The sequence below is a fragment of the Coregonus lavaretus genome, assembly GCF_964263955.1.
Source record: "Coregonus lavaretus genome assembly, contig: HAP1_SCAFFOLD_3078, whole genome shotgun sequence".
Taxonomy (NCBI): Eukaryota; Metazoa; Chordata; class Actinopteri; order Salmoniformes; family Salmonidae; genus Coregonus; species Coregonus lavaretus.
The window spans coordinates 3,165-69,095 of record NW_028162969.1 but is presented as its reverse complement, the minus strand read 5'-3'; the positions used below and the strand labels follow the sequence as shown (position 1 = coordinate 69,095).

At 46.6% G+C, this 65,931-nt stretch overlaps 3 protein-coding genes across 3 annotated transcripts; 2 read left to right on the top strand and 1 right to left on the bottom strand.

Annotated features, from left to right (window-relative positions):
* Positions 1–9,381: 9,381 nt before the first annotated feature.
* Positions 9,382–20,016, bottom strand: LOC311118635 (serine/threonine-protein phosphatase 6 regulatory ankyrin repeat subunit A-like; the record flags this gene model as incomplete). Its single annotated transcript, XM_084193427.1, has 21 exons — positions 9,382–9,804; positions 10,010–10,101; positions 10,230–10,312; positions 10,407–10,489; positions 10,616–10,761; positions 10,975–11,140; positions 11,996–12,215; positions 12,439–12,556; positions 12,779–12,866; positions 13,405–13,606; positions 14,838–14,912; positions 15,089–15,115; positions 15,332–15,443; positions 16,274–16,414; positions 16,761–16,829; positions 17,694–17,840; positions 18,115–18,229; positions 18,475–18,553; positions 18,941–19,153; positions 19,390–19,532; positions 19,929–20,016. 21 exons carry the CDS (start codon positions 20,014–20,016, stop codon positions 9,512–9,514), a joined length of 2,700 nt encoding a protein of 899 aa, XP_084049553.1. The 3' UTR covers positions 9,382–9,511.
* Positions 20,017–26,701: 6,685 nt separating this feature from the next.
* LOC311118633 (unconventional myosin-IXb-like) lies at positions 26,702–29,132 on the top strand. The gene is made up of 4 exons (XM_084193425.1): positions 26,702–26,909; positions 27,937–28,037; positions 28,716–28,839; positions 28,982–29,132. Exons 2-4 carry the CDS (start codon positions 28,000–28,002, stop codon positions 29,126–29,128), a joined length of 309 nt encoding a protein of 102 aa, XP_084049551.1. The 5' UTR covers positions 26,702–26,909; positions 27,937–27,999; the 3' UTR covers positions 29,129–29,132.
* Positions 29,133–29,663: 531 nt separating this feature from the next.
* On the top strand, positions 29,664–42,212 carry LOC311118634 (unconventional myosin-IXb-like; the record flags this gene model as incomplete). The annotated part of the gene is made up of 7 exons (XM_084193426.1): positions 29,664–29,702; positions 37,612–37,706; positions 38,167–38,229; positions 39,894–39,993; positions 41,021–41,121; positions 41,800–41,923; positions 42,066–42,212. The coding sequence occupies 7 exons, from the start codon at positions 29,664–29,666 to the stop codon at positions 42,210–42,212; spliced, it is 669 nt and encodes a 222-aa protein (XP_084049552.1).
* Positions 42,213–65,931: the final 23,719 nt, after the last annotated feature.

The window sequence follows — 65,931 nt, the reverse complement described above, 5'->3', positions numbered from 1 at the left end:
TGGCAACAGCCTCGTCCAACTCACTCTCTCCTTCAACCTCCTGCGACTGAGATGGGATGGCAACAGCCTCGTCCAACTCACTCTCTCCTTCAACCTCCTGCGACTGAGATGGGATGGCAACAGCCTCGTCCAACTCACTCTCTCCTTCAACCTCCTGCGACTGAGATGGGATGGCAACAGCCTCGTCCAACTCACTATCTCCTTCATCGTCCTGCGACTCAGATGGGATGGCAACAGCCTCGTCCAACTCACTCTCTCCTTCAACCTCCTGCGACTGAGATGGGATGGCAACAGCCTCGTCCAACTCACTCTCTTCTTCAACCTCCTGTGACTGAGTTGGGGTATCTGTGTCTAGAACAGCCTCGTCCAACTTGGTCAGTCTCTCAGCCTCTCTGTGATCTTTATGGGATCTAGATAGAGAAAAGGAATCTCTCTTAGGTCACTGCTATAATGTGAGTGTGAGGATGTGTAATTATAGAATTAGAATCACAGAATTAGAATGAATCATTCTAGAATTAGAATAGAATCACTCAAATTATATGGCTCCAATACTCTTGAGATGACTCGGCCTATCCAGAGCCAAATATTTAGAGAATTCTGCCAACTTTTAAAAGGACTCCATGTTAGCGCCTTGGAGCCTTTCATTTATCCTTTCATTATAAGTAAATTCTAATTATAGATGTTCAGTTACATAGCATTGTTTAAAATGTCAACATTGCCCATGGGGAGCAAGCTGTCATATGGATATCTACTGTGTCATGTAATGTATACATAAACTCAGCAAAAAAAGAAAACGTCCCTTTTTCAGGATCTTTCAAAGATAATTCGTAAAAATCCAAATATCTTCACAGATCTTCATTGTAAAGGGTTTAAACACTGTTTCCCATGCTAGTCCCCTGTAGCTCAGTTGGTAGAGCATGGCGCTTGCAACGCCAGGGTTGTGGGTTTGTTTCCCACGGGGGGCCAGTATGAAAATGTATGCACTCACTAACTGTAAGTCGCTCTGGATAAGAGTGTCTGCTAAATGACTAAAATGTAAAATGTTGTTCAATGAACCATAAACAATTAATGAACATGCACCTGTGCAACGGTCATTAAGACACTAACAGCTTACAGACGGTAGTTATGAAAACGTAGGACCCTAAAGAGGCCTTTCTACTGACTCTGAAAAACACCAAAAGAAAAATGCCCAGGGTCCCTGCTCATCTGCGTGAACGTGCCTTAGGCATGCTGCAAGGAGGCATGAGGACTGCAGATGTGGCCAGGGCAATAAATTGCAATGTCCGTACTGTGAGACGCCTAAGACAGAGCTACAGGGAGACAGGACGGACAGCTGATCATCCTCGCAGTGGCAGACCACGTGTAACAACATCTGCACAGGATCGGAACATCCTGCGGGACAGGTACAGGATGGCAACAACAACTGCCCGAGTTACACCAGGAACGCACAATCCCTCCATCAGTGCTCAGACTGTCCGTAATAGGCTGAGAGAGGCTGGACTGAGGGCTTGTAGGCCTGTTGTAAGGCAAGTCCTCACCAGACATCACCGGCAACAACGTCGCCTATGGGCACAAACACACCGTCGCTGGACCAGACAGGACTGGCAAAAAAGTGCTCTTCACTGACGAGTCGCGGTTTTGTCTCACCAGGGGTGATGGTCGGATTCGTGTTTATCGTCGAAGGAATGAGCGATACACCAAGGCCTGTACTCTGGAGCGGGATCGATTTGGAGGTGGATGGTCCGTCATGGTCTTGGGCGGTGTGTCACAGCATCATCGGACTACGCTTGTTGTCATTGCAGGAAATCTCAACGCTGTGCGTTACAGGGAAGACATCCTCCTCCCTCATGTGGTACCCTTCCTGCAGGCTCATCCTGACATGACCCTCCAGCATGACAATGCCACCAGCCATACTGCTCGTTCTGTGCGTGATTTCCTGCAAGACAGGAATGTCAGTGTTCTGCCATGAAGAGCCTGGATCTGTTGGATCGGAGGGTGAGGGCTAGGATTTAGCCATTCCCCCCAGAAATGTCTGGGAACTTGCAGGTGCCTTGGTGGACGAGGGGGTAACATATCACAGCAAGAACTGGCAAATCTGGTGCAGTCCATGAGGAGGAGATGCACTGCAGTACTTAATGCAGCTGGTGGCCACACCAGATACTGTTACTTTAGATTTTGACCCCCCCCTTTGTTCTGTTAGTCACACGTCTGTGGAACTTGTTCAGTTTATGTCTCAGTTGTTGAATCTTGTTATGTTCATACAAATATTTACATTACATTTTTACATTTTAGTCATTTAGCAGACGCTCTTATAATAATAATAATATAATATGCCATTTAGCAGACGCTTTTATCCAAAGCGACTTACAGTCATGCGTTCATACATTTTTGTGTATGGGTGGTCCCGGGGATCGAACCCACTACCTTGGCGTTACAAAGCGCCGTGCTCTACCAGTTGAGCTACAGAGCGACTTACAGTTAGTGAGTGCATACATTGTTTTATTTGTTTATTTTATTTTTATTCTTTTTTTATATATATATATATTTTTTTTTTTCATACTGCCCCCCCGTGGGAATCTAACCCACAACCCTGGCGTTGCAAACGCCATGCTCTACCAACTGAGCTACATCCCTGCCGGCCATTCCCTCCCCTACCCTGGACGACGCTGTGCCAATTGTGCGCCGCCCCATGGGTCTCCCGGTCGCGGCCGGCTACGACAGAGCCTGGATTCGAACCAGGATCTCTAGTGGCACAGCTAGCACTGCGATGCAGTGCCTTAGAACACTGCGCCACTCGGGAGATGCGTTATTTACACGTTCAGTTTGCTGAAAATAAACGCAGTTGACAGTGAGAGGACGTTTCTTTTTTTGCTGAGTTTATATCTCAATGTCCCAACTCTCTAAATACATGGCTCTGGGCCTACCTCTCCATAGGCGGTGACCTTTGACCTACTACTGAATCTGTATCTGTAGGCCTATGTGATCCTGTAACCAGTCACAAATGTGTCATTAGTGTAAATCACTTACCTGACTTCCTTCATAACATCAGCTTCATTGATGGGGTCATCCAGGTCTATGAGGGTGAGGTCATTCCCATTGACCTCTGACCTCTGAAAGACAGCACAAAGTCATGTTTAGATGTCACCTACTGTGTCGCCTTTTGCCGTGTTCAAAACAACTGGGAAATCTCTGACTTCCGACTTCAGTGCGTTCAAGACAACTGGGAAATAGGAAAAAAAAACAAGCTCCGACTGGGAAAAATCGTTTTGAACAGTCATCCAACTCGGAATTCCAAGTCGGAAGCAGCGCGGCTTGGCGGGTCATGTTTTGGAGGACGCCTGACTCAACCTTCACCTCTCCCGAGCCCGCTGGGGAGTTGCAGCGATGAGACAAGATCGTAACAAGATCGTAACTACCAATTGGATATCACGAAAAATTGGGGAGAAAAAGGGGATAAAATAACCACCACAAAATGTAAAAAGGAATTCCAAGTCGGAAACTCTGGCATCTTTCTAGAGCTCCGACTTTCCGACCTGAAGATCACGGACGTCATGATTTGACCTAGTTATTTTTTTCGAGTTCCCAGTTGCCTTGAGAGCACCATTAACCCAACTCTCATTGTCACATCATAATGCATCATATTCAGAGAAATAGAATCACCAGAACATCATATCAGGTGTGCAGTTCAGTTTACCAGTCAAATTGCCAAGGTCAGAGGCTCTATCCTTTCTAGTGATTCTATTTCTATGGTCACATAATAATGCATCATATCTATGCTTGTGTCCGAAATAGCACCCTAGTTCCAATATAGTGCACTTCTTTTGGCTGGAGCCCTATAGAGTCCCACAGTATGAGTCATAATACCCATAAAACCTAGTGGTCTGGCAGCCTCTGGAACTGCCGTTCTGCAGCCAACAAGGCAGAGTTAATCTCAGCCTATGCTACCCTCCAGTCCCTCGACTTCTTGGCGCTGACGGAAACATGGATTACCACAGAAAACACTGCTACTCCTACTGCTCTTTCCTCGTCTAACCATGTGTTCTCGCATACCCCGAGAGCATCTGGTCGGCGCGGCGGTGGCACAGGAATCCTCATCTCTCCAAAGTGGACATTCTCTCTTTTTCCCCTGACCCATCTGTCTATCTCCTCATTTGAATTCCATGCTGTCACATCACTAGCCCATTCAAGCTTAACATCCTTGTCATTTATCGCCCTCCAGGTTCCCTTGGAGAGTTCATCAATGAGCTTGACGCCTTGATAAGTTCCTTTCCTGAGGATGGCTCACCCCTCACAGTTCTGGGTGACTTTAACCTCCCTACGTCTCTGCCTCATTTCTCTCTGCCTCCTTCTTTCCACTCCTTTCCTCTTTTGACCTCACCCTCTCACCGTCCCCCCCTACTCACAAGGCAGGCAATACGCTTGACCTCATCTTTACTAGATGCTGTTCTTCTACTAATCTCACTGCAACTCCCCTCCAAGTCTCCGACCACTACTTTGTATCCTTTTCTCTCTCGCTCTCCTCCAACACTACTCACTCTGCCCCTACTCAGATGGTAATGTGCCATCACAACCTTCGCTCTCTCTCTCCCGCTACTCTCTCCTCTTCCATCCTATCATCTCTTCCCTCTGCTAAATCCTTCTCCCTCCGATCTCCTGATTCTGCCTCCTCAACCCTCCTCTCCTCCCTTTCTGCATCTTTTGACTCTCTATGTCCCCTATCCTCCCGGCCGGCTCGGTCCTCCCCTCCTGCTCCGTGGCTTGACGACTCATTGCGAGCTCACAGAAGAGGGCTCCGGGCAGCCGAGCGGAAATGGAGGAAAACTAGACTCCCTGCGGACCTGTCATCTTTTCACTCCCTCCTCTCTACATTCTCTTCCTCTGTTTCCGCTGCTAAAGCCACTTTCTACCACTCTAAATGTCAAGCCTATGCCTCTAACCCTAGGAAGCTCTTTGCCACCTTCTCCTCCCTGCTGAATCCTCCTCCCCCACCCTCCTCCCTCTCTGTGGATGACTTCGTCAACCATTTTGAAAAGAAGGTTGACGACATCCGATCCTCATTTATTAAGTGAAATGACACCGCTGGTCCTGCTCACACTGCCCTACCCTATGCTTTGACTTTTTTCTCCCCTCTCTCTCCAGATGAAATCTTGCGACTTGTGACGGCCGGCCGCCCAACAACCTGCCCGCTTGACCCTATCCCCTCCTCTCTTCTCCAGACCATTTCCGGAGACCTTCTCCCTTACCTCACCTCACCTCACCTCGCTCATCAACTCATCCTTGACCGCTGGCCATGTCCCTTCCGTCTTCAAGAGAGCGAGAGTTGCACCCCTCCTCAAAAAACCTACACTCGATCCCTCCGATGTCAACAACTACAGACAAGTAAGTATCCCTTCTTTCTTTTCTCTCCAAATCTCTTGAGCGTGCCGTCTCTAGCCAACTCTCCTGCTATCACTCTCAGAATGACCTTCTTGATCCAAACCAGTCAGGTTTCAAGACTGGTCATTCAACTGAGACTGCTCTTCTCTGTGTCATGGAGGCTCTCCGCACTGCTAAAGCTAACTCTCTCTCCTCTGCTCTTATCCTTCTAGACCTATCCGCTGCCTTTGATACTGTAAACCATCAGATCCTCCTCTCCACCCTCTCCGAGTTGGGCATCTCCGGCGCTGCTCACTCTTGGATTGCGTCCTACCTGACAGGTCGCTCCTACCAGGTAGCGTGGCGAGAATCTGTCTCCGCACCATGTGCTCTCACCACTGGTGTCCCCCAGGGCTCAGTTCTAGGCCCTCTCCTATTCTCTCTATACACCAAGTCACTTGGCTCTGTCATATCCTCACATGGTCTCTCCTATCATTGCTACGCAGACAACACACAATTAATTTTCTCCTTTCCCCCTTCTGATAACCAGGTGGCGAATCGCATCTCTGCATGTCTGGCAGACATATCAGTGTGGATGTCGGATCACCACCTCAAGCTGAACCTCTGCAAGACGGAGCTGCTCTTCATCCCTGGGAAGGACTGCCCGTTCCATGATCTCGCCATCACGGTTGACAACTCCATTGTGTCCTCCTCCCAGAGTGCAAAGAGCCTTGGCGTGACCCTGGACAACACCCTGTCATTCTCTGCTAACATCAAAACGGTGACCCGATCCTGCAGGTTCATGCTCTACAACATTTGCAGAGTACGACCCTACCTTACACAGAAAGCGGCACAGTTCCTAATCCAGGCACATGTCATCTCCCGTCTTGATTACTGCAACTCGCTGTTGGCTGGGCTCCCTGCCTGTGCCATTAAACCCCTACAACTTATCCAGAACGCCGCAGCCCGTCTGGTGTTCGACCTTCCCAAGTTCTCTCATGTCACCCCGCTCAGTTGAGGCTCGCATCTACTACAAGACCATGGTGCTTGCCTACGGAGCTGTGAGGGGAACGGCACCTCCTTACCTTCAGGCTCTGGCACCCCAATGGTGGAACAAGCTCCCCCACGACGCCAGGACAGCGGAGTCACTGACCACCTTCCGGAGACACTTGAAACCCTACCTCTTTAAGGAATACCTGGAATAGTATAAAGTAATCCTTCTACCCCCCCCTCCCCCCCATAAAAAAAAAAATAAGAAAAATAAGTGGTTGTCCCACTGGCTATCATAAGTTGAATGCACCAATTGTTGAATGCACCATTGTAAGTCGCTCTGGATAAGAGCGTCTGCTAAATGATATAAATGTAAAATGTAAATATACTGATAAAAGTCAACTTGTCCGAGAGAGATTTACATAGTTACAAAAACGTCACGCCAGGGTAAGCCTACACGAAATACAGCCCTTATTTTATGTGTTTCTAAAATCGGCTATGGGAAAAATGAATGGTGGAAAAACGATTGGAACCATGTCCCTGTTTGACCGCTAGGTTTTATGGGTATTATCACACCTCCACTGTGGGACTCTATAGAGGGGTTGGTTGTTAAGCAACAAAACTGGCATGCAACTATGGGGCAAAATAGACAGGGTTTGACTTAGACTGTTGACAACATGTAAACTATATTTAGTCTCTAAATGTTTAATGCAAACATAAATACATTTGAACAATGAACTCGTCTCAAATACATTGTTACAGTTGTTGTTGGTTAGCTAGGTAGCGAATTTGAGTCATTGCATAGACATGATATCAGTCAAAACACCTCAAAACAAGACATGGTATCAATAACACCATACAACAAGCTGAAACATGCCACAGAGCTACGATTCCCCACATGGCAGCTTGTTGTTAGCTGAGGTTCAGAATCATAACAAGATACACGACTTCCGGCCATCGATGCGCGAGCATCATTTTCGTGACGTCAGCCAACCCTTCTATGGCTCCTGGTCAAAAGTAGTACACTAGCCTACATAGGGAATAGGGTGCCATTTTGGACGAATTCATGAAGGTGCTGTCATAACCTTTGACCCCCATTTGACCCTACTGTACCTTTAGCCAACTCTCATGACTCCCCGGCCATAGACTTTCTAGTTTGATATTACAGCATGAATAGCACATTATTTCATTTGTTAAACAATATTTAATCCACAGTAATTAATATAATTGAAGATTTAAAAATAAATAACATGCCTACCTTGAACTCTTTATTCTCCATCTCCTTGCAAAATCAGCACATTTCCTTGCCAAAATGAACGCGCATCCAGAGCGAAAACAAACGCAATCCTCCAGCACTAGGGAGGTTTAGACTGAACTGCTCCAGCGGTTTTTCATCAGTTTCAACGTTTATCAGTGATGACGTAACAATGACCTGTACAGATTTGACGCACTTTCGATCTCGTGCTGATGCAACACTCTGTGTTGTTGAAAGCTCATGTATGGAAATCCTGCGAGTTGTAAACAAATGTAGGCTATTGTTGCCCTTAAAACTGTAATGTTGAGGACGCCATGAAAAATAAAATACATAACCCACACCGTTAGGCCAAGGTACATGCAATATTCATCACTTTGCCAATAGACTTCTTGTTCCTTGTTGTATGTAGCCTTTCTTTTGGGATTAGCACCACTGTCACCTAGAAATTGATACTGCGGTTGTCACATAAAACAGATAACCCATAGTTCATTATTAAATAACATAACTCATTTCTTTATTTTATTACTCATAAAATATACAGCAATCTTCAGATACTGAAAGAATTCATGGGAGTTTCGATTCAGTCACTATTTCATATGTACATGCTAGTTTCATCCTTTTAAAGAAAAAAAGGACACGAAAAAACCTGTGAACCTCCTGATCCTGATTTGACGAACATAGCATATGTATTGTACATATTTCCAGTTTAAATTATTTTAAAAAAGAGACAAAACCATTGGTTTACAGTGTTTCTCCTCTCCAAGGGAGGCATGTTTTCCCCCTCGTATGCCTCGGAATAGTATCAGTGCTTTTCACAAACGTTGTAGTACTTAGTGTGCATCATTGTTTTCGCTCATACAGCTGCCCCTACTCTCCTAACCTCCCCTCAGTAACTAAAGAAGGCACAAAATGATGACATAAATATCACAAGAAAGAATATATGAATTAATAATTTACTTTCTAAAATATTTTCTAGAGGGCAAAGGACAGGTAGGTTTAATAACGCAAATGTAAAAAGTCCTGTCGCTCACATACAAATGCAAAATCTAAATGGCACCCTATTCTTTATAGAGTACACTACTTTTGACCAGAACCCTATGGCCCTGGTCAAAAGTAGTGTACTATAAAGGGAATAGGGTGCCATTGGGGATGGAAATTCTTTGAAATTACTCATGAGAGCAAATACTACGATTTTTTGGTTCCCACAGAGGGTCAGGAGCTTAAGACATGAATGATTTTATTAAAATGTTTGTTCATAAAAAATAAATGATTTCCCCTCCTCCCACATGGATTACAGACAAGAGGCTAGGTGCGTTCTGACTGTCTTAGTGTGCGGATAAACATGACCATCACTCTCATAAAACTTAAATGAAACATCACTCCTTATGTTTTTTCTCAGGCCAAAACGCTCAATCCCATTTCTACTGTCAAAACAGGTTTTGAAAAGGCTTCTTCCACATCTTTTGGTCCATGTCTGTTTTTCACTCAGTGAAGTGCTACTATCCCCTTGGACTACAGGTTATTGCCGTCATAAGGTGTCCGTCTGTCTGTTGGCTGGACAGTTTCTACCGTTTAGGACCTTTGTGGGTAAAGGTAAAGGTGGGGTATAGCAGCAGCAGTTCCTCTGAAGTCCAGTATCTGCTGGAAGGACACCTGGTGGTACGAGAGGATGAGTGTGGCCAGCCAGCCTGTTGTGCCTCCCCCTCTCCCTCCCTCCCTCCATTTCTCTCTCTCCATCTGCAGGACTCTTAAGGCTCCTGTGCGGACTGTCTCGGCTCGTGCCCTCCCAAAGCTGGCTGTGGTGATTTAAGACACGGTGTGTATGTGTGGATTTGTTTGTGGCCTCTGCCCCACTTCACTGTCCATCCGCCTACCCTTGGCTCCCCTCCTGGGCAGCGACCACCACCCCCCTCAGTATGTCTCTGAGTCTGAGTCGTTGAGTTCCTCATCCTTGTAGAAGCCTCCATCGTGGTCGCGGTGGCCGATGTTGTTGAAGCTGCAGTAGGAGCTGTGCTCGCTGCGCAGCACGGGCAGGCTGTCGAAGGTCACACTCTTGGAGGGGCTGGTGGTGTAGTGGTTAATGGCACTGAAGGACAGGCTGGGCGCCGGGTTGCAGGGGGACACGGGCATCATGGTGGCCAGGATCAGCGCCAGGCAGTCCGCCACGTCTTTGTTGGGGGCGCAGGCCAAGGCAGGCGTGTAACCTGAGGGGTTCAAACAGAACAGCAGAGGGTCACTTCAGGAGCATCACCGTTTACTATAACACTTTTGGTGAAAAACATGAAATAACAGCAGGCTAGGAGATACAAAGTTAAGACAATAACCAAGCAGTGGACTAGAGAGAAACATTTAAGGACACATTGAGAAGAGAAGTACAGAAGAAAACGGTGTTAGCGTTATGGATCTTACCATTGTCATCGACTGCTAGCACGCTAGCACCCTTCACTAGTAGCTCCTGAACCACCACCGTCAGACCATTTCTGGCTGCAACGTGTAACGGCCTGAGGAGAAAGTACCGTCAGATTAGCCAGCAGCAAATGAGGATACCTCCCAAATGCCAGACTATTCCCTATATAGTGCACTTCTTCTAATTCTTCTGGCCCAATTAATACAGCTGAACCATACGTACGTCTGTAAGGCTGCGTTAGTCGAGTTGATGAGGTTCCTGTCTGTAATCTTCTCCAATATCAACAAAGCACTGGTTTCATGCCCCTTTAAAAACCAGAGTCAAACATGTCAGACCAAAATTTCAACCAGAGAGAGCCAACTGTTCAGATGAACGTCATCTTCATGTGGGGATGCTCACCTTACTGCAGGCCAGATGAAGAGCAGTGTTCTTGACTGCATCCTGCAGGGTGAGCTCTGCTTTGGCACTGCTCACCAACAGCTCTGACACAGACAGAGAAACATAAAGAAACTCAATTAGGAAATGAAGCGACTTATTAAAATGTAAAACAGACATGTTGAACTTAAGCCGGCTGGGCGAGGCAAAGCGGAGGAGAGGGGGCTGCGTACCGACAGCGTTGGTTTGTCCGTTCTCAGCAGCCATCATGAGGGAGGTCTTCCCGGAGGCATCGGGGGAGTTGACCTGGGCGTTGTGGCCTAGCAGCAGCTGAAGACACTCCACGTGGTCCGTGAAAGCCGCCGCATGCAGGGGGGTCCTGGAGAGAGAGGAAACTTATTTCACCGATATCATGTAGGACTGTTATAAACAAGTTTGTTCAATTAACCCTGTTTATACCATAGAAATATAAAATCACTAATAGATGTATTAAAAGTAATCTACAATCCCTCATCCAACCCCAGAGGTCATTTTATTCCCAAGACAACATTATTCTCCAGAAGAAAAGGACTTTGTCATGTGCTGTAGTTACCGGTTCTTGGTGTCAGTGGCGTTGACAATGGCCGGCCCCAGAGTGTCAATCAGCATCTCTGCAGCCCCCTCGTTGTCATTGATCACAGCACAGTGGAGGGGGCTGAACGAGTTGCCCTCGGTGACATATGCTATGACAAAGTCCTGTTTCAGTGTAAGGTCCTCCACTGAGAGTCATAACCCCTAATTCTGTTGTAGTCTTGTTCATTCCCCCACATGGCTCCGTCCACACCAATCGAATGCTTTTCAAGCCACAAGAGGGAGTGAATGAGTGTACACTTCATGGAGGAGAGAACAGAGCTACAGTCCAGTTAGTCAGTACGTACCGTTGTATGTAGGGGTGTAACGATCCATCTACTACATCGATGTATCGATTTATATTCCTATGATCCAACTACATCGATCTGTGCTCGGTGAGTTGGCCTTTTGGACAACATATATCACTCTAACATCGTTTTAAAATGTAATAAATCGATTGTATCGATTCTAGGAAATAACCCATTGGATTTAAGCACGTCAGACTTTATATGGATGTTTTTTCTTAGCACTTTTAATGATAAAGGCTTTAAACATTACTCGATTCAGTCTGCCTATCCGTGACGTCATCGCCCCACGCCAGCAGCAGCGCAAAGGCGCAAAGACAACAAAACATAGCATGGCGGACGACAGAGGAGAAGCCGACGAGCGAGAAATTATCAAGCCACCATTGCGGTCCTTACAAGAAACAGGAATCTAGGAAACTTCACCTGCACTGTCCAGTATCCAGGTATTTATTTCAGTCACACTGGTTGAATTTTTGGCTAAAAGGTTACTGAATCGATTTCAAGTCACTGAATCGTTTCGGATCGTATCGTTCTAAATGAACCAATATCGTCCTTGAATCGTATCGACAACCACGAATCGTGATACAAATCGAATAGTTACACCCCTAGTTGTATGGCCTGCCTAATTCAGGGACATGTTTACGGTGCTGAAGAGAGAAAATCAGAAAATATCTAGTGTTCCGTTAGTCCAGTACGTACCGTTGTAGCAGGCCCAGTGTAGTGGCGTGTAGCCCTGGTTGTCTGTGATGACGGGGAGGGTCTCCACTGACTGGGCGGCGTGTAGGAGTCCCCCCAGCACCCCGATGTGTCCGGATTCCGCCGCCAGGTGGACAGGGGTCCGCCCCTTACAGTCCCGAACCAGGAAGCTGGCGCTGTGCTGCAGCAGGGCCTCCACACACTCCTCATGACCCGTCAACGCCTGGGAGGAAGGGCAGGGAGACAAGAATGGATTTGAATAACTAATAATCAATGATATAATAATGAATCATCAATTATTACAAATGATGTCTGGAGGCAGGTCCCCCTACAGGGATGAATACACCACTACCCATGGACAACTACTTTTCTGAAGATAATATGTATATTTGAGCCTCCCCGTCTCTTTCTGTGTGTGAGCGTATACAGCCAGCTCTCCTCCTCACCCCTCTGTGTAGCGCTGTTCTGCCCCACTTGTCTTTGGCTTCTACGCTGGCTCCCTTGTTGAGTAGTGAGTACACACAGTCTGTGTGTCCGCTCAGCACTGACAGCATCAGAGGGGTTCTGATACACAAGACAACAAGGTCATATTACAAACTGGTAATAACCAGGCTGAGTCCCAAATGGCAACCTATTCCCTATATGGTACACTACTTTTGACCCGAGCCCATAGGGTTCTGGTTTAAAGTAGTGCACCAAGTAGGGCATAGGGTGCCATTTGGGACGTAGAACTAGTGTCAAAATCTCTTTATTTCAGGAATTGTATCCAAAACCCAATTGACTTACTGTCCATTCCCGTCTTGAACGTCCACTGCACTCTGGAGGTCAGCATTTCCAATCAGCAAACGCAAACACTCCGAATGACCGTTGGTAGCTAGAGGAGGATAAACAGAGAGGATATAAGAATGTGAGATGATTGACCGTTGGTAGCTAGAGGAGGATAAACAGAGAGGATATAAGAATGTGAGATGATTGACCGTTGGTAGCTAGAGGAGGCTAAACAGAGAGGATATGAGCTGATTGCTGGACGACTATTACCTTCACATGAACAGACAGATTTCTAGAACAGTGGTATTGGTAGATGACATCCTCATGATGTTAACACAGCAGATAATAAAACATTTTGGGGCTGAGGCCCTCGAAGCCTGTCACCTGCTAGCTGTGTACCTGGCTCTGGATAGAAGTCCCCCTGTGCACTGATCTAGGATCAGCTTACCCTCCCCAGATCCTCAGCAATAATGACAAAAAATGACCTTAGATCAGTGTGTAGTGGGCATTTTCACACTATGCTATATAATATCCCTAGAGTGGACATTGGCGTCCTAGCAACATGACCAAACAAATGTCCATCTTGGTAAGGAAAACTTTTGAATTACAGAATCTCTAGGTCTTACGTGATATCCTATGCGTACCTGCAGCGTGGATGGGGGTCCTCTTCAGGGTGAAGTCTTTAACCAGGATGGAGGCTCCCTGGTTGATGAGGACGTCAACACACTCCACATGGCCTTTAAAGGCAGCCAGGTCCAGAGGGGTGCGCCCCTGGCTGTTCCTCACGTCTAGATCCAGCAGAGACTGAACCAGGACCTCCATAGCATGGTGGTGGCCGTGGTACGCCTGAATGGAAACAAACACACAGTCTGAAGCAAAGTCCAGTGGTATGCCTGAACAGAAATACACTCCTAATATAATCAATGTCCTATAGTAGACCAGTGGTATGCCTGAACAGATATACACTCCTAATATAATCAATGTCCTATAGTAGACCAGTGGTACGCCTGAACAGAAATACACTCCTAATATAATCAATGTCCTATAGTAGACCAGTGGTACGCCTGAACAGATATACACTCTTAATATAATCAATGTCCTATAGTAGACCAGTGGTATGCCTGAACAGATATACACTCCTAATATAATCAATGTCCTATAGTAGACCAGTGGTATGCCTGAACAGAAATACACTCCTAATATAATCAATGTCCTATAGTAGACCAGTGGTATGCCAGAACAGATATACACTCCTAATATAATCAATGTCCTATAGTAGACCAGTGGTATGCCAGAACAGATATACACTCCTAATATAATCAATGTCCTATAGTAGACCAGTGGTATGCCTGAACAGATATACACTCTTAATATAATCAATGTCCTATAGTAGACCAGTGGTATGCCTGAACAGATATACACTCCTAATATAATCAATGTCCTATAGTAGACCAGTGGTATGCCAGAACAGATATACACTCCTAATATAATCAATGTCCTATAGTAGACCAGTGGTATGCCTGAACAGATATACACTCCTAATATAATCAATGTCCTATAGTAGACCAGTGGTATGCCTGAACAGAAATACACTCTTAATATAATCAATGTCCTATAGTAGACCAGTGGTATGCCTGAACAGAAACAGTCCTAGACCCCTAAAGTAGACCAGTGTCTCTCAAATCGGGTGCCCATTTTTTCTCCCGCCCAGCATCAACATCGAAGGTCCCTGCCAAGCGTGAGATTTAGAAACACTCTACTTCTCCTCTGTTGGAGGTTGATTAACTCAAATGGCAAAATAAGGAAATCATCCTCATCATCACCGTGTCAAAATATGCATGTATTTTACACTAATCAGGAACAGATAGGAACATGGTGTGTGAGTGTCTGGACAATCAACTTTTCGTGGAAAAACAACACCATGCCTGCATCCCAGATAGCACCCTATTTCCCATGTAGTGCAGTACTTTTGATCTGGGCCCATAAGGCTCTGGTCAAAAGTAGTGCACTAAATAGGGAATAGGGTGCCATTTGTCATGTGGCGAGACCCCTACAGGAGCAGGTAGGCTTTACTCACAGCTAAGTGTAGGGGGCTGATGGGAGCTCTGACATCAGAGTCGTTCAGGATGTCTGTCCCTGAGGTTTCCATTAGCTGGGGAAAGACAAGGACGGGCCAGTTTAGACTTGTAACATATTTACTTTGAAGGTTAGTCTAGTAGCATGTTTCATGTTGTAAATCTCAGTGACCAGCCCCTGCAGACATACTGGGGTGTTGCATTCGTATCTTAAACAAGCTAGTGTGAGGAAAAGTAACCAACTGGTACTTACCACATCTAAAGGTGTTTCACTTGCAATCTGGAAAAAGAACATCAAGAGTGACGATGCGGCCACGACAAACATGCAACCACACCTTAAAACCTACTGAATATCAACGTCTGTCCCAAATGGCACCCTATTCCCTATATAGTGCATTACTTTTGACCAGAGCCCTATGGGCCCTACAGCCATTTGGGACGCAGACAAAATGGTCTGTGAATGCAGGGCGTCTAGTCCCCTGTGGTTCTGACTCACCAGCTCCAGACAGAGGCGGTGTCCGTACGCAGACGCGTAATGGACTGCGTTGTAGCCCTGATTGTCCCTGATCCCTGGGTTAGCGTCGTTTCGCAGCAAATATTCCAGACACCTAGAGGTCAGAGGTCAAGAGTTCAATAATCATTATACCAACATCAAGACAGACAGATAAGCAAGCAGAGACACTTTCCCAAAGGAGACGTGGCCAAGCTTTCACACTGCAGATTTAACACTAGTATGTATTCAAACACGACCAACAACATACTCTAGACTACAGTGAAATGTGAAAGGTCATGGCACCACAACATACTCTCCAGACTACAGTGAAATGTGAAAGGTCATGGCACCACAACATACTCTCCAGACTACAGTGAAATGTGAAAGGTCATGGCACCACAACATACTCTCCAGACTACAGTGAAATGTGAAAGGTCATGGTACCACAACATACTCTCCAGACTACAGTGAAATGTGAAAGGTCATGGCACCACAACATACTCTCCAGACTACAGTGAAATGTGAAAGGTCATGGCACCACAACATACTCTCCAGACTACAGTGAAATGTGAAAGGTCATGGCACCACAACATACTCTCCAGACTACAGTGAAATGTGAAAGGTCATGGCACCACAACATACTCTCCAGACTACAGTGAAATGTGAAAGGTCATGGCACCACAACATACTCTCCAGACTACAGTGAAATGTGAAAGGTCATGGCACCACAACATACTCTCCAGACTACAGTGAAATGTGAAAGGTCATGGCACCACAACATACTCTCCAGACTACAGTGAAATGTGAAAGGTCATGGCACCACAACATACTCTCCAGACTACAGTGAAATGTGAAAGGTCATGGCACCACAACATACTCTCCAGACTACAGTGAAAGGTCATGGCACCACAACACACACAACAGTAAGAGAGGTGTGAGACGTACTTTCCGTCTGTGTCGGAGGCAGCAGCGTAGTGGAGCGGGGTGCAACCCCTTTTATCCAGATCGTTCACACTGGCCCCAGACCCCACCAAGGCAAACAGACACTGGTAGTTACAATTGGCTGCCGCATAATGCAGAGGACTCCTAGAAGAACGCACAGAAACCATTCAACATCAACAACAGAAACAGCTTATTGGAGCTGTATAACATTTACATTTTACATTTACGTCATTTAGCAGACACTCTTATCCAGTGCGACTTACAGGAGCAATTAGGGTTAAGTGCCTTGCTGCAGTGCACATAGACACATTTTTCACCTAGTCAGCTAGGGGATTTGAACCAGCAACCTTTCGGTTACTGACCCAACGCTCTTAACCGCTAGGCTACCTGCCGCCCAATATTTCCCATAATAATTCCTATATGCCCCTATACTATATTCCCCATTATCATAAAGATCACATATGAAAGTTATTTGATGCCACAGACAGACCTTCCGAAGCTGTCCTTTCTGTTGAAGTCTGCCCCTGTGTTGAGCAGCAGATTCAGACAGTCCAGGTTCCTGGTAACAAGATATCAAGTTCAGAAAGGCTCTCGTACATCTGAGCTATCAGGTGGATGGTAACAAGATATCAAGTTCAGAAAGGCTCTCGTACATCTGAGCTATCAGGTGAATGGTAACAAAATATCAAGTTCAGAAAGGCTCTCGTACATCTGAGCTATCAGGTGGATGATAACAAGATATCAAGTTCAGAAAGGCTCTCGTTCATCTGAGCTATCAGGTGGATGGTAACAAGATATCAAGTTCAGAAAGGCTCTCGTACATCTGAGCTATCAGGTGGATGGTAACAAGATATCAAGTTCAGAAAGGCTCTCGTTCATCTGAGCTATCAGGTGGATGGTAACAAGATATCAAGTTCAGAAAGGCTCTCGTACATCTGAGCTATCAGGTGGATGGTAACAAGATATCAAGTTCAGAAAGGCTCTCGTTCATCTGAGCTATCAGGTGGATGGTAACAAGATATCAAGTTCAGAAAGGCCCTTTCACATCTGAGCTATCAGGTGGATGGTAACAATGAGAACCTTAAAGAAAAGAGAAACCCGTACACTGCTCTTGCTAGTATCACTGTTTTTATAATGCTAATAAAAGCAATAATAAAAAGTGATACTAGCAAGAGCAGTTTGCAGGTTTCTCTTCTCTTTCAAGAAGATATAAAGACAATTTAGACCAGAGCGCAAGTCAATACCACCATGGCATGGAACCACATTATACAGAAATGATACCGCACTAATGATCTAAACGATTTTTTTATACTGCTAAACAATGTGAAATGTAAGAGTGTGAATATGTGTTTGTTCTTTCTGGTGGCTTTCCAGTTCATGAACTAAATATTCCTTGGTGTAAAGCCTGGACCAGTCCACTCACCCAACAGCTGCTGCAGCATGTAAACAGGTCCTTCCAAAGTCGTCAGGGGTGTCTATATCAAAGCCTGATGAGAGGAGCTTCCGACAGCAGTCAGAGAACCCACTGAGAGCAGCCAGGTGGAGGGGGAACATCCCATGGACGCCTCGCCTGCAACACATTTTTACATTTTAGACTTTAAGCAGACACTCTTATCCAGAGCGACTTACAGTTGATTCAGCTAAGATTGGAAACAGCACCACATCACAGTCCTCATTAAACCCCACAGCAGATCAACACATCAGCATGCTGCAATGCCCTGTCTTTCAACCCCCCACACACCACAATGTGTTGAGCATAGTCTCCAAGCGGCTATTCGGTCAATGACAGAATTGCAGATGCATGTTGCATTATTGCTGGAAACTGTGTGTGTGTGTGTTCTCACTTGGCTGTGTCAGCTCCGTTCGTGATGAGTGTATTGATGAGTAACTCGTGGCCGTAGCGAGCAGAGATGTGCAGGGGTGTGTTTCCATTATTTTCTTCACAGTCGATCTCAGCACCTACAGAACACACACACACACAGACACACACACACAGACACACACACACACACACACACAGACACACACACAGACACACACACACGTCAACCACTTGACCCTAGAGGCCTCATGAAGCTTCATGTTCAACCACATTGCAAGTAACATTGCTCTGTGCCAGTGAATCATGGTTTGAAGACAAAAGACAATGCTGAAGAGCCTACTGGTTCATATATATTCAGTTGAGAGCATTCACAGCGACTCACCATTCTGGATGATGGCTTGAGATCTGGAGAAGCGTCCGTGGATGGCCGTCATGTGGAGGGGGGTCTTTCCATCTTTACTCTGCAGATAGAAAGACAAAGATGGTTCACACGGCAGTCTGTGCTGCTGACCACAGGCAAAATCAAACACGTATTGGAGGAGCGCTTGATTGCATTTAGTTTGCATTGTTAGGCCTATTCCATTGGTATTTGAATGTAGACCAGGGCCAAATACTAAGCCATGTGCTGCGTCAGTGTGTGCGTCCCAAATGGCACCCTATTCTCTTCATAGTGAACTACTTTTTGAACCAAAGTAGTGTACTTATAAAGGGAACAGGGTGCCATTTGGGACACAGCCAGTGTCACCACGGCTCCTTGCTCTATGGGCCCCTGGTCAAAAGTAGTGCACTACATAGGGAATAGGGTGTTATTTAGTTCAGACACAGTGTTGGTCATCCGGTCTCCTCACCTTGATGTTGACGAGGGCCCCGTTGCCCACCAGCAGCTCCAAGCAGAGCGCCCCATGGCGCGAGGCGGCCGTGAAGTGGAGTGGGGCGAAACCCTTCTCGTTCACCTGGTTCACGTTGGCGCCGCACTCGATCAGCTCATTCACCACCACGTCCTGCCCGTTGTAGCATGCCACGTGGAGGGGGGTGTTACCGTAACCATTGGGCTCATTTATCTGGAGGGAGCAAGGGAGGGAAAAGAGTGGAGAGAGAGAGGGGGGGGGGGGGGGACAAAACAATACATTCCTGATCAGGTCACTTGGTTCTGAAAACCCCCTGGCCCAAAACACTGGCTCCAACCTCCATCTCTTCATTACTTGAAAGGAAATCATTCGCCAACCCACTAGAGCTCTGTATTTTCATTGAGTTGTAATTGAACAGTGACTACACATTTGAATGCGTGTTGACTCACATCCACTCCAAGGTCCAGGAGGTACTTGACCACACTGATCATTCCACTGGAGGCTGCAGAGTGGAGAGGGGTGTAGGCCTTCTTGTCTTTACAGGACACCTCTGATCCATGAGAGGCCAGCAGTTTCACCACCTCAATGTGCCCTATGGTAGAGAGAGAGGGGGAGGGATAAATAGAGAGAGAGAGAGAGAGAGAGAGAGAGAGAGAGAGAGAGAGAGAGAGAGAGAGAGAGAGAGAAGGGGAGGGAGATAGTAAGGGGGTTAAGAGAGAAACAGAGATACAAACACAGAGAGATAGGCAGAGAGAGGGAGAGATAGATTAGTTTACAGTGGTACACAGCACCATAAGCAACACCTACATCATGTTAGTACAACTGAAAACATCTAATCAACCTACTTAGTACATGATTCTGACATAATAACACACTAGACGTGGCTCATACAGCTGAGCTGTGAGACTAACACACAGTCCATTCATTCATTCATTCATTGGTATAAAGGACATTAGTCAGAATGTAAATGATGTGGTAAACTCATCACCCATGTAAGCAGCCCAGTGGATTGCTCGGCGATCCTTCTTGTCAAAGGCATTAATGTTGGCTCCTCTGGAGAGAAGCAGCCTCACCATCTAACAGGGAGAGGAGAGAGAAACAAAACACAGGTTGAGGAAAACTAAACAGCAAAATCCGCTAAATCTGGCTTCAAAGCCTTCCCTTTAAAATTATATATTTTGTATTCACAATGAATGAAAGATAACATGTAAAGACATGGTACATTTCTCCCCTTTTAGTCCCCCTTTGACCTCCCCCTCCCCCCAGAATGCCTCCAAACACATTTAAAAAGAAAGGGAAAGTAATTGACTTACATGTCAGAAAACAAAATAAAAGTATACAACAACGTTACTTCAAGCAAAAAATGTAATAGCCTAACAATTTCAGGTGATTAAGTGATTTTATAGGCCTATATAGCAGTAATCTCAAGGTGGGGCCAAGAGTACTAATCTGGAGGAAGTGTTTGGAGCTGTTCAAAATAGGATATCATCGGGTCCCAGGAGGAATAAAATGAGTTGGTTGACCCTCGAATGGTAACTTCATTTTTTCTCATTTTAGGAACAGCTTCAGATCTTCGAGCCAAAGAGAGGCTAAGGGAGGATTGATAGATTTCCAATCCAATAAAATCCTTCTGCGGGCTAACAGGGAGGCAAAGGCAATGGCATCTAGCTGTCTATTGGTCAGAGAAGGATTGTTGTTTGGTACTCCAAAAATAGCAATTTCTGCACTAGGCTGCAACTTTATATCAAATGCTTCAGAAAGGGTTTTAAATAGTGGACAAATAATCTGCCAGACGGGGACAGGACCAGAACATGTGGGTCAAGTCCACCAAGGAGCTTTTACACCTGTCACATGTACCATCAATATTTGGGTAGAATTTGGACAATCTGGCCTTACTGAAATGGATACGGTAAAGTACCTTAAACTGTATAAGGCTGAGCCGGGCACAAGAGGAGCTTCCATTTACCCTCAGTAAGGCATTTCACACTCAGATCGGATTTTATTCAAAGCCTCCTCTGAACAAACTCAAGCATACAACTAGGGCTGTGATGGTCATGGAACTTCAGGTGTCGGTGATTGGCGTGTCTTATGTACGTGGTCATCGACAAAACTGACAGCTGACAGGGGGGCGGGACGCACATTAGCAAAGGAAAACATTAGCGCGTTTAGGCCAGTCTTGCTCTCAAGTTTGGGGAAGCTAATTTTCTCCATGAAGAATATATCAAGCATTCCATGCATCATCACATTTGCAAACTTATTAAAAAAAAAAAAAAAATTCACCTTTATTTAACCAGGTAAGCCAGTTGAGAACAAGTTCTCATTTACAACTGCGACCTGGCCAAGATAAAGCAAAGCAGTGCGATAAAAATAACACAGAGTTACATTTGGGGTAAAAAAACATAAAGTCAAAAATACAACAGAAAATATATATACAGTGTGTGCAAATGTAGCAAGTTCTGGAGGTAAGGCAATAAATAGGCTATAGTGCAAAATAATTACAATAGTATTAACACTGGAATGCTAGATGTGCAAGAGATTATGTGCAAATAGAGATACCGGGGTGCAAAAGAGCAAAATAAATAACAATATAGGGATGAGGTAGTTGGGTGGCCTAATTTCAGATGGGCTGTGTACAGGTGCAGTGATCGGTAAGGTGCTCTGACAACTGATGCTTAAAGTTAGTGAGGGAGATAAGAGTCTCCAGCTTCAGAGATTTTTGCAATTCGTTCCAGTCATTGGCAGCAGAGAACTGGAAGGAATGGCGGCCAAAGGAGGTGTTGGCTTTGGGAATGACCAGTGAGATATACCTGCTGGAGCGCAGACTACGGGTGGGTGCTGCTATGGTGACCAATGAGCTAAGATAAGGCGGGGATTTGCCTAGCAGTGATTTATAGATGGCCTGGAGCCAGTGGGTTTGACGACGAACATGTAGTGAGGACCAGCCAACAAGAGCGTACAGGTCACAGTGGTGGGTAGTGTATGGGGCTTTGGAGACAAAACGGATGGCACTGTGATAGACTACATCCAGTTTGCTGAGTAGAGTGTTGGAGGCTATTTTGTAAATGACATCGCCGAAGTCAAGGATCGGTAGGATAGTCAGTTTTACGAGGGCATGTTTGGCAGCATGAGTGAAGGAGGCTTTGTTTGCGAAATAGGAAGCCGATTCTAGATTTAACTTTGGATTGGAGATTCTTTATGTGAGTCTGGAAGGAGAGTTTACAGTCTAACCAGACACCTAGGTATTTGTAGTTGTCCACATACTCTAGGTCAGACCCGTCGAGAGTGGTGATTCTAGTCGGGAGGGCGGGTGCCAGCAGCGTTCGATTGAAAAGCATACATTTAGTTTTACTAGTGTTTAAGAGCAGTTGGAGGCTACTGAAGGAGTGTTGTATGGCATTGAAGCTCGTTTGGAGGTTTGTTAACACAGTGTCCAATGAAGGGCCAGATGTATACAAAATGGTGTCGTCTGCGTAGAGGTGGATCTGAGAGTCACCAGCAGCAAGAGCGACATCATTGATATACACGGAGAAAAGTGTCGGCCCAAGAATTGAACCCTGTGGCACCCCCATAGAGACTGCCATAGGTCCAGACAACAGGCCCTCCGATTTGACACACTGAACTCTATCTGAGAAGTAGTTGGTGAACCAGGCGAGGCAGTCATTTGAGAAACCAAGGCTATTTAGTCTGCCAATAAGAATGCGGTGGTTGACAGAGTCGAAAGCCTTGGCCAGGTCGATGAAGACGGCTGCACAGTACTGTCTATTATCAATCGCGGTTATAATATCGTTATTCTATGTTGATTTATGACAAGTTCATTGACTAGGGCCCTATAAAATAAGCGTTGCGGACCGAATCACGGAATCCAGACATTAAACCGAAATTCAACAATATTCAAACATTTATTGAACTTAGTAAGAAATCAACTAAATCTATTCAACTTGTTAGAAAACACATTCATTTGCCCAAGTCAATCATAAGACATGAACAAAATGCATCAGTGATTCGTATTTCCATGAACTTTCTGAAACGGCACAGGAATGCCCCTGTCTGTGTGCATGTGTGCGGAGCGCGCGTATGTCTACACTTTGTGTAGCCGTTAGCGATGATGCTAATGATAACCTTCTTCTGGTAGGGAAGGAATGGCTTTCCCCAAAACCTTCGCAAGTAAATGTTAACTACAAAGTAGCCTATGCCTGCCTGGCAGAATTATACCGTGATCATTTGCATCACTCCAGTGGCCATTTGTTCTACAGCAACACCGCTTAACCAAACAAAGGTCTCTTCCTGGTGCACGCTTGCATTTAAGGGTAACTACACCCCAAAATCTAAATGTCTTACATTTTTCCCAGACCTCACAATCACTCTCCTTCTTGGTAAAATAGCCCTTACACAGCCTGGAGGTGTGTTGGGTCATTGTCTTGTTGAAAAACAAATGATAGTCCCACTAAGCCCAAACCAGATGGGATGGCGATTCGCTGCAGAATGCTGTGGTAGCCATGCTGGTTAAGTGTGCCTTGAATCAATAAATCACAGACGGTGTCACCAGCAAAGCACCCCCACACCATAACACCACCTCCTCCATGCTTTATGGTGGGAAATACACATGCAGAGATCATCCGTTCACCCACACCGCGTCTCACAAAGACCAAATGACAAATTTCCATCGGTCTAATGTCCATTGCTCGTGTTTCTTGGCCCAAGCAAGTCTCTTCTTCTTATTGGTGTCCTTTAGTAGTCGTTTCTTTGCAGCAATTCAACCACAAAGGCCTGATTTCACACAGTCCCCTCTGAACAGTTGATGTTGAGATGTGTCTGTTACTTGAACTCTGTGAAGCATTTATTTGGGTTGCAATTTCTGAGGCTGGGAACTTTAATGAACTTATCCTATGCAGCAAGTTAACATGAGAGGTAACTCTGGGTCTTCCATTGGTCTTTTACCAAATAGGGCTATCTTCTGTAAACCCCCTCTACCTTGTCACAACACAACTGATTGTCATCAAGTCAAAGGATGGCTACTTTGAATAATCTCAAATATAAAATATATATTGATTTGTTTACCACTTTTTTGGTTACTACATGATTCCTTATGTGTTATTTCATAGTTTTGATCTCTTCACTATTATTCTACAATGTAGAAAATAGTAAAAATAAAGAAAGACCCTTGAATGAGTAGGTGTTCTAAAACTTTTAACCTGTAGTGTATGTAATTTAGATATTTCTGTATTTCATTTTCAATAAATTTGCCAACATTTCTAAACAGGTTTTCACTTTGTCGTTATGGGGTATTGTGTGTAGATGGGTGAGAAAAATATATTTAATCCATTTTGAATTCAGGCTGTAACACAACAAAATGTGGAATAAGTCGAGGGGTATGAATACTTTCTGAAGGCACTGTCTTTGCTTAGACCACTGTTGTTCTGTTATTACGGTTTAAGTGCAGTACTGTCATTAGTAACGACTTACATAAGGCACAAAGTAGGGCTGTGTCCCACCCTATCCCACCTCTTCCCAAGATGCAGTCTCAACCCTTTACAGTACAGTTTTTGTAACTGTAAATAATATCTCCTCTCGCTCTGTTTCTAAACAGGCGTTTGGCAATGCAAAGACTGCACAGAACAACAACTCCAGCCGCTTTGGGAAGTTCATCCGGGTCAACTATCTGGAGAGTGGGTCGGTGAGAGGGTAAGGCAGTGTGTTTGTGTTATCATGTATTCCATGACATATTTCATACCATAGCAACAACTGTCGCTGCATGATAGCAGCATCACAGAAACAAAATACCATTCACTTTTAAATCAGTGAATTGGTTTATTTTGGTTTGCCTGGGTGCCTGTATGTTTCTGCTCTCTTGCCAACTTCTTATGGCAAGAGCACAAAGATCTGGGACCAGGCTATATTTCCTCACTGAATGGCAATCACATTTTCATCAGTGAGTTTCTGGCTAAAATTGAATCTCATTGTAATTAATTGGTTTATTTATGTAGTTCCTTGCTGCCAGTGTCTCTAACATGACTGCTGTCATAACCTTTCTTTTTAGTTCACAGCACAGCCATTTGGCTTTATTTTACAAATCAGACATAAGTACACAAACCACACTTCTATCAGTTGTTGGTATTGATTGATCTGTTTGTCTCCCTTGCAGGGCAGTAATTGAGAAGTACTTGGTGGAAAAGTGTCGACTGGTGTTCAGAGCTAAGAGTGAAAGGTATGGCTGGACTAGCAGAGATCTGACACACACACACACAGGTATGGATGGACTAGCAGGGAAGACCTGGCGCTTGACAAACATTTTTGCGCTATTGACATCAATGAATGATTCAAGGGAAAGCCAGAGTTGCACCTGCTTATCTACATTTTGACTCTGTCCCTTACTGAATGAGTCCTTGCTTTGCGATGTAGAAATGAGCACATCCAAGAAGACTCAGTTCATTGTGAAAGTGTCAACACTAATTCAGGAAATTCACGCTTTGACTCAATCTCAGATCATGAATTGTACAGAAGCTTTTCATTTGTCATAGGAGCATCACATCAACTATTCTCTGAAGCAATTTTCTGCTTCTTACTTTACATTTACATCATTTAGCAGCCGCTCTTATCCAGAGCGACTTACAGTTAGTGCATACATTTTTATTTATTTTTTATACTGGCCCCCTGTGGGAATCGAACCCACAACCCTGGCGTTGCAAACGCCATGCTCTAACAACTGAGCTACCTCCCTGCCGGCCATTCCCTCCCCTATCCTAGACGACGCTGGGCCAATTGTGCGCCGCCCCATTGGTCTCCCGGTTGCGGCCGGCTACGACAGAGCCTGGATTCGAACCAGGATCTCTAGTGGCACAGCTAGCACTGCGATGCAGTGCCTTAGACCACTGCGCCACTCGGGAGACTTTCACAGGCTGTGAGGTTAATGCCACACACACAGCATGCGCTCCTTGTTATTCTTTTAGGTCCCCTTATTTAAAGTTTAACCCTGGTCTGAAGTGTAACTTAATATGAAAGTGAAGTAGACTTTAATTCAAGGAATGCGGAAAAGCATAGAGAAGGTATAAGTGATAGCACCGCTGTACATTACTCTCATGCTGCAAAATGGAAACTAATGATGGAAACACTTAAAGATGGACTCCACGTTAGGGGATACGGCAACGCTGTTCGATATCAGATAATTACTGGTTAACAGTTAAGTACCTTACTGTACAAAAATCGCTTTTTAGCGAAAAATAATTTCTCATGCAAGAGTTTTGCTAGGACTGTCTGGGAGTGGTCTGAGTGGGGAGGGGAAAACTGAAAACTGGCTGTTATTGGCAGAGAGGTTTGAACTCGTTGTTATTGGTCTATTAACCAATTTACCGCCTGGTGATGTCACCAGGAAAGCCGAAACTCCCACCCATGCAAACCTGCTGATTAGAAGGTCCTGTTTAGATTGTATTTTCAACAAGCAGCTATTAGGAAATAACACCGATTTTTTTTTATTTGTAACACTTTTACAGTGTTAGTTTCATCAGCTGTTGTACAATATGATACAAAACACAGGACAAATCACACAATCACACCATTTGAATCAATTAGTGACAATGTTTATTACTGATTCATGCACTATATATACACTAATGATTAACAGTCTATGACTGGGGACCTATGTTTTTACTGACCAGGAAATACCCAGAGCCTTACGGTAGTTGTTGCCTATAACTAAGGCCTGGAATTTTTCCTGGTCAGGTCATGCAGTCAGAAAAAACTCCTGGCCCTCTCTACAGTACAGTATAGCCTCTAACATCTGACTTTCAGGAACTACTACATGTTCTAGTACCTGCTGGTGGGGGGCTTCTGACTGAAACACACACAGTATGACCTCTGACCCTTGACCTCCAGGAACTACCACGTGTTCTACTACCTGCTGGTGGGAGCGTCCAAGGAGGAGCAGAGAGAGTTCAGTCTGCTGCAGCCTGAAGACTACACATACCTACAACAGGTACACACACATATGCGCGCGCACACACACACACACACACACACACAATCACACAGCAACACAGGGTAAACACCAGTTCAACTGTATGGAAGTCATTACTTGTATAACTTTTCATACGAAAGCCTGGTCTGGAGCGCTCAACTCTATTGTTGTATTCATTATTAATGTTGTGTCCCAAATGGCACCCTATTCCCTATATAGGGCACAACTTTTGATCAGTGCCCATATGACTCTGGTCAAAAGTAGTGCAAACTATGTAGGGAATTGTGCCATTGGCCCTGATCAAAAGTAGTGCACTATATAGGTAATAGGGTGCCATTGGCCCTGATAAAAAGTAGTGCACTATGTAGGGAATAGGGTGACTTAGTGTCAGAGTTCATCTCTAGTCTAAACTGCCCTATCATGTGGCTCTGACTGTTACATTATGATCTGTTAGTGCACGTCTGTCTGTCATCAGGGTAATACCTGTCTGTATAGAATAACTATCTTCAAAGTAATGACTCGGGACGTCGGTTGTGAGATGAAAGCTTCTTTTTAGTAATAATACTTGTTCATGTTACATTTTACTGCTTTAGATTTTAAAAACAATAAAAGAAAGTTGCTAGCGAAAGCCAGGATAATCACTTGTACATAACTGGCGCGTTCTCGTTTTTCTTACTTCCTGTCGCAAGGCATTCTGGTACTTGCAGTCAATAGCGTAATCCAATACTAACCAATACAACAGAAATATTTACATAGTTCTCTCAACCTCCATCACATGAATTCTAATACAATTAGTCTTACATATGTAAATAACTCAATAGCTCAATGAATTCACTGTAAACATTAGCTCTGTAACCCATTAAAGTTACAACAGTCTGTAAGCCTGTACTCTAGGTCAGCAATACAGATGCTAAAAGCATATTTGTCTTCATATTTTCTCTTTATTTTCTGTCAATTGTCTCTCTATTTTCTCTATTTTTTGTTTTAAGTGGATTGACATTTTAAAAAGTTTGTTTCAATTAGTTATCTCTGTCACTCTGCTCAGGATAACTTTCATTTAGAAGACGCTGAGGATCTCAGACATGAGTTCAAGAGGCTTCATCAGGCCATGGAGATGGTGGGATTCCTGCCCTCCACTAAAAAACAGTACGTATGGATACTTTTAGGGTTAACTCTTCAGGGGAGCGAGACAGAGCGTGTGCAACGAAACGAGAAAGCGTGAAGGAGACAGAGGGAGACTGAGATAATGACAAAATAGAGAGCGCCAGATCTCTATAAACCAGTTTATCTCAGAAACCTTATCCTCTCCTGTTTACGTCCCCTGTACCATTCTCTTGTCATCTCTCATGATCCCTGATGATATCTCTTTCATGAAAAGTTTCTGTCACAGTCAAACCTGATGGAACTAAAACAGTCTGTATTTAACATAACAACTCTCCAAGAATTGCACCTCTCTCCCCCATGGCCACAGCAGGTTAGAGCTTGTCAGTCCTAGCAGGAGAAAAATGCAGGGAACATTTCAGCAGCAGACATCTGATCATGGTCTTAGGGTGTGGCAGGTGGAACAGTAGATCTTTGTTACTCACCTGGTGGCCTACTGGGGTTGTTTCTCTATGTAATTATATGGTAGCTCGTAAATGATCATGTGTGTATATGTGTATTGTGTCCTTGAAATAAGGATGATGCAATAACTCCTACTAGCCAGTGAGAGGCGCTCCTGGTGTGTGAGACTGTTATCCAGGTGTATTGTGCCCTATGTTTTCTTGTGCAGGATATGATCAGTAATAAAGGTGTATTGTATAATAATTGTGCGTGTCTGTGTAGGATATTTTCCATGCTCTCTGCCATCCTGTATCTGGGCAACGTGACGTACACCCAATCAGAAGATGGCCAGGAGCTGGAGGCAGGGCCAGCAGACGTCCTCTCAACCCTGTCTGACCTGCTCAAGGTACAGGTATCAATCTATCACTCAATCAATATCTTTATTATCTCACCTACTCAAGGTAGAGGAATCAATCAATCTTTAGTCTCACCTGCTTAGAGGAACACCTGTACACTGCGTTAACTGACAGTCTGCTCTGTTCTCATAGGTCAAACAGGAGTTGCTGGGGGAGGCTTTGACCAAGAGGAAACAAAAAACAGCCAATGACAAACTAGTTTTACACTACACTCTCAAAGAGGTAGGGGTTCTAACACCAGTTACATTTATTTTCCTTTTTCTATCTCACATGACATGAGAGGGAAAACTCCAGACAGTAGTTATAGCCAGGATCTGGAGATGTTCCTTGTCAGGTCATGTGTGGTCAGAAAAAAATTGGTGCCCTGGTGTTGTGGACTTATATGGCTCTTGTTGGCTTTCAGCCTTTTTTGTGGTGTTTCTTGCTGTTATCTTATAGGCCATAACGTTGTCTTGTCATTGTCCTACCCAGGCTGTGACTACTGTTGTCTTGGTGTTGTCCTACCCAGGCTGTGACCATGGTTGTCTTGTCATTGTCCTACCCAGGCTGTGACCATGGTTGTCTTGTTGTTGTCCTACCCAGGCTGTGACTATGCTCCCTGACCAAGGCCCTTCTCCGCCGATTGCTCCATTTGGCTGAGTGGCCAGCTCTAGGAAGAGTCTTGGTGGTTCCAAACTTCATCCATTTAAGAATGATGGAGGCCACTGTGTTCGTGGGGACCTTCAATGCTGCAGAAATGTTTTGGTACCATTCCCCAGATCTGTACCTCGACACAATCCTGTTTCAGACCTCTACGGACAATTCCTTCGACCTCATGGCATGCACTGTCAACTGTGGGACATTATATAGACAGGTGTGTGCCTTTCCAAATCATGTCCAATTAATTGAATTTACCACAGGTGGACTCCAATGAAGTTGTAGAAACATCTCAAGGATGATCAATGGAAACAGGATGCACCTGAGCTCAATTTCGAGTCTCATAGCAAAGGGTATGAATATTTATGTAAATAAGGTATTTTATTTATTTTTAATACATTTGTAAGAAAAATATATATAAAAACCTGTTTTTCGCTTTGTCATAATTGGATATTGTGTGTAGATTTGTATTTAATCAATTTTAGAATAAGGCTGTAACGTAACAATGTGGAGAAAGTGAATGCACGTACACAAGTTGCTTATCAAGAAGACGTGTTCCTGAGTGGCCTAGTTACAGTTTTGACTTAAATTGGCTTAAATCTATCAACAACTAACTTGACAAATTTAAAAAATCATTTAAAAAAGAATAATGTGCAACTATTGTAAAATCCAGGTGTGCAAAGCTCTTAGACTTACCCAGAAAGACTCTCAGCCGTAATCACTGGCAAAGGTGATTCTAACATGTATTGACTAAGGGGTGTGAATACTTACACTACTGTTCAAAAGTTTTAGAACACCTACTCATTCAAGGGTTTTTCTTAATTTTTACTATTTTCTACATTGTAGAATAATAGTGATTCTTCAAATAGCCACCCTTTGCCTTCATGACAGCTTTGCACCCTCTTGGCATTCTCTCAACTAGTGTCACCTGGAATGCTTATCCAACAGTCTTGAAGGAGTTCCCACATATGCTGAGCACTTGTTTGCTGCTTTTCCTTCACTCTGTGGTCCGACTCATCCCAAACCATCTCAATTTGGTTGAGGTTGGGGGAGGCCAAGTCATCTGTGGAGGCCAGGTCATCTGATGCAGCACTCCATCACTCTCCTTCTTGGTAAAATAGCCCTTACACAGCCTGGAGGTGTGTTGGGTCATTGTCTTGTTGAAAAACAAATGATAGTCCCACTAAGCCCAAACCAGATGGGATGGCGATTCGCTGCAGAATGCTGTGGTAGCCATGCTGGTTAAGTGTGCCTTGAATCAATAAATCACAGACGGTGTCACCAGCAAAGCACCCCCACACCATAACACCACCTCCTCCATGCTTTATGGTGGGAAATACACATGCAGAGATCATCCGTTCACCCACACCGCGTCTCACAAAGACCAAATGACAAATTTCCATCGGTCTAATGTCCATTGCTCGTGTTTCTTGGCCCAAGCAAGTCTCTTCTTCTTATTGGTGTCCTTTAGTAGTCGTTTCTTTGCAGCAATTCAACCACAAAGGCCTGATTTCACACAGTCCCCTCTGAACAGTTGATGTTGAGATGTGTCTGTTACTTGAACTCTGTGAAGCATTTATTTGGGTTGCAATTTCTGAGGCTGGGAACTTTAATGAACTTATCCTATGTAGCAAGTTAACATGAGAGGTAACTCTGGGTCTTCCATTGGTCTTTTACCAAATAGGGCTATCTTCTGTAAACCCCCTCTACCTTGTCACAACACAACTGATTGTCATCAAGTCAAAGGATGGCTACTTTGAATAATCTCAAATATAAAATATATATTGATTTGTTTACCACTTTTTTGGTTACTACATGATTCCTTATGTGTTATTTCATAGTTTTGATCTCTTCACTATTATTCTTGTCATGAGCCTCTCACTCCACCGGGTTACCACCTTTATTTTCTTCCACTCTGCTCACCACTCTCTCTACTCAGCCTAACTAGCTCCACCTGTCCCTGCTCTGCTCTGCTCTAATTACTCTGCCAGCTGCGCTGCATTACCCACTACCTCTCCCAGTATTTAAAGCCCTGTCTTTCAGCTCTCCTGTGTCAGATCGTCTGCAAAGCTCACACCCGGAACCTGTTTGCTCGCGCTTCTGGCTCACCCTGGTTTTGTGACCCCGGACCTGCCTGATTTTTGGATACTCTTCTGCCCCAGGAGATCCAGACCTGCTTTCTGCCATAACGACTCCTGACTACTCTTCATTCCCGGTAACTCTGACCAGCCTTCTGCCTTGCTACTACGTATTCTGGATTTCCCTTGAACTGTACTGCTGCCTTGTTTCATTCCGCCCTGTTGTGTCTGTGTCTCCCCCCCCCAGGACTTCTGGACCACCCACCACCGGCTTCATAGGACGCATCGCTGCCACTGGGGGGGGCACAGACCCAGCACATTGGACGGGATCCCTGTTACCCCTGGAGCCTTCATTCACTCCCTACTTCCCTTTTCCCTTAAGTTTTAATAAACTTTCTGGTGTGACGCAATTGTGGTCCTCTGGTCGTCTGTCTGAACCGTGACAGTACGATCTGACCATTATGGACTCAGCGCACACTTCCCCCGACATGGAAACCGACGAGCATGAGCAGCAGTTCCAGCAGCAGCAACAACAACTCGCCATGATCATTCAACTCCTCACCAACCTTACCCCAGCCAGTCTGCCCACCAGCCCTGCCTCCGAGTTACCTGCCCCGGTCATTGCAGCCGCTGCTCCGGAACCCAAGATCGGAAACCCCGAGCGGTTCAACGGCGATTCAACCCAGGTCCGGCCATTCCTGACTAGCTGCCGACTTCAGTTCTCCTTGCAGCCAAGGACCTTCGCCACGGAGGGGGCTAAAGTTGGGTATGCCATCACTCACCTGACGGGCCGAGCTCGACTCTGGGGAACAGCAGAGTTCGAACGTCAAACCCCCGCATGTGCAATCTTCGACCTGTTTGCTGAGGAGATGCTGAAGGTGTTTGACCTGGATTCACCAACCGCAGAGGCGTCTCGTGAACTGTTCAGTATTCGACAAGGCAGACGTACAGTCGCAGACCATTCCATCGACTTCCGAACCCTGGCTAGACGAAGTTCTTGGAACACACCATCGTTGGTGGACGCGTTCTTCCATAGTTTGGCTGACTATATCAAGGACGAGTTGGTCTCCCATGAACTGCCTTCCACTCTTGATGAAGCCATCGCACTGACTGTCAGGATCGACAGAAGGATACAGACCCGTCGTCGTGAGAGGGGGCGCCAAGGTCCACCTACTACCGGCATTCGGAGAGATCCGACTGGGCTCCTGTCATCTACTGCCACTCACCCAGGTCAGCTTGATCAGTCTGAGCCTATGGAGATTGGGCGAGCCTCTCTCACTCCTGCAGAGCGCCAGCGCCGCTTCACCTCAAACCTCTGCCTCTATTGTGGAGGTGATGGACATCGTGTGGTAACCTGCCCTTTAAAGGGCCGAAGCTCACCGGGCATAGGGGGAGTCCGGTTGAGTTCAATGACCATCCAGTCCTCCGACCGCAAACCCCTGCTGCAAGTTCACCTCCGCCTCTCTGATTCAACTCACACCCTGGCTGCTCTGGTGGATTCTGGCGCCGAAGCCAACATAATGGACATCAAGCTGGCACGCCAACTGGGACTGGAGAACCTCCGTTTGACACCTCCTATTCCTGCCCGGGCACTGGACGGACACTTACTCGGATCGGTCACTCATGTCACGGCCCCGGTCTCGATGGGTCTGTCCGGAAACCATCAAGAAACTATCCAGTTTCACCTGCTCCCCTCTCCAGGCCAACCCCTCATCCTGGGTTACCCATGGCTCCGCCGGCACAACCCTCAGCTCGACTGGGTGACCGGGGTGATCAGGGAGTGGGGAGAGGACTGCCACCGAACCTGCCTGCTTGCTGCCGCACTACCCCCTCGGCCAGTACCTACTAACTCCGCTCCTGACCTCTCCAATGTCCCAGAATGCTACCATGGTCTCAGAGAAGTGTTTAACAAAGCTAGAGCCACATCTCTGCCCCCTCACCGACCGTACGACTGTGCCATCGACCTCCTCCCTGGAACAGCCCCTCCAAAGGGCCGTCTTTATTCGTTGTCTGCTCCTGAAAGAAAGTCCATGGAGGACTACATCAATGGCTCCCTGTCCGCAGGATTAATCCGTTCATCTTCATCTCCTGCTGGTGCTGGCTTCTTCTTTGTGGGGAAGAAGGACGGATCTCTTCGCCCCTGCATCGACTACAGGGGACTCAACGACATCACAGTGAAAAACCGTTACCCTCTGCCTCTGCTCACCTCTGCTTTTGAGTTGCTCCAGGGAGCCACTGTTTTTACCAAGTTGGATCTCAGAAACGCTTACCACCTAGTGCGGATCCGGGAGGGAGATGAATGGAAAACCGCATTCAATACACCAACAGGCCACTACGAGTATCTGGTTATGCCTTTTGGCCTCACCAATGCTCCTGCTGTGTTCCAGGCTCTAGTGAATGATGTACTGCGGGACATGTTAAACAAGTTTGTCTTCGTTTACCTGGATGACATCTTAATCTACTCCAGAAACCTGTCTGAACACACCCGCCATGTCCAGCAAGTCCTTCATCGTCTTCTGGAGAATTCCCTCTACGCCAAGGCAGAGAAATGTGAGTTTCACGTCAAGACAGTGGCCTTCCTGGGGTACATAGTGGCAGAGGGAAGTATCCAAATGGATCCTGCCAAAGTATCAGCAGTCACTTCATGGCCAGTTCCGGAGAACAGAAAGAAGCTGCAACAGTTTCTGGGGTTTGCTAACTTCTATAGAAAGTTTATCCGGAACTACAGTACCGTTGCTGCCCCTCTCACTGCTCTTACCAGCACCAAGCAACCCTTCACCTGGACCCCAGCAGCCGACAAAGCCTTCAGTACCCTCAAGGTGAGGTTCACCTCCGCTCCCATCCTCCAGATGCCTGATGTGGACCGGCAATTCATTGTGGAGGTGGACGCCTCGGATGTGGGAGTTGGTGCTGTGATTTCTCAGTGGGCTGCGGAGGATAGGAAGCTCCATCCCTGTGCCTTTTTCTCACGTCGGTTGTCCCCCTCTGAGTGCAATTACGACATAGGGAACCGTGAGCTGCTGGCTGTGAAGCTTGCCTTGGAGGAGTGGCGTCACTGGCTGGAGGGGTCCACCATTCCATTTCTCGTTTGGACCGATCATAAGAACTTGGAGTACATCCGCACGGCCAAACGGTTGAACTCCAGGCAGTCCCGCTGGGCCCTGTTCTTCACCAGGTTTAATTTCACTCTGTCATACCGGCCTGGATCACGCAACACCAAGCCAGACGCCCTCTCCCGTCAATTCCAGAAGGATGACACCCCCTCCAAGGACCCTGTGTCGATTCTGCCAAGTCCCTGCATCGTAGCAGCTCTGACCTGGGCTGTTGAGGAACAGGTGCTGGAAGCTCTCCGTAACCAGCCAGGTCCCAGCACTTGCCCAGCTGACCGCCTTTTTGTCCCCGAAAACCTGAGGTCCCAGGTCGTTCAGTGGGGACATGACTCCCGCCTAGCTTGTCACCCTGGCTCCACCCGCACTTACAACCTGCTCGCCCAGAGGTTCTGGTGGCCCTCTCTGAGAAAGGATGTACGGGAATTCGTCCAAGCCTGCCCCATCTGCAACCAACACAAGTCGTCCTGCCAGCCCCCAGCCGGATTGCTGCAGCCCCTGCCTGTGCCCAGACGTCCCTGGTCTCACATCGCCCTTGACTTTGTCACGGGGCTGCCCCCTTCAAGTGGCATGACCGTCATTCTCACCATAGTTGACCGTTTCAGCAAGATGGCACACTTCATTCCCCTCCCCAAGCTCCCAACCGCCAAGGAGACCGCCCAGGTGGTCCTGGAACACGTCTTCCGGATCCACGGACTGCCAAAGGATGTAGTTTCTGACCGTGGTCCACAATTCTCCTCCGCTTTTTGGAAGGAGTTCTGTCACCTGCTGGGAGCCACAGTCAGTCTGACTTCCGGATTCCATCCCCAATCCAATGGGCAGTCAGAGCGGGCAAATCAGGAGCTCGAGAAGGCACTGCGATGCATGACTTCACGCAACCCCCACTCCTGGTCGCAGCAATTGACATGGGTGGAGTACGCACACAATTCTCTGACCTGCTCTGCCATCGGTATGTCCCCTTTCCAATGCGTTTATGGATACCAGCCTCCTCTATTTGCCAGCCAGGAAGAGGAGGTTACTTGCCCATCTGCACTTGCTTTTGCCCGTCGATGTCGCCGCACCTGGTCACAAGCCCGAGCCACACTCCTCAGATCCGTTGCCAGCTACACTACCGGGGCCAACCGTCGGAGAATTCCTGCTCCCACCTACCATGTTGGTCAAAGGGTGTGGTTGTCATCGAAGAACCTGCCACTCAGGGTGGAGTCGCAGAAGCTGGCACCTCGGTTCATTGGCCCATTCCCTATCATAAGAGTGATTAGCCCAACTGCTGTCCGGCTCCAACTGCCTAATTCCCTGAGGGTGCACCCCACTTTCCATGTGTCTAAGATTAAGCCCATCCATGAGAGTCCGCTGGTCCCTGCTGCGCCTTGTCCTCCTCCTCCACGGCTCGTCGATGGTGGTCTGGTTTACACCGTCCGCCGCCTGCTTCGGTCCAGACGGAGGGGTAGGGGTCTCCAGTACCTCATTGACTGGGAGGGCTATGGACCTGAGGAAAGGACCTGGGTGCCAGCTAGTCGGATTGTGGATAGGACTCTCATCACCGCCTTCCACCAACGGCATCCTGATCAACCTGCAATCCGTAGGGGCCGCCCCAGAGGGGTCCCTAACCGTCCTGCCCGCTCGGCTTCCTGTCCTGTGCCTGATCCTGTCTCGGGACCTGTCCCATCTCCCGACCACGGCCCTCCGGCTTCCTCCGAGGATGAGGACGTTCACTCGGACCGTTCGGAGGAGTTCTAGCCCTCCTCCGGCTCCCCTCCTCCCGCCCGGCGTGGTGTTGCTCTTGGGACTTCTGGGGCCGTCCCTTGGGGGGGGGGTTCTGTCATGAGCCTCTCACTCCACCGGGTTACCACCTTTATTTTCTTCCACTCTGCTCACCACTCTCTCTACTCAGCCTAACTAGCTCCACCTGTCCCTGCTCTGCTCTGCTCTAATTACTCTGCCAGCTGCGCTGCATTACCCACTACCTCTCCCAGTATTTAAAGCCCTGTCTTTCAGCTCTCCTGTGTCAGATCGTCTGCAAAGCTCACACCCGGAACCTGTTTGCTCGCGCTTCTGGCTCACCCTGGTTTTGTGACCCCGGACCTGCCTGATTTTTGGATACTCTTCTGCCCCAGGAGATCCAGACCTGCTTTCTGCCATAACGACTCCTGACTACTCTTCATTCCCGGTAACTCTGACCAGCCTTCTGCCTTGCTACTACGTATTCTGGATTTCCCTTGAACTGTACTGCTGCCTTGTTTCATTCCGCCCTGTTGTGTCTGTGTCTCCCCCCCCCAGGACTTCTGGACCACCCACCACCGGCTTCATAGGACGCATCGCTGCCACTGGGGGGGGCACAGACCCAGCACATTGGACGGGATCCCTGTTACCCCTGGAGCCTTCATTCACTCCCTACTTCCCTTTTCCCTTAAGTTTTAATAAACTTTCTGGTGTGACGCAATTGTGGTCCTCTGGTCGTCTGTCTGAACCGTGACAATTCTACAATGTAGAAAATAGTAAAAATAAAGAAAGACCCTTGAATGAGTAGGTGTTCTAAAACTTTTAACCTGTAGTGTATGTAATTTAGATATTTCTGTATTTCATTTTCAATAAATTTGCCAACATTTCTAAACAGGTTTTCACTTTGTCGTTATGGGGTATTGTGTGTAGATGGGTGAGAAAAATATATTTAATCCATTTTGAATTCAGGCTGTAACACAACAAAATGTGGAATAAGTCGAGGGGTATGAATACTTTCTGAAGGCACTGTCTTTGCTTAGACCACTGTTGTTCTGTTATTACGGTTTAAGTGCAGTACTGTCATTAGTAACGACTTACATAAGGCACAAAGTAGGGCTGTGTCCCACCCTATCCCACCTCTTCCCAAGATGCAGTCTCAACCCTTTACAGTACAGTTTTTGTAACTGTAAATAATATCTCCTCTCGCTCTGTTTCTAAACAGGCGTTTGGCAATGCAAAGACTGCACAGAACAACAACTCCAGCCGCTTTGGGAAGTTCATCCGGGTCAACTATCTGGAGAGTGGGTCGGTGAGAGGGTAAGGCAGTGTGTTTGTGTTATCATGTATTCCATGACATATTTCATACCATAGCAACAACTGTCGCTGCATGATAGCAGCATCACAGAAACAAAATACCATTCACTTTTAAATCAGTGAATTGGTTTATTTTGGTTTGCCTGGGTGCCTGTATGTTTCTGCTCTCTTGCCAACTTCTTATGGCAAGAGCACAAAGATCTGGGACCAGGCTATATTTCCTCACTGAATGGCAATCACATTTTCATCAGTGAGTTTCTGGCTAAAATTGAATCTCATTGTAATTAATTGGTTTATTTATGTAGTTCCTTGCTGCCAGTGTCTCTAACATGACTGCTGTCATAACCTTTCTTTTTAGTTCACAGCACAGCCATTTGGCTTTATTTTACAAATCAGACATAAGTACACAAACCACACTTCTATCAGTTGTTGGTATTGATTGATCTGTTTGTCTCCCTTGCAGGGCAGTAATTGAGAAGTACTTGCTGGAAAAGTGTCGACTGGTGTTCAGAGCTAAGAGTGAAAGGTATGGCTGGACTAGCAGAGATCTGACACACACACACACAGGTATGGATGGACTAGCAGGGAAGACCTGGCGCTTGACAAACATTTTTGCGCTATTGACATCAATGAATGATTCAAGGGAAAGCCAGAGTTGCACCTGCTTATCTACATTTTGACTCTGTCCCTTACTGAATGAGTCCTTGCTTTGCGATGTAGAAATGAGCACATCCAAGAAGACTCAGTTCATTGTGAAAGTGTCAACACTAATTCAGGAAATTCACGCTTTGACTCAATCTCAGATCATGAATTGTACAGAAGCTTTTCATTTGTCATAGGAGCATCACATCAACTATTCTCTGAAGCAATTTTCTGCTTCTTACTTTACATTTACATCATTTAGCAGCCGCTCTTATCCAGAGCGACTTACAGTTAGTGCATACATTTTATTTATTTTTTTATACTGGCCCCCTGTGGGAATCGAACCCACAACCCTGGCGTTGCAAACGCCATGCTCTAACAACTGAGCTACCTCCCTGCCGGCCATTCCCTCCCCTATCCTAGACGACGCTGGGCCAATTGTGCGCCGCCCCATTGGTCTCCCGGTTGCGGCCGGCTACGACAGAGCCTGGATTCGAACCAGGATCTCTAGTGGCACAGCTAGCACTGCGATGCAGTGCCTTAGACCACTGCGCCACTCGGGAGACTTTCACAGGCTGTGAGGTTAATGCCACACACACAGCATGCGCTCCTTGTTATTCTTTTAGGTCCCCTTATTTAAAGTTTAACCCTGGTCTGAAGTGTAACTTAATATGAAAGTGAAGTAGACTTTAATTCAAGGAATGCGGAAAAGCATAGAGAAGGTATAAGTGATAGCACCGCTGTACATTACTCTCATGCTGCAAAATGGAAACTAATGATGGAAACACTTAAAGATGGACTCCACGTTAGGGGATACGGCAACGCTGTTCGATATCAGATAATTACTGGTTAACAGTTAAGTACCTTACTGTACAAAAATCGCTTTTTAGCGAAAAATAATTTCTCATGCAAGAGTTTTGCTAGGACTGTCTGGGAGTGGTCTGAGTGGGGAGGGGAAAACTGAAAACTGGCTGTTATTGGCAGAGAGGTTTGAACTCGTTGTTATTGGTCTATTAACCAATTTACCGCCTGGTGATGTCACCAGGAAAGCCGAAACTCCCACCCATGCAAACCTGCTGATTAGAAGGTCCTGTTTAGATTGTATTTTCAACAAGCAGCTATTAGGAAATAACACCGATTTTTTTTTATTTGTAACACTTTTACAGTGTTAGTTTCATCAGCTGTTGTACAATATGATACAAAACACAGGACAAATCACACAATCACACCATTTGAATCAATTAGTGACAATGTTTATTACTGATTCATGCACTATATATACACTAATGATTAACAGTCTATGACTGGGGACCTATATTTTTACTGACCAGGAAATACCCAGAGCCTTACGGTAGTTGTTGCCTATAACTAAGGCCTGGAATTTTTCCTGGTCAGGTCATGCAGTCAGAAAAAACTCCTGGCCCTCTCTACAGTACAGTATAGCCTCTAACATCTGACTTTCAGGAACTACTACATGTTCTAGTACCTGCTGGTGGGGGGCTTCTGACTGAAACACACACAGTATGACCTCTGACCCTTGACCTCCAGGAACTACCACGTGTTCTACTACCTGCTGGTGGGAGCGTCCAAGGAGGAGCAGAGAGAGTTCAGTCTGCTGCAGCCTGAAGACTACACATACCTACAACAGGTACACACACATATGCGTGCGCACACACACACACACACACACACACAATCACACAGCAACACAGGGTAAACACCAGTTCAACTGTATGGAAGTCATTACTTGTATAACTTTTCATACGAAAGCCTGGTCTGGAGCGCTCAACTCTATTGTTGTATTCATTATTAATGTTGTGTCCCAAATGGCACCCTATTCCCTATATAGGGCACAACTTTTGATCAGTACCCATATGACTCTGGTCAAAAGTAGTGCAAACTATGTAGGGAATTGTGCCATTGGCCCTGATCAAAAGTAGTGCACTATATAGGTAATAGGGTGCCATTGGCCCTGATAAAAAGTAGTGCACTATGTAGGGAATAGGGTGACTTAGTGTCAGAGTTCATCTCTAGTCTAAACTGCCCTATCATGTGGCTCTGACTGTTACATTATGATCTGTTAGTGCACGTCTGTCTGTCATCAGGGTAATACCTGTCTGTATAGAATAACTATCTTCAAAGTAATGACTCGGGACGTCGGTTGTGAGATGAAAGCTTCTTTTTAGTAATAATACTTGTTCATGTTACATTTTACTGCTTTAGATTTTAAAAACAATAAAAGAAAGTTGCTAGCGAAAGCCAGGATAATCACTTGTACATAACTGGCGCGTTCTCGTTTTTCTTACTTCCTGTCGCAAGGCATTCTGGTACTTGCAGTCAATAGCGTAATCCAATACTAACCAATACAACAGAAATATTTACATAGTTCTCTCAACCTCCATCACATGAATTCTAATACAATTAGTCTTACATATGTAAATAACTCAATAGCTCAATGAATTCACTGTAAACATTAGCTCTGTAACCCATTAAAGTTACAACAGTCTGTAAGCCTGTACTCTAGGTCAGCAATACAGATGCTAAAAGCATATTTGTCTTCATATTTTCTCTTTATTTTCTGTCAATTGTCTCTCTATTTTCTCTATTTTTTGTTTTAAGTGGATTGACATTTTAAAAAGTTTGTTTCAATTAGTTATCTCTGTCACTCTGCTCAGGATAACTTTCATTTAGAAGACGCTGAGGATCTCAGACATGAGTTCAAGAGGCTTCATCAGGCCATGGAGATGGTGGGATTCCTGCCCTCCACTAAAAAACAGTACGTATGGATACTTTTAGGGTTAACTCTTCAGGGGAGCGAGACAGAGCGTGTGCAACGAAACGAGAAAGCGTGAAGGAGACAGAGGGAGACTGAGATAATGACAAAATAGAGAGCGCCAGATCTCTATAAACCAGTTTATCTCAGAAACCTTATCCTCTCCTGTTTACGTCCCCTGTACCATTCTCTTGTCATCTCTCATGATCCCTGATGATATCTCTTTCATGAAAAGTTTCTGTCACAGTCAAACCTGATGGAACTAAAACAGTCTGTATTTAACATAACAACTCTCCAAGAATTGCACCTCTCTCCCCCATGGCCACAGCAGGTTAGAGCTTGTCAGTCCTAGCAGGAGAAAAATGCAGGGAACATTTCAGCAGCAGACATCTGATCATGGTCTTAGGGTGTGGCAGGTGGAACAGTAGATCTTTGTTACTCACCTGGTGGCCTACTGGGGTTGTTTCTCTATGTAATTATATGGTAGCTCGTAAATGATCATGTGTGTATATGTGTATTGTGTCCTTGAAATAAGGATGATGCAATAACTCCTACTAGCCAGTGAGAGGCGCTCCTGGTGTGTGAGACTGTTATCCAGGTGTATTGTGCCCTATGTTTTCTTGTGCAGGATATGATCAGTAATAAAGGTGTATTGTATAATAATTGTGCGTGTCTGTGTAGGATATTTTCCATGCTCTCTGCCATCCTGTATCTGGGCAACGTGACGTACACCCAATCAGAAGATGGCCAGGAGCTGGAGGCAGGGCCAGCAGACGTCCTCTCAACCCTGTCTGACCTGCTCAAGGTACAGGTATCAATCTATCACTCAATCAATATCTTTATTATCTCACCTACTCAAGGTAGAGGAATCAATCAATCTTTAGTCTCACCTGCTTAGAGGAACACCTGTACACTGCGTTAACTGACAGTCTGCTCTGTTCTCATAGGTCAAACAGGAGTTGCTGGGGGAGGCTTTGACCAAGAGGAAACAAAAAACAGCCAATGACAAACTAGTTTTACACTACACTCTCAAAGAGGTAGGGGTTCTAACACCAGTTACATTTATTTTCCTTTTTCTATCTCACATGACATGAGAGGGAAAACTCCAGACAGTAGTTATAGCCAGGATCTGGAGATGTTCCTTGTCAGGTAATGTGTGGTCAGAAAAAAATTGGTGCCCTGGTGTTGTGGACTTATATGGCTCTTGTTGGCTTTCAGCCTTTTTTGTGGTGTTTCTTGCTGTTATCTTATAGGCCATAACGTTGTCTTGTCATTGTCCTACCCAGGCTGTGACTACTGTTGTCTTGGTGTTGTCCTACCCAGGCTGTGACCATGGTTGTCTTGTCATTGTCCTACCCAGGCTGTGACCATGGTTGTCTTGTTGTTGTCCTACCCAGGCTGTGACTATGCTCCCTGACCAAGGCCCTTCTCCGCCGATTGCTCCATTTGGCTGAGTGGCCAGCTCTAGGAAGAGTCTTGGTGGTTCCAAACTTCATCCATTTAAGAATGATGGAGGCCACTGTGTTCGTGGGGACCTTCAATGCTGCAGAAATGTTTTGGTACCATTCCCCAGATCTGTACCTCGACACAATCCTGTTTCAGACCTCTACGGACAATTCCTTCGACCTCATGGCATGCACGGTCAACTGTGGGACATTATATAGACAGGTGTGTGCCTTTCCAAATCATGTCCAATTAATTGAATTTACCACAGGTGGACTCCAATGAAGTTGTAGAAACATCTCAAGGATGATCAATGGAAACAGGATGCACCTGAGCTCAATTTCGAGTCTCATAGCAAAGGGTATGAATATTTATGTAAATAAGGTATTTTATTTATTTTTAATACATTTGTAAGAAAAATATATATAAAAACCTGTTTTTCGCTTTGTCATAATTGGATATTGTGTGTAGATTTGTATTTAATCAATTTTAGAATAAGGCTGTAACGTAACAATGAGGAGAAAGTGAATGCACGTACACAAGTTGCTTATCAAGAAGATGTGTTCCTGAGTGGCCTAGTTACAGTTTTGACTTAAATTGGCTTAAATCTATCAACAACTAACTTGACAAATTTAAAAAATCATTTAAAAAAGAATAATGTGCAACTATTGTAAAATCCAGGTGTGCAAAGCTCTTAGACTTACCCAGAAAGACTCTCAGCCGTAATCACTGGCAAAGGTGATTCTAACATGTATTGACTAAGGGGTGTGAATACTTACACTACTGTTCAAAAGTTTTAGAACACCTACTCATTCAAGGGTTTTTCTTAATTTTTACTATTTTCTACATTGTAGAATAATAGTGATTCTTCAAATAGCCACCCTTTGCCTTCATGACAGCTTTGCACCCTCTTGGCATTCTCTCAACTAGTGTCACCTGGAATGCTTATCCAACAGTCTTGAAGGAGTTCCCACATATGCTGAGCACTTGTTTGCTGCTTTTCCTTCACTCTGTGGTCCGACTCATCCCAAACCATCTCAATTTGGTTGAGGTTGGGGGAGGCCAAGTCATCTGTGGAGGCCAGGTCATCTGATGCAGCACTCCATCACTCTCCTTCTTGGTAAAATAGCCCTTACACAGCCTGGAGGTGTGTTGGGTCATTGTCTTGTTGAAAAACAAATGATAGTCCCACTAAGCCCAAACCAGATGGGATGGCGATTCGCTGCAGAATGCTGTGGTAGCCATGCTGGTTAAGTGTGCCTTGAATCAATAAATCACAGACGGTGTCACCAGCAAAGCACCCCCACACCATAACACCACCTCCTCCATGCTTTATGGTGGGAAATACACATGCAGAGATCATCCGTTCACCCACACCGCGTCTCACAAAGACCAAATGACAAATTTCCATCGGTCTAATGTCCATTGCTCGTGTTTCTTGGCCCAAGCAAGTCTCTTCTTCTTATTGGTGTCCTTTAGTAGTCGTTTCTTTGCAGCAATTCAACCACAAAGGCCTGATTTCACACAGTCCCCTCTGAACAGTTGATGTTGAGATGTGTCTGTTACTTGAACTCTGTGAAGCATTTATTTGGGTTGCAATTTCTGAGGCTGGGAACTTTAATGAACTTATCCTATGCAGCAAGTTAACATGAGAGGTAACTCTGGGTCTTCCATTGGTCTTTTACCAAATAGGGCTATCTTCTGTAAACCCCCTCTACCTTGTCACAACACAACTGATTGTACACACATTTGTTTACATCCCTGTAAGCAAGCATTTCTCCTTTGCCAAGATAATCCATCCACCTGACAAATATGGCATATCAAGAAGCTGATTAAACAGCATGATAATTACACAGGTGCACCTTGTGCTGAGGACAATAAAATGCCACTCTAAAATGTGCAGTTTTGTCACACAACACAATGCACAGATGTTTCAAGTTTTGAGGCAGCGTGCAATTGGCTTACAGACTGCAGGAATGTCCACCAGAGCTGTTGCCAGATACGTTTATGTTAATTTCTCAACCATAAGCCAAGGCGGCTGTAGAGAATTTGGCAGTACTTCTAACTGGCCTCACGACTTCAGACCACTTGTAAAGCAGCGTATGGGCGAGCTGTTGGCTGATGTCAACGTTGTGAATGCTCCATGGTGGCAGTGGGGTTATGGTATGGGCAGGCATAAGCTACGGACAATGAACACAATTGCATTTTATCGATGACAATTTGAATGCACAGAGATACCGTGGGATAGTGTACGTGCACAAAGTGAGTTTGTAACATGTATATCATTCTTGCTTGTTGTTCTTTATAGTTACTACCATTGCCTATTGTAAGTTGCCTCTCTGTGTTTTACTGTGTTGTGTAATACTCCGCAGGTAGCATTATGCCATTAATACAGCCCTTCCTTTGTTAATAGCGTTGTTGCTCTACTTGTGCTATCAGTTATTGTGCATATTCATTACCCCTGTTATCTGTCCATTACAGGACCACTATCATTCCACTACCTTTCCATGTCCATTTCATCCGTGTGTGTCAATAAAGTATCCTTGGATGTAACTCTGAGGTTGCCTTATTCCCCTCTTACCGAGGGAGGTGAAAGCGCAACCTGGTCTCAGAACATTTCAAGGCAAAGGGTGGCTACTTTGAAGAATCTCAAATCTGAAATATATTTTGATATGTGTAACACGTTTTTGGTTACTACATGATGCCATATGTGTTATTTAATAGTTTTGAAGACTTCACTATTATTCTACAATGTAGAAAATACACAAGACACAGAGGAGGAGAAACTATCCAACACCCTGGGAGAGAGAACGAGTGACCTCAGTCGAACTCATAGCCAGAAAGATGGGTTAGATACAGGAGAGGAGGAGGTTACCCCGAATGCCATCACCCCTGCTCCTGTGATCAGGCCAACGGGCAGGCGGAGCGAGAGGTCATAGTGATAGTGATTCACACCCAGAGAGAGACAGATAACCCATACAACCTCTTGGCTGAGATTAACCACACAGAGGTAGAGGTAGAGGGCCTTCAGGGCAAGCCAGTCAGTCTGCCTGCTCTGATCCTCAAGTCAATTGTATTTAAATTCATATTCATTAAAGATTTTTAGTCAAGACTTGAAAAGTGCCATTTATTTCAAATGATAATTATTCAGTGTCTGCAACCCTCAAGAACCAGGGTGAGTCTGGGTCCCCCTTTAACTGGGCAAACACAACTTGCATATCGTCATAGACTAGGCGGAAACGTTCATCTTTTAACTTTGCTTAAATAAAACAATGCATTTTTCATAGTGAGCAAGAGTTTTCTATGATGATTAAAGTTTTTTGGTCGCGCCCTCCACTTTTTTGTCAAATAATACATCTAAAAAAAATGTAATAAGTTAATTATTAAAAGCATTAAAATTGGGATTGGGATGTTTCCCACTTATTTATACAACCTACTCCACAAAGTTTAGAGAAATGTTCTGAAATTAATTAAGAATTAAACAGAAGAAAATCAGAATTGAAGGCAACTATAATGCAAAGAATTTAATGGTCTATGGTTCAATCCTGTTTCTGGTCTAATGAATAATTAATATTGTTCCTCCTCTTCCTTGTGGCAAGCGCAGCAGCACACTGCCCTCCAAAGCCTGCAAAAAAAACGCCGGACTGCCCCTTTCCTCGCCCTGCATGGAACATCCAGGGTCACCTCCTTGGTGACGTGTGGGGTGACGTCCAGGGTGACCACAGCAACATCCTCTGGAAAGGGACAAAAGTGGGGCAGAATGTAAATAAATGCAAACCGTAGGTTCTAAACACTGGCCAGTTGAATGGGATCTTTTATTTCAGCTCATGAAACATGGGACCAACACTTTACATGTTATCATGATGAACGGCACCTGTCAGAGTGCTTTCTATAAGTCTTACTCACCTGCTTGGATGTCAGATGGCAGAGTGGCGTAGACGGCCACCATGAGAGGCTTTTCTTCAGGTGTGACGTCCGCAACTTCCAAGAGTGAAGAAGCAGGGTATTTATCTGTGTTAGGGGTGAGGTCCAAAACCTCCAGCTGAGAACAAGCCGGATCTGCCTCTGTGTTAGGGGTGATGTCCACAACCTTCAGGTGGGTAGAAGCCGGGTCTGCCTCTGTGTAAGGGGTGATGTCCACAACTTCCAAGTGGGACGAGACGGGTTCTGCCTCTGTGTTAGGTGTGACGAACACAATCTCCAAGTGGGAAGAGACGGGTTCTGCCTCTTTGTTAGGGGTGATTTCCACAACCTCCAGGTGAGAAGTAGCCGGGTCTACCTCTGTATTAGGGGTGATGTCCACAACCTTACGGTGGGAAGAAGCCGGGTCTGCCTCTATGTTAGGGGTGATGTCCACAAACTCCAGGTGGGAAGAAGCAGGATCTGCCTCTTTGTTTGGGGTGATGTCCACAACCTCCAGGTGGGAAGATGCCGGGTCTGCCTCTGTGTTAGGGGTGGTTTCCACAACCTCCTGATAGGAAGAAGCCGGGTCTGCCTCTGTGTTAGGGGTGATGTCCACAACCTTACGGTGGGAATAAGCCGGGTCTGCCTCTGTGTTTGGGGTGGTTTCCACAACCTCCTGATAGGAAGAAGCCGGGTCTAACTCTGTGTTAGGGGTGAGGACCACAAACTTCAGGTGGGTAGAAGCCTTCTTAGCCTCTGTGTTAGGGGTGATGTCCACAAGCTCCAAGTGGAAAGCAGCCAGGTCTGCCTCTGTGTTAGGGATGATTTCCATAACCTCCTGGTGGGAAGAAGATGGGTCTGCCTCTGTGTTAGGGGTGATGTCCACAAGCTCCTGGTGGGAAGAAGCCAGGTGTGCCTCTTTGTTAGGAGTGATGTCCACAACCTCCAGTTGGGAAGAAGCAAGGTGTGCCTCTTTGTTAGGGGTGATGTCCACAACCTCCAGGTGAGAAGAAGCCGGGTCTGCCTCTGTGTTTGAGGTGATGTCCACAACCTCCAGGTGGGAAGATGCTGGGTCTGCCTCTGAGTTATGGGAGATGTCAACAACCATACGGTGGGAAGAAGCCGGGTCTACCTCTGTATTAGGGGTGATGTCCACAACCTTACGGTGGGAAGAAGCCGGGTCTGCCTCTATGTTAGGGGTGATTTCCACAACTTCCAGCTGGGAATAAGCCGGGTCTGCCTCTGTGTTAAAGGTTATGTCCACAACAACTAGGTGGAAAGAAGCCGGGTCTGCCTCTGTGTTAGGGGTGATGTCCACAAGCTCCAGGTGGGAAGAAGCAGGATCTGCCTCTGTGTTTGGGGTGATGTCCACAACCTCTAGGTGGGAAGAAGCCAGGTCTGCATCTGTGTTAGGGGTGATGTCCACAAACTCCAGGTGGGAAGAAGCAGGATCTGCCTCTTTGTTTGGGGTGATGTCCACAAGCTCCAGGTGGGAAGATGCCGGGTCTGCCTCTGTGTTAGGGGTGGTTTCCACAACCTCCTGATAGGAAGAAGCCGGGTCTAACTCTGTGTTAGGGGTGATGTCCACAAGCTCCAGGTGGGAAGAAGCAGGATCTGCCTCTTTGTTTGGGGTGATGTCCACAAGCTCCAGGTGGGAAGATGCCGGGTCTGTCTCTGTGTTAGGGGTGGTTTCCACAACCTCCTGATAGGAAGAAGCCGGGTCTAACTCTGTGTTAGGGGTGATGTCCACAAGCTCCAGGTGGGAAGAAGCAGGATCTGCCTCTTTGTTTGGGGTGATGTCCACAAGCTCCAGGTGGGAAGATGCCGGGTCTGCCTCTGTGTTAGGGGTGGTTTCCACAACCTCCTGATAGGAAGAAGCCGGGTCTAACTCTGTGTTAGGGGTGATGTCCACAAGCTCCAGGTGGGAAGAAGCCTTCTTAGCCTCTGTGTTAGGGGTGATGTCCACAAGCTCCAAGTGGAAAGCAGCCAGGTCTGCCTCTGTGTTAGGGATGATTTCCATAACCTCCTGGTGGGAAGAAGATGGGTCTGCCTCTGTGTTAGGGGTGATGTCCACAAGCTCCTGGTGGGAAGAAGCCAGGTGTGCCTCTTTGTTAGGAGTGATGTCCACAACCTCCAGTTGGGAAGAAGCAAGGTGTGCCTCTTTGTTAGGGGTGATGTCCACAACCTCCAGGTGAGAAGAAGCCGGGTCTGCCTCTGTGTTTGAGGTGATGTCCACAACCTCCAGGTGGGAAGATGCTGGGTCTGCCTCTGAGTTATGGGAGATGTCAACAAGCTCCAGGTGGGAAGAAGCCGGGTCTGTCTCTGTGTTAGGGGTGGTTTCCACAACCTCCTGATAGGAAGAAGCCGGTTCTAACTCTGTGTTAGGGGTGATGTCCACAAGCTCCAGGTGGGAAGAAGCCAGGTGTGCCTCTTTGTTAGGGGTGATGTCCACAACCTCCAGCTGAGAAGAAGCCGGGTCTGCCTCTGTGTTATGGGTGATGTCCACAACCTCCAGGTTGGAAGAAGCAGGGTCTGACTCTGTGTTAGGGGTGATGTCCACAACCAATGGGTGGGAAGAAGCTGGGTCTGCCTCTGTGTTATGGGGGATTTCCACAACCTCCAGGTGGGAAGAAGCCTGGTCTGCATCTGTGTTTGGGGTGACAATTAAAATCCTGATTGGCTTTACTACTACAAGGCACCAGGATGTCATGACAAAAGGCATATGTCAGAGTGTTCTCTATGAGTGCTACTCACCTGCTTGGATGTCAGCTGGTAGTGTGGCGGAGACGGCCACCACTAGGACAGGGGGAACTGGCAGGGTGTCTGCAGTAGGCTGGAAGTAGCTTTTCACCTCGTCCGCCACAAAGGCACAGACAGAGCTCATAAAAAAAGGGGTTGTGAGGTCATCCAGGGAGAAGGACTGGCTGATTCTCCCAAGGATCGACCTCACAGAGTCAAAAGTAGCAGCCCGGGAGAAAGGGGTGTGAGGAGAAGAGGCCTTCAACATGCTGGAGAGCTTCTCCCCTACGGCCACCACCATACTCACAGCCATCCCGCTTAGGAGGATGGGGTGATCTGAATGGCCTTCCTCTGGCTGAAGCCACAGGGCCAGGAGGATCCTGGGCACCAGCTCCACCACCACCTGGGATGGGCTGAGCAGGTTGCTACAGGGCTTATTGGACAGCTTGTCCTGAATGCTCCTCACAGCTCTCTCCATGATGATGTGGACCTTGGGGTCGCTGAAATCAACAAAAAGCAGCAGAGAAAGCTAAACAATGTGCAATGTTCACACAGAGAACACTGCCCTAGTTTTTTTCTGCATAGCTCCAGATGTGTAGATGAATGGAGCAAGCCGTATGCGGGGCAGTACATGGAACTCACATGTCAGCGCCAGCTGGAGAGGTGGGGTGCATAGAGCGGCGGAGCTTGCAGACAGCCTTGTGCTCCATGTCAATCATTTTTAGGCAGGTGTTTACTTCCCAGGTCTGCCGTAGGAAACAGGAAGTCCCATTAGTGTAATTTCACAACAGATATATTCTGCTGTACTAACTAGTTGTTGAAAGGCTAGAAAAGAGCTCACTGACTGATAGTCTAAGTCTCTAACTCTCATTCTCTTACCAGCCGAGCGAGTTCGTTCCCCTCCTCCAGGGTTTCCTTCCACACCCTTCAAATAAAACACAAAGCATTTCAACTTTCCTGGCTTCCTATTTATCTGTTGTTTATTTTACCCACACCTCCTGGAGTGCTGCTGGTGACAGAGAATGGCAGTGAAGGTGAGAGCTGACGTGGTACTCACCTCTCCCTAAGGGATTTTTTGCCCTGAGACACCAGCCAGTCGCTCATGTGCTCCATGGTGACATGGGGCGAGACCTGGCCTCGACTCTGGAGCAGCAGATAGTGGACCATGAGCTTCTTCTGCAAGATGAGGTAAGGTGTGAGACCGTGCCACTAAAGACCATATAATGTGCTTTCAGAAGGGCCTCTCGTAACATTTCACAACTGCTCATGTCTCACAATTTGCAAGTGATATTAAGAACTCTTATGACCATCTTCTCTAAACTGTCTTGAAATAAAACTCTTGTTTTGGGATTAAATCTATCTCTTTCTTTCTGTGGTTACTGTTTTTGTGGGATGAATCTTACCTGTTTATTGTAATATGCTTCCTCCCAGCAGGCCTGCAGAGTCTGAAAATAAAGGCTGCTTCTACAGAATTCCTTTGAAGATAATTAAAATAAGTATGCTTTATTAGGTACATTATGCACATGCATTTACAGTATGCCAAAAGGAATATCTCCTAAAATTACCTTAGTGGGACCATAAGTGAACTCAGGAATGCTCCCAATCCTATCCATGGTCAGAGGGGGACGAAATGCAGCGCTATAAATATACGGGATGCTCTAGAGATAACAGGAATTACTTAAAGTCGCGAATGATCAATGCCTGTGGAATCGTCCAATTTGCTGCGCTGAGAATTGAGTTGTAGGCGATATTTGGTTATGTTTGGCGCAACATACATGTTTACATTCTATTGCCATGGAGAAATTGAGTTTCTAGAACCTGTTTTCTTCTATATCTTTATTTCGTGAAAGATTAAGATCTTTATTTTGTCATAATGTGTATATGAGGACGTTGGAGCCCGTTCCGATTCATGACGCGGTTATCCAGGTGCAAGTTGCATAGACCTACTAATCAAACCTTGGCTTACAAGTTAAATTAAATTAGTATATATGCCTATACAAATCTATTGACCACATCCATTTAAATCAATGATTGTCAATTGAAAATCTGGTTGTTGTGTTATCCTGTTGTGCGTGTCAGGTGTCCTCTTAAGCACGTTATTCCAATATTTCCTAGAATTGACGCAGGTTACACTTTTGCAAAACTACTCGGTTAAAAATAAGAGCATGAATGACAATAAAGGTATGACTTGAATTATATGTGTAGTAGTGTGATGTTGTTCCCCTAGATTATGCACCAAATTGCACACAAGGACAGTTCAAGTAGGCCAGGTCAAGAGGGGATGTTAAAAAGTTAATAATAATAATAATTCAATACGGTTTCTTTATTTAATTACAGCTCCATAGCTAATGTTATTTTTTGGTGTACAAACATTTTTATGTATCTATATTGTTAATACACCTAATTGTAAAAGTTGTGTATATTTTGGTTTGGTCCATCGCGGGTTATCTGTATTTATGTACCCTCTTATTGTTCTCTTTTGCCTGACCTTCAACTAGCAAGGTATGTTGTCCTTGGCGCCGTAATTTGTCGATATAAAACTGTGGTAAAGTTACACAAAGTGCTGTTACGCAACTACAGGTTTTGTTACAATGTGGACAATATAAAGATGTATGTTAACAACTTTCACCGAGCTCGCTAATTAGGGTACCTATTGTAACTCGGGAGTATTTGGGGCAGTGTTTGAGTGAGTGTCTATGTGCTCACGCAGGTGCCCGAGAGCTGTGGCTGCACCAAGGGCTAAACTATTGTGTGTTGTCTCTTCGTGTACAGGTATGTCATTTATTTTGTCAGAATTATGTTGTATATCATTTTACTTGTATTGTATAGTGTGTTGTTAGGCACTGAATGTGTGCATGCAGCACCTGTTCTCTTTTGCCTGACCTTCAACTAGCAAGGTGCCCGAGAGCTGTGGCTGCACCAAGAGCTAACATATTGTGTGTTGTCTCTTCGTGTGCAGGTCGAATAAAAATTATCCAACCATCAGAATTCCAGTTGTGGCAGTGTCCTAATTACGTGACCTGCCGACTGGTCAGCTCAAGCCGACCGCCGGAGCTGTGCATGTGGATGAGGTGCACGACCTGCGCATGTGAATTTGTTGATGGCTTACTGTAAGTGAATATATACTGTAAACAGTGAAAGTGAATGTAGCATATTCATTAGATACAGGTATTCGTGCTTATTTGTATGTTTTGGATGAATTTGTTTATTGCATTTTTTGGGGGGGGTATTTGAATGCACTAAATGCACCGTGTTATGCTGGGGATTTTAGTGTGGGTAGAGGGAGGGGTGTCCTTCCATTTACACCAATTGTACAGTCAGCTCCTGGGAGTAGAGCGTTTGCTAGTCCTGAGTTTGCAAGCACTGGGAGGGGTAGGCTGTTTGTTCCACCTGACCAGGGTATCCCACCTCTGTCTTTTGATGTACCATCATCCACAGTACTCGGTGATAATGGGACGCCTCCGAGTCAGCTTAGTGACCTTATTAAGCAGATTGGTTCAGAGATAGGAGAATCTATCAGAGCGAGTTTACTGCAGCCTGGGGTTTCAAGTCTTTCTCCTGCCCGTCCCCCTCACCAACCCCAGCAGTTTCCCCTGCCTGAGCAGTGTGGGTCAACCTTTATTGATGCGTCCAAGCTGAATCTGGTTGTGAAGTCAGATGTTAGTGCTCCACCTCTTTTTAGGGGTGATGGCTCAGATAAGTACTCTGTCCTGGAGTGGGAGGAGTTAATGGAAGTCTACCTAGAGAAGAGGGGTTACACTGGGTCTGGGAATGAGATGAGGATTCCTAGTCAATGAACTTGTCATAAATCAACATAGGATAGGCCCTCTTTCCCCCCCCCCCCCCCCCCACAAGACTCATATATATATATATATATATATATATATATATATATATATATATATATATATATATATATATATATATATATATATAGGAAATGTAAGCAAGGGTTGAGCTTCTTCAGTTTGTGTCACAAAGTGGATAAGTTTCTGTGTCCCTTTCAGAGTGAGTGACACATTTACTTTATATAGTGTACCAAGAGTTGTTCCCTCGCTTACGGCCATACCAGCCTGAATACGCCCGATCTCGTCCGATCTCGGAAGCTAAGCAGGGTTGGGCCTGGTTAGTACTTGGATGGGAGACCGCCTGGGAATACCAGGTGCTGTAAGCTTTTTGTCCCAGTAGAGCGTGCTCTTGTGTCATGGAGCAACTGCCTTTTATTTATCACCCTAATAATATCATGGATTGTTATTGGACTAAATGCAGTTTGTGTGCTGCCCTGCCCTGCCCTGATCAAATCAAATAATGGACAGTGCGTTTCCCTCAAAATATAGGCAGTACATGCAATCTTAGTTTTTAGTCTAGGAGACAGTCAATGTCTGTAGTCCATTAGGGCACTATAAAATCCCTTCAATGTTTTGCCTGATTCCGTTAATTCCCAAGTTCCCTTTTCTCCGTTTAGATTTCCCCGTTGACCGTTTGTCCCTGTTTTGGCAGGTTTTCGCTCTCAAAAGTACACCTTTTTAATAGCAAAACAGCACAATTGGATGTTCTATGTCCACAACAATGTTTAAACCCTATCAGGTGACCATTTGTGAGGTCTGGGAAAAATGTAAGACATTTAGATTTTGGGGTGTAGTTACCCTTAAATGCAAGCGTGCACCAGGAAGAGACCTTTGTTTGGTTAAGCGGTGTTGCTGTAGAACAAATGGCCACTGGAGTGATGCAAATGATCACGGTATAATTCTGCCAGGCAGGCATAGGCTACTTTGTAGTTAACATTTACTTGCGAAGGTTTTGGGGAAAGCCATTCCTTCCCTACCAGAAGAAGGTTATCATTAGCATCATCGCTAACGGCTACACAAAGTGTAGACATACGCGCGCACCGCACACATGCACACAGACAGGGGCATTCCTGTGCCGTTTCAGAAAGTTCATGGAAATACGAATCACTGATGCATTTTGTTCATGTCTTATGATTGACTTGGGCAAATGAATGTGTTTTCTAACAAGTTGAATAGATTTAGTTGATTTCTTACTAAGTTCAATAAATGTTTGAATATTGTTGAATTTCGGTTTAATGTCTGGATTCCGTGATTCGGTCCGCAACGCTTATTTTATAGGGCCCTAGTCAATGAACTTGTCATAAATCAACATAGGATAACGATATTATAACCGCGATTGATAATAGACAGTACTGTGCAGCCGTCTTCATCGACCTGGCCAAGGCTTTCGACTCTGTCAACCACCGCATTCTTATTGGCAGACTAAATAGCCTTGGTTTCTCAAATGACTGCCTCGCCTGGTTCACCAACTACTTCTCAGATAGAGTTCAGTGTGTCAAATCGGAGGGCCTGTTGTCTGGACCTATGGCAGTCTCTATGGGGGTGCCACAGGGTTCAATTCTTGGGCCGACACTTTTCTCCGTGTATATCAATGATGTCGCTCTTGCTGCTGGTGACTCTCAGATCCACCTCTACGCAGACGACACCATTTTGTATACATCTGGCCCTTCATTGGACACTGTGTTAACAAACCTCCAAACGAGCTTCAATGCCATACAACACTCCTTCAGTAGCCTCCAACTGCTCTTAAACACTAGTAAAACTAAATGTATGCTTTTCAATCGAACGCTGCTGGCACCCGCCCTCCCGACTAGAATCACCACTCTCGACGGGTCTGACCTAGAGTATGTGGACAACTACAAATACCTAGGTGTCTGGTTAGACTGTAAACTCTCCTTCCAGACTCACATAAAGAATCTCCAATCCAAAGTTAAATCTAGAATCGGCTTCCTATTTCGCAAACAAAGCCTCCTTCACTCATGCTGCCAAACATGCCCTCGTAAAACTGACTATCCTACCGATCCTTGACTTCGGCGATGTCATTTACAAAATAGCCTCCAACACTCTACTCAGCAAACTGGATGTAGTCTATCACAGTGCCATCCGTTTTGTCTCCAAAGCCCCATACACTACCCACCACTGTGACCTGTACGCTCTTGTTGGCTGGTCCTCACTACATGTTCGTCGTCAAACCCACTGGCTCCAGGCCATCTATAAATCACTGCTAGGCAAATCCCCGCCTTATCTTAGCTCATTGGTCACCATAGCAGCACCCACCCGTAGTCTGCGCTCCAGCAGGTATATCTCACTGGTCATTCCCAAAGCCAACACCTCCTTTGGCCGCCATTCCTTCCAGTTCTCTGCTGCCAATGACTGGAACGAATTGCAAAAATCTCTGAAGCTGGAGACTCTTATCTCCCTCACTAACTTTAAGCATCAGTTGTCAGAGCACCTTACCGATCACTGCACCTGTACACAGCCCATCTGAAATTAGGCCACCCAACTACCTCATCCCTATATTGTTATTTATTTTGCTCTTTTGCACCCCGGTATCTCTATTTGCACATAATCTCTTGCACATCTAGCATTCCAGTGTTAATACTATTGTAATTATTTTGCACTATAGCCTATTTATTGCCTTACCTCCATAACTTGCTACATTTGCACACACTGTATATATATTTTCTGTTGTATTTTTGACTTTATGTTTTTTTACCCCAAATGTAACTCTGTGTTATTTTTATCGCACTGCTTTGCTTTATCTTGGCCAGGTCGCAGTTGTAAATGAGAACTTGTTCTCAACTGGCTTACCTGGTTAAATAAAGGTGAATTTTTTATTTATTTTTAATAAGTTTGCAAATGTGATGATGCATGGAATGCTTGATATATTCTTCATGGAGAAAATTAGCTTCCCCAAACTTGAGAGCAAGACTGGCCTAAACGCGCTAATGTTTTCCTTTGCTAATGTGCGTCCCGCCCCCCTGTCAGCTGTCAGTTTTGTCGATGACCACGTACATAAGACACGCCAATCACCGACACCTGAAGTTCCATGACCATCACAGCCCTAGTTGTATGCTTGAGTTTGTTCAGAGGAGGCTTTGAATAAAATCCGATCTGAGTGTGAAATGCCTTACTGAGGGTAAATGGAAGCTCCTCTTGTGCCCGGCTCAGCCTTATACAGTTTAAGGTACTTTACCGTATCCATTTCAGTAAGGCCAGATTGTCCAAATTCTACCCAAATATTGATGGTACATGTGACAGGTGTAAAAGCTCCTTGGTGGACTTGACCCACATGTTCTGGTCCTGTCCCCGTCTGGCAGATTATTTGTCCACTATTTAAAACCCTTTCTGAAGCATTTGATATAAAGTTGCAGCCTAGTGCAGAAATTGCTATTTTTGGAGTACCAAACAACAATCCTTCTCTGACCAATAGACAGCTAGATGCCATTGCCTTTGCCTCCATGTTAGCCCGCAGAAGGATTTTATTGGATTGGAAATCTATCAATCCTCCCTTAGCCTCTCTTTGGCTCGAAGATCTGAAGCTGTTCCTAAAATGAGAAAAAATGAAGTTACCATTCGAGGGTCAACCAACTCATTTTATTCCTCCTGGGACCCGATGATATCCTATTTTGAACAGCTCCAAACACTTCCTCCAGATTAGTACTCTTGGCCCCACCTTGAGATTACTGCTATATAGGCCTATAAAATCACTTAATCACCTGAAATTGTTAGGCTATTACATTTTTGCTTGAAGTAACGTTGTTGTATACTTTTGTTTTGTTTTCTGACATGTAACTCAATTACTTTCCCTTTCTTTTTAAATGTGTTTGGAGGCATTCTGGGGGGAGGGGGAGGTCAAAGGGGGACTAAAAGGGGAGAAATGTACCATGTCTGTCATGGGCCTCTCACTCCACCGGGTTACCACCTTTATTTTCTTCCACTCTGCTCACCACTCTCTCTACTCAGCCTAACTAGCTCCACCTGTCCCTGCTCTGCTCTGCTCTAATTACTCTGCCAGCTGCGCTGCATTACCCACTACCTCTCCCAGTATTTAAGGCCCTGTCTTTCAGCTCTCCGGTGTCAGATCGTCTGCAAAGCTCACACCCGGAACCTGTTTGCTCGCGCTTCTGGCTCACCCTGGTTTTGTGACCCCGGACCTGCCTGTTTTTTGGATACTCTTCTGCCTCAGGAGATCCAGACCTGCTTCTGCCATTACGACTCCTGACTACTCTTCAATCCCGGTAACTCTGACCAGCCTTCTGCCTTGCTACTACGTATTTTGGATTTCCCTTGAACTGTACTGCTGCCTGGTTTCATTCCGCCCTGTTGTGTCTGTGTCTCCCCCCCCCAGGACTTCTGGACCACCCACCACCGGCTTCATAGGACGCATCGCTGCCACTGGGGGGGGCACAGACCCAGCGCATTGGACGGGATCCCTGTTACCCCTGGAGCCTTCATTCACTCCCTACTTCCCTTTTCCCTTAAGTTTAATAAACTTTCTGGTGTGACGCAATTGTGGTCCTCTGGTTGTCTGTCTGAACCGTGACAGTACGATCTGACCATTATGGACTCAGCGCACACTTTCCCCGACATGGAAACCGATGAGCATGAGCAGCAGTTCCAGCAGCAGCAACAACAACTCGCCATGATCATTCAACTCCTCACCAACCTTACCCCAGCCAGTCTGCCCACCAGCCCAGCCCCCGAGTTACCTGCCCCGGTCATTGCAGCCGCTGCTCCGGAACCCAAGATTGGAAACCCAGAGCGGTTCAACGGCGATTCAACCCAGGTCCGGCCATTCCTGACTAGCTGCCGACTTCAGTTCTCCTTGCAGCCAAGGACCTTCGCCACGGAGGGGGCTAAAGTTGGGTATGCCATCACTCACCTGACGGGCCGAGCTCGACTCTGGGGAACAGCAGAGTTCGAACGTCAAACCCCCGCATGTGCAACCTTCGACCTGTTTGCTGAGGAGATGCTGAAGGTGTTTGACCTGGATTCACCCACCGCAGAGGCGTCTCGTGAACTGTTCAGTATTCGACAAGGCAGACGTACAGTCGCAGACCATTCCATCGACTTCCGAACCCTGGCTAGACGAAGTTCTTGGAACACACCATCGTTGGTGGACGCGTTCTTCCATAGTTTGGCTGACTATATCAAGGACGAGTTGGTCTCCCATGAACTGCCTTCCACTCTTGATGAAGCCATCGCACTGACTGTCAGGATCGACAGAAGGATACAGACCCGTCGTCGTGAGAGGGGGCGCCAAGGTCCACCTACTACCGGCATTCGGAGAGATCCGACTGGGCTCCTGTCATCTACTGCCACTCACCCAGGTCAGCTTGATCAGTCTGAGCCTATGGAGATTGGGCGAGCCTCCCTCACTCCTGCAGAGCGCCAGCGCCGCTTCACCTCAAACCTCTGCCTCTATTGTGGAGGTGATGGACATCGTGTGGTAACCTGCCCTTTAAAGGGCCGAAGCTCACCGGGCATAGGGGGAGTCCGGTTGAGTTCAATGACCATCCAGTCCTCCGACCGCAAACCCCTGCTGCAAGTTCACCTCCGCCTCTCTGACTCAACTCACACCCTGGCTGCTCTGGTGGATTCTGGCGCCGAAGCCAACATAATGGACATCAAGCTGGCACGCCAACTGGGACTGGAGAACCTCCGTTTGACACCTCCTATTCCTGCCCGGGCACTGGACGGACACTTACTCGGATCGGTCACTCATGTCACGGCCCCGGTCTCGATGGGTCTGTCCGGAAACCATCAAGAAACTATCCAGTTTCACCTGCTCCCCTCTCCAGGCCAACCCCTCATCCTGGGTTACCCATGGCTCCGCCGGCACAATCCTCAGCTCGACTGGGTGACCGGGGTGATCAGGGAGTGGGGAGAGGACTGCCACCGAACCTGCCTGCTTGCTGCCGCACTACCCCCTCTGCCAGTACCTACTAACTCCGCTCCTGACCTCTCCAATGTCCCAGAATGCTACCATGGTCTCAGAGAGGTGTTTAACAAAGCAAGAGCCACATCTCTGCCCCCTCACCGACCGTACGACTGTGCCATCGACCTCCTCCCTGGAACAGCTCCTCCAAAGGGTCGTCTTTATTCGTTGTCTGCTCCTGAAAGAAAGTCCATGGAGGACTACATCAATGGCTCTCTGTCCGCAGGATTAATCCGTTCATCTTCATCTCCTGCTGGTGCTGGCTTCTTCTTTGTGGGGAAGAAGGACGGATCTCTTCGCCCCTGCATCGACTACAGGGGACTCAACGACATCACAGTGAAGAACCGTTACCCTCTGCCTCTGCTCACCTCTGCTTTTGAGTTGCTCCAGGGAGCCACTGTTTTTACCAAGTTGGATCTCAGAAACGCTTACCACCTAGTGCGGATCCGGGAGGGAGATGAATGGAAAACCGCATTCAATACACCAACAGGCCACTACGAGTATCTGGTTATGCCTTTTGGCCTCACCAATGCTCCTGCTGTGTTCCAGGCTCTAGTGAATGATGTACTGCGGGACATGTTAAACAAGTTTGTCTTCGTTTACCTGGATGACATCTTAATCTACTCCAGAAACCTGTCTGAACACACCCGCCATGTCCAGCAAGTCCTTCATCGTCTTCTGGAGAATTCCCTCTACGCCAAGGCAGAGAAATGTGAGTTTCACGTCAAGACAGTGGCCTTCCTGGGGTACATAGTGGCAGAGGGAAGTATCCAAATGGATCCTGCCAAAGTATCAGCAGTCACTTCATGGCCAGTTCCGGAGAACAGAAAGAAGCTGCAACAGTTTCTGGGGTTTGCTAACTTCTATAGGAAGTTTATCCGGAACTACAGTACCGTTGCTGCCCCTCTCACTGCTCTAACCAGCACCAAGCAACCCTTCACCTGGACCCCAGCAGCCGACAAAGCCTTCAGTACCCTCAAGGTGAGGTTCACCTCCGCTCCCATCCTCCAGATGCCTGATGTGGACCGGCAATTCATTGTGGAGGTGGACGCCTCGGATGTGGGAGTTGGTGCTGTGATTTCTCAGTGGGCTGCGGAGGATAGGAAGCTCCATCCCTGTGCCTTTTTCTCACGTCGGTTGTCCCCCTCTGAGTGCAATTACGACATAGGGAACCGTGAGCTGCTGGCTGTGAAGCTTGCCTTGGAGGAGTGGCGTCACTGGCTGGAGGGGTCCACCATTCCATTTCTCGTTTGGACCGATCATAAGAACTTGGAGTACATCCGCACGGCCAAACGGTTGAACTCCAGGCAGTCCCGCTGGGCCCTGTTCTTCACCAGGTTTAATTTCACTCTGTCATACCGGCCTGGATCACGCAACACCAAGCCAGACGCCCTCTCCCGTCAATTCCAGAAGGATGACACCCCCTCCAAGGACCCTGTGTCGATTCTGCCAAGTCCCTGCATCGTTGCAGCTCTGACCTGGGCTGTTGAGGAACAGGTGCTGGAGGCTCTCCGTAACCAGCCAGGTCCCAGCACTTGCCCAGCTGACCGCCTTTTTGTCCCCGAAGACCTGAGGTCCCAGGTCGTTCAGTGGGGACATGACTCCCGCCTAGCTTGTCACCCTGGCTCCACCCGCACTTACAACCTGCTCGCCCAGAGATTCTGGTGGCCCTCTCTGAGGAAGGATGTACGGGAATTCGTCCAAGCCTGCCCCATCTGCAACCAACACAAGTCGTCCTGCCAGCCCCCAGCCGGATTGCTGCAGCCCCTGCCTGTGCCCAGACGTCCCTGGTCTCACATCGCCCTTGACTTTGTCACGGGGCTGCCCCCTTCAAGTGGCATGACCGTCATTCTCACCATCGTTGACCGTTTCAGCAAGATGGCACACTTCATTCCCCTCCCCAAGCTCCCAACCGCCAAGGAGACCGCCCAGGTGGTCCTGGAACACGTCTTCCGGATCCACGGACTGCCAAAGGATGTAGTTTCTGACCGTGGTCCACAATTCTCCTCCGCTTTTTGGAAGGAGTTCTGTCACCTGCTGGGAGCCACAGTCAGTCTGACTTCCGGATTCCATCCCCAATCCAATGGGCAGTCAGAGCGGGCTAATCAGGAGCTCGAGAAGGCACTGCGATGCATGACTTCACGCAACCCCCACTCCTGGTCGCAGCAATTGACATGGGTGGAGTACGCACACAATTCTCTGACCTGCTCTGCCATCGGTATGTCCCCTTTCCAATGTGTTTATGGATACCAGCCTCCTCTATTTGCCAGCCAGGAAGAGGAGGTTACTTGCCCATCTGCACTTGCTTTTGCCCGTCGATGTCGCCGCACCTGGTCACAAGCCCGAGCCACACTCCTCAGATCCGTTGCCAGCTACACTACCGGGGCCAACCGTCGGAGAATTCCTGCTCCCACCTACCATGTTGGTCAAAGGGTGTGGTTGTCATCGAAGAACCTGCCACTCAGGGTGGAGTCGCAGAAGCTGGCACCTCGGTTCATTGGCCCATTCCCTATCATAAGAGTGATTATCCCAACTGCTGTCCGGCTCCAACTGCCTAATTCCCTGAGGGTGCACCCCACTTTCCATGTGTCTAAGATTAAGCCCATCCATGAGAGTCCGCTGGTCCCTGCTGCGCCTGGTCCTCCTCCTCCACGGCTCGTCGATGGTGGTCTGGTTTACACCGTCCGCCGCCTGCTTCGGTCCAGACGGAGGGGTAGGGGTCTCCAGTACCTCATTGACTGGGAGGGCTATGGACCTGAGGAAAGGACCTGGGTGCCAGCTAGTCGGATTGTGGATAGGACTCTCATCACCGCTTTCCACCAACGGCATCCTGATCAACCTGCAATCCGTAGGGGCCGCCCCAGAGGGGTCCCTAACCGTCCGGCCCGCTCAGCTTCCTGTCCTGTGCCTGATCCTGTCTCGGGACCTGTCCCATCTCCCGACCACGGCCCTCCGGCTTCCTCCGAGGATGAGGACGTTCACTCGGACCGTTCGGAGGAGTTCTAGCCCTCCTCCGGCTCCCCTCCTCCCGCCCGGCGTGGTGTTGCTCTTGGGACTTCTGGGGCCGTCCCTTGGGGGGGGGGTTCTGTCATGGGCCTCTCACTCCACCGGGTTACCACCTTTATTTTCTTCCACTCTGCTCACCACTCTCTCTACTCAGCCTAACTAGCTCCACCTGTCCCTGCTCTGCTCTGCTCTAATTACTCTGCCAGCTGCGCTGCATTACCCACTACCTCTCCCAGTATTTAAGGCCCTGTCTTTCAGCTCTCCGGTGTCAGATCGTCTGCAAAGCTCACACCCGGAACCTGTTTGCTCGCGCTTCTGGCTCACCCTGGTTTTGTGACCCCGGACCTGCCTGTTTTTTGGATACTCTTCTGCCTCAGGAGATCCAGACCTGCTTCTGCCATTACGACTCCTGACTACTCTTCAATCCCGGTAACTCTGACCAGCCTTCTGCCTTGCTACTACGTATTTTGGATTTCCCTTGAACTGTACTGCTGCCTGGTTTCATTCCGCCCTGTTGTGTCTGTGTCTCCCCCCCCCAGGACTTCTGGACCACCCACCACCGGCTTCATAGGACGCATCGCTGCCACTGGGGGGGGCACAGACCCAGCGCATTGGACGGGATCCCTGTTACCCCTGGAGCCTTCATTCACTCCCTACTTCCCTTTTCCCTTAAGTTTAATAAACTTTCTGGTGTGACGCAATTGTGGTCCTCTGGTCGTCTGTCTGAACCGTGACAATGTCTTTACATGTTATCTTTCATTCATTGTGAATACAAAATATATAATTTTAAAGGGAAGGCTTTGAAGCCAGATTTAGCGGATTTTGCTGTTTAGTTTTCCTCAACCTGTGTTTTGTTTCTCTCTCCTCTCCCTGTTAGATGGTGAGGCTGCTTCTCTCCAGAGGAGCCAACATTAATGCCTTTGACAAGAAGGATCGCCGAGCAATCCACTGGGCTGCTTACATGGGTGATGAGTTTACCACATCATTTACATTCTGACTAATGTCCTTTATACCAATGAATAAATGAATGAATGGACTGTGTGTTAGTCTCACAGCTCAGCTGTATGAGCCACGTCTAGTGTGTTATTATGTCAGAATCATGTACTAAGTAGGTTGATTAGATGTTTTCAGTTGTACTAACATGATGTAGGTGTTGCTTATGGTGCTGTGTACCACTGTAAACTAATCTATCTCTCCCTCTCTCTGCCTATCTCTCTGTGTTTGTATCTCTGTTTCTCTCTTAACCCCCTTACTATCTCCCTCCCCTTCTCTCTCTCTCTCTCTCTCTCTCTCTCTCTCTCTCTCTCTCTCTCTCTCTCTCTCTCTCTCTCTCTCTCTCTCTCTCTCTCTCTCTCTCTCTCTCTATTTATCCCTCCCTCTCTCTCTCTACCATAGGGCACATTGAGGTGGTGAAACTGCTGGCCTCTCATGGATCAGAGGTGTCCTGTAAAGACAAGAAGGCCTACACCCCTCTCCACTCTGCAGCCTCCAGTGGAATGATCAGTGTGGTCAAGTACCTCCTGGACCTTGGAGTGGATGTGAGTCAACACGCATTCAAATGTGTAGGGGGTTTTCATAATAGTAATGAAGAGAGAGAGGTTAGAGCCAGTGATTTGGACCAGGGGGTTTTCATAACCAAGTAATGAAGAGAGAGAGGTTGGACCAGGGGGTTTTCATAACCAAGTAATGAAGAGAGAGAGGTTGGACCAGGGGGTTTTCAGAACCAAGTAATGAAGAGAGAGAGGTTGGACCAGGGGGTTTTCATAACCAAGTAATGAAGAGAGAGAGGTTGGACCAGGGGGTTTTCAGAACCAAGTAATGAAGAGAGAGAGGTTGGACCAGGGGGTTTTCATAACCAAGTAATGAAGAGAGAGAGGTTGGACCAGGGGTTTTTCATAACCAAGTAATGAAGAGAGAGAGGTTGGACCAGGGGGTTTTCATAACCAAGTAATGAAGAGAGAGAGGTTGGACCAGGGGGTTTTCATAACCAAGTAATGAAGAGAGAGAGGTTGGACCAGGGGGTTTTCATAACCAAGTAATGAAGAGAGAGAGGTTGGACCAGGGGGTTTTCATAACCAAGTAATGAAGAGAGAGAGGTTGGACCAGGGGGTTTTCAGAACCAAGTAATGAAGAGAGAGAGGTTGGACCAGGGGTTTTTCATAACCAAGTAATGAAGAGAGAGAGGTTGGACCAGGGGGTTTTCATAACCAAGTAATGAAGAGAGAGAGGTTGGACCAGGGGGTTTTCATAACCAAGTAATGAAGAGAGAGAGGTTGGACCAGGGGGTTTTCATAACCAAGTAATGAAGAGAGAGAGGTTGGACCAGGGGGTTTTCATAACCAAGTAATGAAGAGAGAGAGGTTGGACCAGGGGGTTTTCAGAACCAAGTAATGAAGAGAGAGAGGTTGGACCAGGGGGTTTTCATAACCAAGTAATGAAGAGAGAGAGGTTGGACCAGGGGGTTTTCATAACCAAGTAATGAAGAGAGAGAGGTTGGACCAGGGGGTTTTCAGAACCAAGTAATGAAGAGAGAGAGGTTGGACCAGGGGGTTTTCAGAACCAAGTAATGAAGAGAGAGAGGTTGGACCAGGGGGTTTTCAGAACCAAGTAATGAAGAGAGAGAGGTTGGACCAGGGGGTTTTCATAACCAAGTAATGAAGAGAGAGAGGTTGGACCAGGGGGTTTTCATAACCAAGTAATGAAGAGAGAGAGGTTGGACCAGGGGGTTTTCATAACCAGGTAATGAAGAGAGAGAGGTTGGACCAGGGGGTTTTCAGAACCAAGTAACGAAGAGAGAGAGGTTGGACCAGGGGTTTTTCATAACCAAGTGATGAAGAGAGAGAGGTTGGACCAGGGGGGTTTCAGAACCAAGTGACCTGATCAGGAATGTATTGTTTTGTTCCCCCCCCCCCCCTCTCTCTCTCCACTCTTTTCCCTCCCTTGCTCCCTCCAGATAAATGAGCCCAATGGTTACGGTAACACCCCCCTCCACGTGGCATGCTACAACGGGCAGGATGTGGTGGTGAATGAGCTGATCGAGTGTGGCGCCAACGTGAACCAGGTGAACGAGAAGGGTTTCGCCCCACTCCACTTCACGGCCGCCTTGCGCCATGGGGCGCTCTGCTTGGAGCTGCTGGTGGGCAACGGGGCCCTCGTCAACATCAAGGTGAGGAGACTGGATGACCAACACCGTGTCTGAACTAAATAACACCCTATTCCCTATGTAGTGCACTACTTTTGACCAGGGGCCCATAGAGCAAGGAGCCGTGATGACACTGCCTGTGTCCCAAATGGCACCCTGTTCCCTTTATAAGTACACTACTTTGGTTCAAAAAGTAGTGTACTTATAAATAGGGTGCCATTTGGGACGCCCACACTGACGCAGCACATGGCTTAGTATTTGGCCCTGGTCTACATTCAAATACCAATGGAATAGGCCTAACAATGCAAACTAAATGCAATCAAGCGCTCCTCCAATACGTGTTTGATTTTGCCTGTTGTCAGCAGCACAGACTGCCGTGTGAACCATCTTTGTCTTTCTATCTGCAGAGTAAAGATGGAAAGACCCCCCTCCACATGACGGCCATCCACGGACGCTTCTCCAGATCTCAAGCCATCATCCAGAATGGTGAGTCGCTGTGAATGCTCTCAACTGAATATATATGAACCAGTAGGCTCTTCAGCATTGTCTTTAGTCTTCAAACCATGATTCACTGGCACAGAGCAATGTTACTTGCAATGTGGTTGAACATGAAGCTTCATGAGGCCTCTAGGGTCAAGTGGTTGACGTGTGTGTGTGTCTGTGTGTGTGTCTGTGTGTGTGTATGTGTGTGTGTGTGTGTGTGTCTGTGTGTGTCTGTGTGTGTCTGTGTGTGTCTGTGTGTGTCTGTGTGTGTGTGTGTTCTGTAGGTGCTGAGATCGACTGTGAAGATA

Bases quoted from the DNA above. Each gene is read 5' to 3' on its own strand.
- LOC311118633 (XM_084193425.1), top strand. From the start codon at position 28,000: ATGGAGATGGTGGGATTCCTGCCCTCCACTAAAAAACA. The intron at 28,038-28,715 runs GTACGTATGGAT...GTGTCTGTGTAG, and splicing joins CTGCCCTCCACTAAAAAACA to GATATTTTCCATGCTCTCTG. The intron at 28,840-28,981 runs GTACAGGTATCA...CTGTTCTCATAG, and splicing joins CCCTGTCTGACCTGCTCAAG to GTCAAACAGGAGTTGCTGGG.